Source organism: Mytilus trossulus, chromosome 5, assembly GCF_036588685.1.
Source record: "Mytilus trossulus isolate FHL-02 chromosome 5, PNRI_Mtr1.1.1.hap1, whole genome shotgun sequence".
In the NCBI taxonomy this organism is placed as follows: Eukaryota; Metazoa; Mollusca; class Bivalvia; order Mytilida; family Mytilidae; genus Mytilus; species Mytilus trossulus.
Window position 1 is genome coordinate 51,945,173 of NC_086377.1, and position 72,089 is coordinate 52,017,261.

Below are 72,089 nucleotides of genomic sequence, written 5' to 3' on the forward strand. Positions count from 1 at the left end.
TATGGAAACTAGACTGTTGGAAAACATGTGTGTTGCACTATTGATTATTAAATGAAACAAACAATATTTCAAGAGAAGCTACTTTCCTACTGACAATCGTTTTTATTGTAGATTTTTTCTGATTTCACAGCTGTAAATCATAAAAATTGTCACTTTTATTAAAGGAATATAAAAATAAAAATTCAACACTTCCCTAATTACATGTTATTTACATTGTTATAAAAACACTGAGGTTTAATTTGTTTATTTAACATTTTCATCTAAATTCACATTTCGCCTTAGTTCAATTCCCATATCGCCTTAGTATATTTTTACCTTTTTTACCTGGAATTCACAACTCAGGCGAAATGGGAACACACCGTTACAGGGCATGAAGTGGTTATTTTTTTTTCTTACGTCACTCAGGTAATGGCAAATAAATTTGTCGTTCATAGTATTGTGGTAGCGAAGGAAAAGACTTAAATCGTATGCATTTAGCCTACCTAAATATTAAATTGTGGAGCAAACTGCACACAGGAACGAAGTTCTGGTATGGATACCAATGCACGTGTTGTTCGTTCAAGAGTTTGGATATGACAATGCCTTTGTTCACCCGAGCTGCGTTCATGGGGTCTCAAAGTAAACCCGTAGTACCATCGGTTGTTTTCGCAGGACGTAAGAGGTACAGTAAAGGGGAGTAGGATTTATCAAAGGTACCAGGGTTATAATTTAGTAACAACATTGTGTTGAATTCTTGAGTGGGAGGCAGTAGTGATGTAGTTTAATAATTGAGTTAATCCTGAATTGGCATCAGAAATATATATTTTGAGTAAATACAAAATGTATAGGTTTTGAGATGTAGATTGTTGAAATATATTTGGAGTTATTATGCTGTGTTCCTCACGAATAGTTCACAAATCTTCAAACAATGTTGAAGCAAATAACTATGTATGAACAACAGTTCGACAATTTAATGTGAAAATACTTTTCAAAAATCCCTTACAAATCATTTTCGAATGACCTACATATAAATGCAATGCCAATCAAATAATACTCCACAAATTCCTCAATAATCCTTTTATCAGGCTGGAGCTCTACAACTGGGTCAGTAAACACTTTACTTCACTTGATTAGTTATCAGTATACTCCTGGTCATCAATATACAATACAATATGTTTATTGTCAATCAAGGACGCCCGAAAAGAGCAGTTAGCAATTTGTTACAATGATTATTATTTATTCTTAATGATATGCAAATGACAAAACATAGAATAAAGAAAATGAGCCCAAAAGTAAAATTAAAACCACAGATATTTATATATGCATATATTGAACATGTAAAAATGATTTAAAGCTGTTTATTGATACCATTAGTGCCATAAAATTTAAATTTGGTCTATGAATGATTCACTGGGTCAGCGAATTGGCATTATTTACATTTTCATCAGTTTATCCCTCTCAGTCCAGAGACTGAATATTAAATTACATAAGTGTTTTAGAACTTCTAGATTATCCTACCCCATTAGCCATATAAACATATTTTCATCATTACATTACTTTAAATTAGGATAAGAAATACAAAGTTCTTTAATAAATGTCATTCTGTATGTTTCTAAGTTTTTGCATTGTAGGAGAAAGTGGATCTCATCTTCCACCTCCTCCTCACAGAGTTTACAAATACGCTCATGAGCTGGGATGTTTTTGTGCCTCCCGGTTTCAATTGAAAGTTGATGGTCCCCAATCCTTAGTTTTGTTAATGCCTGCCTTTGTTTATAGTTTAGCAGGTTTAAATAAGGTTCAAAATTAAAATTCGTTTTGAATAAACGAAATGTGCAGAGTTTATTTTTTAGGTTATTAATACTTCTTACATCATTAAAAATGTTATTTTTCCATTCTTTTATATATAATCCTTAAGTTTTCCCATAACTATTTTTTAATATAATATTTACTGTTATGTAGTAAACTGTTGGGAGTGAGATCCAGAAGCTCCAAAACTTTAACAATATAACTATACCATGAAGTGTGACTTTTTTCGTGTAGGCTTTTAGATAGTGCCAGAGCTTCTTTAAGTAACATGTCCTCAGATTTTTCTAAAGTTATCCAATATTTAAGGATGCTTAATAAAATAGACAATTGTATTGGTAAATGTCCCACTTCTGCCATGACCTCATTATTTGTGCACTTTCTGTTCACACCAAGTATATATTTACAACATTTTATATTCAATTTTTCAAGTATAAAATCATTTACATAGTTTATAAAAAGAAGATGAATCCTGCAGTTTCGAGGGACTGCCAGCACCCGATATTTCTAATCCATACAGTAAAATGGTCAAATATATGAATGAATGTTAGAATTTTTGGAAGTGAGTCACTAAATGATTTTTATACGACCGCAAATTTTGAAATTTTTTCGTCGTATATTGCTATCGTCGTTGTTGTCGTCGTCGTCGTCGGCGTCCGAATACTTTTAGTTTTCGCACTCTAACTTTAGTAAAAGTGAATAGAAATCTATGAAATTTTAACACAAGGTATATGACCATAAAAGGAAGGTTAGTATTGATTTTGGGAGTTTTGGTCCCAACATTTTAGGAATTAGGGGCCAAAAAGGGCCAAAATAAGCATTTTCTTGGTTTTTGCACTATCACTTTAGTTTAAGTTAATAGAAATCTATGAAATTTTGACACAAGGTTTATGACCACAAAAGAAAGGTTGGGATTGATTTTGGGAGTTTTGGTTTCAACAGTTTAGGAATTAGGGGCCAAAAAAGGGCCCAAATAAGCATTATTCTTGGTTTTCGCACAATAACTTTGGTTTAAGTAAATAGAAATCAATGAAATTTAAACACAATGTTTATGACCACAAAAGGAAGGTTGGCATTGATTTTGGGAGTTTAGGTCCCAACGGTTTAGGAATTAGGGGCCTAAAAGGGACCCAAATAAGCATTTTTCTTTGTTTTCGCACCATAACGTTAGTATAAGTAAATTTATGACAAATAAAAGGAAGGTTGGTATTGATTTTGGGAGTTTTGGTCCCAACAGTTTAGGAAAAAGGGGCCCAAAGGGTCCAAAATTAAACTTTGTTAGATTTCATCAAAATTGAATAATTGGGGTTCTTTGATATGCCGAATCTAACTGTGTATGTAGATTCTTCACTTTTAGTCATGTTTTCAAATTGGTCTACATTAAGGTCCAAAGGGTCCAAAATTAAACCTAGTTTGATTTTGACAAAAAAATGAATCGGTTGGGTTCTTTGATATGTTGAATCTAAAAATGTACTTAGATTCTTGATTATTGGCCCAGTTTTCAAGTTGGTCCAAATTTGGGTCCAAAATTAAACTTTATTTGATTTCATCAAAAATTGAATAAATGGGGTTCGTTGATATGCCAAATCTAACTGTGTATATAGATTCTTCATTTTTGGTCCCGTTTTCAAATTGGCCTACATTAAGGTCCAAAGGGTCCATAATTAAACTAAGTTCTTGGGCCTCTTTGATATGCTGAATCTAAACATGTACTTAGTTTTTTGATTATGGGCCCAGTTTTCAAGTTGGTCCAAATCAGGATCTAAAATTATTATATTAAGTATTGTGCAATAGCAAGTCTGTTCAATTGCACAGTATTGTGCAATGGCAAGAAATATCTAATTTCACAATATTGTGAAATAGCATTTTTTTTTAATTAGAGTTATCTTTCTTTGTCTAGAATAGTAAGCAAGAAATATCTCATTGCAAGAATTTTTTTTAATTGGAGTTATCTTTCTTTGTCAAGAATTAACTTAAATCTTTGTTATATACAATATACAATGTATATTCACTTTATACTACCAACTGATAAATTTAAATGATCTTTACCATTCCAGTGATAACAAGCATTTTTTTTGCATCTTAATATTTTATGATGTATTTAAATGAGTAGTTATTGTTGCAAACTCCATTAAAATATTTTAATTGAGATTAGTTTTGGAATAAGGGAAAGGGGGATGTGATTAAAAAATTGGGTTCAATTTTTCTCATTTGAAATTTCATAAATAAAAAGAAAATTTCTTCAAACATTTTTTTGAGAGGATTAATATTCAACAGCATGGTGAATTGCTCTAAGAGAAAACAAAAAAAATAAGTTCATTAGAACACATTCATTCTGTGTCAGAAACCTATGCTGTGTCAACTATTTAATCACAATCCAAATTTAGAGCTGAATCCAGCTTGAATGTTGTGTCCATACTTGCCCCAACCGTTCAGGGTTCAACCTCTGCGGTCGTATAAAGCTACGCCCTGTGGAGCATCTGGTTTTAGTTTAAAAAGGCCTTTAACCACTTTTTTGTAAAATTTAGATTTTGCCTCTGTAAATGCACCAGATACTGAAAATACAACTCTCAAATATCTATAATGTTTAACTTTTTCTAAAGTGATATTATTGATGGTAAATTTTGAACTTAATAAGCGACCAGATGTGTTAAATATCACACATTTAGTTTTTTCAGTTTATTTTCAGGTTCCACTGCAATCAATAAGATGACAGCTTATTAAGAGAGGTCTGCAGTCCCTTTTCACTTGATTGATTGATTGTTAGTTGCTCAACGTCCAGTGGAAAATATTTCATGCATATTCAGGACGAGAACAAGTTCACAATAAATACAATAGGTAGGCTGATACAAAAGAGGCCATCGGGATGATGTTCAAGGAAATTAGGACTGCCACTGGAAAATGAGGGTATCATGGATAGGGACAGAAATTTTGCCTTGCAACAGACCACCTACGGACCCCTCAAAGAGTTGTTGTAAGGGTTCTTAACGTGCAAGGAGCGTGGCACTCTCTCTTTAAACGAGGCATCGGATTTAACGTCGCCCTTCTGACCGGACGTGACTGCTAACTTGATTCATCCCCCACAGCCAAACGGACGCCCCACTTCGGCAAGTGTTTAACTGACGGTTGGGAGAAGACCAAGTGACCATATTTCTATACCCCAGTCACCCTTGGGGCCTTTTTACTTGAAGATCGCAATACCATATCATCAGCATATTACAAACAACTCAATGGACTTATTTAAGAATGCTGGATCACTAGAGATATCAAAATCATTCTTTATTTCATGAATAAATATTTTGAACAAATTTTGCTTAAATTGTCTCCCTGTCTTACCCCAACATCAGATTGAAAAAAAACAGTCACAGTATGACCTGATTTGACACATAATTTAGTATTGGCATACATGTTTTTCAACATATAAGAAAACTTATCGCTTACACCAATTTGTCTCAGTTTATAGAAAAAACCTCTGAAGCCAAACTGAATCAAAAGCTTTTTTTAAATCAATAAAGCATGCATTCAAAGGTTTACTCCCTCTTTTCGTATGTTTTTTAATAAGGGATCTTAGAACAAACATGTGATTCACAGTACGTTTTTTTCTTTGTAAATCCTATTTGTTCGTGGGGTGTAAAATTGAGGACTTTTGTGAATAATTTTCCAACATATGTCCTGGATAGTTGTGAAACCGCTGTTTAGAAAAGAAGAGTAGAACAATGGTTTATTTTTGAAAAGAACAGACAAGTTTCCAAATATCCTCGTATTTAAAATATCACTTTTATATGGAGGTATTTCAACGTTTTGAATAAATCCTGACCTCGTATTTATAATTTTCTGATAAAACCTGTGGTAGTTGGTTCATATCTAAACCATTTAAACTTGAACATTTACATACAAAAAAAGCATCATTATATTTTTCGTCAAATTTCGGAAGCCAAAACTTACCGATCCAATTCCAGCTTTCCAATGGCTCGTGAATTAAACGATATACAAGTTTTGTTTGTTTACCTTTTATAAACGTATCTATTCTTACCATTCCCATCCCCCCTTTTATTTCGTCCAAACAACAGTCATTTCTATCTTCCTGGTTCACTTTTCCGTCCCATATAAAGTTCCAAATCATATTATTTGGCTCTTTAGTATATTTAGCCGGAATTCCTCGTATTTCGATCTCGTAAGAACAAAATGAAAATATCCTATTTTGTACTATAAGTGTTTTACCTTTAAATGTAAGCTTCCTACTTTTCCATACATGAACACAGTTTTTAACTTTTTCTATTATTTTTCTCTAAATATCATTGTCATCTATTTCATAACCATGGCACACCCCTAATGTTTTAACATTGCCTGTGATCCATTTGATTTTATCAAATTTAAATCGTTTTCTTTTCGAAGCCCCTAATAGTAAGCCTTTTGTTTTGTCAGTTTATTTTAGAACCCGAAGCTTTTTCATATAAGGACAATCTAATAGTAAGCCTTTTGTTTTGTCATAGTTTATTTTAGAACCCGAAGCTTTTGCATATAAGGTCAAAATTTTAAAAGTATTTTCTACAGATTTTTCATTTTTATTAAATACCTAGGTGTCATCTGCAAACATACATAATTTGGTTTCTATAAAGTTCACCCCCCCCTTCCTGGTAATTTTAATCCTTCCATTTTAATGCCCCCCTTATCGCACATGCCATGGGTTCAGCTTGTATTATTCCCCAAGGGTGACTTACATTCATTTTGTTTTTCTCTACTCTTATTCTCTTTTTGGAATTTGGTGAGGCATCTTTCTCTTTGGCAATTACCGAGGACATACACACTTCAGTCTGCTTTGTAAACATAAACTTCTGATGCTTTTTAACAGGTTCTTCGTCTGTTTGGGTTTCATGGTTAAAATCTAATGGCTGCAATGGGGAAAACTGTTGTATGGGATGCTAGTGAACAGGGTACCGGTGAGTAGTGAACAGGGTACCGGTGAGTAGTGAACAGGGTACCGGTGAGTAGGATACTGAGGCACTGGTGTCTGGTACCATTGGTTCTGGATAGGTGAATGATACCTTTGTCTTTCAATGTATTCCCTTGGACCATGGTAATACCTTTGTCGATCTATTGCATAAAGCTCTCTTGTTGGATATAATTAACTGGTCTTGGATTCACCAGTGGGGGAAGTTGCTCTGAGAATAAAAAAAATAAAAAATTGCTACATGAATAAGATTAAGAAATGCTAATAGTAGTGTCCTTAGAAAGACTTGTTAATTGTTAAGATGAGTTTGGATTTTATTTTGGGTTACCAAGGATAAATATTTTTTTTCACAATTACGTGCGAGTTGGATTAGTTCAATTTTCATCACTGTACACTTGCTAACACTCAAACGCATTTAATAGTACAAGGCCGGACCTGAAATGTTTTATAACAGTACCTTCCAATCAAAATCTCTGCTACCCAACCAAAAATAATCGGTCTAGTGGAGATAACACCGTGTGGAAGACCGTTCTTTGACCTATACCATGTCTATATTTGTTTTCTCTTTCAAATTGTGGCTTGAATGGAGGTTTGTCTCATTAGCACTCATCATGCTACATCTTCTTCAATCTATTTTAAATCTATTTTATTTCCTTAAAGAAAGAATTATAGCGAAGTATCTAAAACATTTAAAGCTTTAACAGTACACGTTTAATAATGTTTAAAGCGCTTTTCTGGATTTACATTCAAAGACAACCATATAAAATCCAAAGATAGATAAGTTCCGAAAATCGTCCAAGAGCTTGTAAAGTTTGTGAAACTTTATCAGTAGCGAAGCACGGACTACTTTTTCTAACATTTGAAATAATAATAAAAAAAAACATTAAACACTTTTTATAGGGGGCTTATAACTTACAGACTAACGATGATCAGTCAGAAAAAGGGAAAACATTTTATGGTTTAAAGTACGACACGTGTCGAACAAAATTCATTTCTCGTTGTAAACTGTCGTAAAAAAACAAACGATAATTTAGATGTTAAATATCGGGGGTCTTTAAATGTTTGGATATCGTGTTTTAGAAAAGACAATAAGATACCGCATTTCATAGCAATTTATCATTCAAGTGTTTTTTTGCAGTGAGCGTCTCACAAGGGACCTACTAGTCCAACATGAGGAACACACCATATGTGCATGTGAGGAGTATCGTTTCGGCCAAGACCGTCAAAACTGTGAAGTTTGCAACCAAGATAGATCAATGGGAACAAAGTAAGTTTATTAGATCACGCACTTTTAATACTTTAGAATTATAACTTGATTTTTGCCACAGAAATTTTTTTTGGAGAGATGATTCAATATTTTTGCATGTTTATTATTAATTAAAACAATCTAGTAACTATTTAAATCACTTTTTTTCACTGAATTGATGAACCTCATGTCATCATGAAAGATATTTTATTGTGTAATGGATTATGCAATTGCTTAAGGAATAACGCGAGATGTGCAGTTAGCCAATCAATAATGAAACATACATCGAATGTAATTATATCTGTCGCATAACACAGTTCATTATTTGTCTGTCATTGGAAAATTTGACTTTCTTTAATTAATTGGTAGGCTTAGTTTTTAACTTTCAAATTCATCTTAGGCCCCCATCAGAATGCCTATTTCGAATATATATTGAGCACTGAAAATTATATTTTTTTTATTTTAAAAAAAATTTGTAGAACATTGGTTATATTTTAATGTGTGACTTATACATATCATTCAACGATTTATGTAAGCAAAATACTATTGTTATTTTAAATATTTTATTTGTTAGGTACTACTCAATACTAATTGGTCCAAGACTCCAGCAGCTCTGAGAGGTGTAATCGTTGGCCAGACTTACAGCCTTGATGGATTGCATTCCAGAAAAAGCACGCTTCATATCTGACCTGCATGACACATCTAGTTGGTTAACTTTCAGCAAGGAGATGGGGAAGAATGCCATAGCCCTTTCCTACTGTTCAGACGGGTTTAACCCCTTCCATCACGTCATCAGCCAAGGGTCGTACAGCATTTGGGCACAGTCTAGTCTGATCCTGAATCTACCACATCAACTGAGGTCAAAGACTGGTACCACTCTTCTACTTGGATTGATTTCGGGTAATAAATTAAACCATATTAACTGATAGCACTTATGAGGGGAGATAGGACCGTTATCGAGACTCTGGGATGCGGTATTTTTAAGCTCGGGATTTCGGGATTGACACTTTCTTTTCTTTTTTTTTGAAATTTCGGGTTGTCGGGATTGAAGGCTTTTAGGTGCAGAACCTCGGGATTTCGGGATCAGGACCCCTCCTACTCCCCTCACTTATTGATATATAGCTATATTGTACAAAATAATCTTACTTAATTCAGGTCTGTGTGTAAAAAGAGGGCGACTGACATGTATAAAATAAATAATATTAGAAAAACGAAATTATGGGAGCTACCATTTATTTTAAAGGGGAGAAGGGGAGGGCTATGATAAAATTACAAAAAAAACCAAGAAAAGAGTGTTGAGTTAAAAAAAAAAAGCAGTATGTGCAACTTTGCCAATTAAGGTTAATAATAAATTAATGTCACACGGTGGCATGGTGTCTCACTATTTGAGTACCAGCATATATAAAATTTACAACAGTGGGTATAACAATAAGAGTTTAAGGAACACATTTGAAATTTTTGATATACGATCAACTGTGGATCCCTCATTCAGTAAATCATTTAATCTTACCAGCATCCACTCCGTGGATAATATAATTACAAAGAATAAATAAAAATGGCTTAAACACATTCAATCACAAACTTGCTCAAACTACGGGCAGCTTACATGTAGACTTTTAAAAAAGTGAAAATGATTGTTGAGAAATAAAAAGGGGGGTTTATCCCAGAACTGTGCATCCGGCAAGCGCCTGAGATGGTAACTTGCAAGTATTTTGTTCATCAAAAATATTGGATCGGCCCAAAATTTCCGTGTTTGATAGAAGCTTAACTTTATCAAATTTGTGCATTGCCGGATGACGAATTCTTTCTTGACGTTGTAGTTACTTGTGTAGTTCCGTACTGCATGGTGTTAAAATACATATATGTGAATTATGATTGTTCTGGTTAGTTTTTGAAAAAAGTGGATAGTCTGGATTCCAAAACAAATTCTTTATAGTTCAGTGTCCCACAGGATTCATAGATGAAGTATGTGTAAAAGTTGTGTTAAATAATGTGTAGAACCCGTATTATAGAATAAGTTGAATTATCAATAAGTTTTTAATTGGCACATTTTTTTTTTAATTATTAGAGTATATGAACTATTTCTCTGTAGCACCACGTGCTCCTAAGAAGTTGAATAAGTATAATGAGGTCATCGTAAACTGGTTGGTTAAACTTAAAGAGGGATTAGCAACCTACAATGCAGACAGCAAACAACGAGAGGTGGTCAAAGTGGGACTTCTTTGCATGGTTGGTGATGTACCTGGCACGGCGAAAGAGCAGAATAGAGTCCAGCAAAATGCTAAAACATCATGCAGCCATTGTACAGTCAATGGTAATTATTTCTGAAACCTTTCTTATATGTATTTAGCCATGCTGTTTCCTTTGGGTGACTTTAATACTTTTGTTGTTGCTAGTATCCTGTTACCCCTCCGTTTTCATAGAAATATATTACTTAGACATGCAGCAACAGTTCTGTGTCCCAAATATAACATATAAGGCAGAACCTTTTTTCTAAGCATCGGATAACAGGTTATCTAAGTTCTGAATATTAGGATTGATCATTTTAGGATCTTTTTTTTTACAGGATGACTGGATTTAAATTTCTTTAGATTTGGGATCTCAGGATTTCGGCATCATAACCCCTCAAACGTCTCCCCCTCAATATCACCTGATCACAAGAAGAAACATATTGTTCCGCAAAAATACTTTCACCCTTTATTTCGATCACACAATGATGTAGGCACATGACAGAATGCACTAACTCTAACCATATTCTTAAATTACTTATAGGGGTGGGGATTTCCATGAGTGCAAGAACAAAGAAAATGTTAGGAGTGAAATATAAATTTATGAATGTCACCGCTCATTGAATAATCACATTCCACATCAAGATATTCTGATAAAGAGTCATTCTTCTTTCTTCACAGGTATCCATAGCAGTATCTTACACAAGACTATTTATCCTGGTGGTCGCCGCTTTTTAGATATTAACCATCCTCTTCGCTAAGATACCACATTTTCATCAGGGGCCACTGAAGATGAAGTTGTCATCAAAAGAAGTACTGAAGATGAGAAAGCTGAGGCCAGATATTAAGACAGATTACTTCTCGAAAAAAGACGGCAAGGGTAAGAACATTTATTTTTTTAAAGGGGGATAGGGCCTTTATCTTGACCCCATGATCGGGTGTTTTTAAAGATCAGCATCGCCCGTCCTCCAATGGTCAAGTAGAGCGTTGCAATTGAACGCTAATGGCTTCAGTGCGATGCATTGTTAGAAAAAATCAAAAGTCCTGGGATCTATTCCTTCCGCAATTGGCTGGTGCGTTCCGTGCGTTAGTCAGTAAAAGCACCGGGTTTACTCCTAATCATCTCCTGTTGGGCAGAGAAGTCAAACAGCCGGCTGAGTTGCTGCTCAAGGGGCCAAAAGGGGGGGGGGGGGGGGGGGGTTCAGGATAGTGAAAAATAAATATCGGACCTAGAGGAAGCCATCCAAGGGGCACATGAGCTGGCCAGGGCCAATCTAAAAACGGCACAAGAACGCGTGAAAAGGGATTACGATCTTAAGATGGTGGTCGAAAGGTTTAAAGTGGGGGATCTAGTATATGAATTGGATACGGCCACCATCAAGGGAAAATTTCAAAAATTGACTCCATCCTGGAAGGGCCCCGGGGTGGTGGTGGAAAGTCCTACTCCATACCTTTACAGGGTCAAAATGAAAACAGCAATGGTAGTGGTCCATCATGACCGAATTAAGTTGTGTAAGTCCCTAATTGGTGTAAAAAACTACAAGCCCAAGTGATAAGTAAAAATTGGAAGGAAATGGAGGAGTCGGGACCCAAGGGTACAAACATGTATTGCTCATGCCGGGGACCAGATGATGGGTGTCTGATGATCAGGTGTGAAGAGTGCAAGGAATGGTTCCATGAACGATGTGTGGACATCACTCCTGGGGAGGCTGACGGAATGGACGCCTATTAGTGTCCTGGATGTTCGGTCTCTACGGGAGTTCACGTGTCCAGGATCTCCCTGCACTCTACGGTAAATTTATTTCAGATGGAAAGTAAACAGAACAAGACCTCAGATGGAAGCCAGCCAGCCTCTCCAATGCAGTCGCCCGTTACGGAAGTGGTGGAGGAACTGGTAGTTGTGGTCACAGAGGAGGAGCTCAGACAGCTGGACCATGAGGGCGCCACTGAGGGTGAGATGAAGGGGGAGGTGGGAAAGAATAACAAAAAGAAAAAAAGCAGGAGCAGGCCAGACAGAAAGTGCAGAGCTGCCAGACGAAAGGCCATGGCCGCGGCCTCACTTCTCCAGACAACCTCGCCTCAGAGGGTCCAGGGGATGGCTCAGGGTCAGGAGGTGTGTCGGGACCAGTCTCACTCCCAAGCTCACAGTGAGGTGGCAACATCTCATTATAGAGGGCAGGGTGGATAAGTTGGCACTGGACCGTCTTGTCCAGTGTCTGGCTATGAAGCCCGGGGACCAGGCCTGGAAGGGCACATCCTAGCGGAAAATGTGGCGGAGGTGTTCCAGGACCTGGTTGTTTCCGACCAAGGGTTAGCAAGAGTGCGCCTCTCGTCGTTGAGCACTCTTCAGGGCCCAAAGGAATGCTGCTATGGGGAGCCCCATCATAGGGTATCAAGCCAACTGGAGACTGTGGGGCTGACTCCAGAGGACCTCAGCGCTGAGTGGAAAGCCATGGCAGCAGTGTGTGCTAATTGGCACAGTGGGAGGTTCCGCCAACCTTCACGCTGTCGTCAATCAACTCGCATGCAGTGCTCATGCACTGGAGGGCGCAGGTGGAGTTAATGGCTCTTTTACAGAGACATCAGCGTTGGGACTTTCTGGGGAAAGTCAACCTTAGCTCCAGTGAGCCTTCCCAGTCATACATAGCCTTTCAATCAAAATGGAAAGAAACAAAACTATGAGAACAAATCATTAAAAGCAACAACAACAAAAAATTGTTTGAATTTTAAAAAGAATTAATTTTTAACAGGACAGCCAAGATAGCAATACTAATGGTATTGATGAGTCCGGTTCATAGCAGTACCTCTTTGATGACTTGGTAGCAGCACCACTCCCTAACCTACCACATGGACAGTTTAGTTGTGAAGGGTGTAAATGTAACTCTTTGTTGTTAAAAGAAATAGGTATGTAATGTTTTTGAATCTATATAATTGGTGACATGTATAATTTAATATCTTGGATTTTTCTAAGAAGTGTTCATGAAGTGTTTCCATTCAAACTTCAAACGGTTTTATAGACCCATTGGTCCAACCTGCCTGATTTTAAAAATTATTCAAATTGATCATGTAAATGAATTAATAAATAGATGGGCACTGAATGATACTAACTAAGCCTGCACTTATTACATTAATATATTTTAAATATAATGTGTAAGTAGATATTTTCATTTACTTTGAATTTCCTGTAGTAAAGATACTGGAGAATAAATTATTTTACCAATTATTTTCCGATATGTTAAATATCTTTCTGTGCTTGCTTACCTATTTAAAATGGCATTTCCTAACATGTATGTAGAATCAAGTTATGTAGGTGTGAAAAGCAAGCAGTAACCTCACTGCGTTAGAGCCTATGACCTGCTACACCAACCAATCCAAGGATTTCATTTGATCTTAGATTCATGGAGTTATTATCCATTCTACAACTTGAATGCTGCCTGCCTGAAGCTTTACACTCCAACTATATCAAGTTAATTTTCAATGCTGTAAGTACTAATACAAATTCACCTGAAATTCTGAATGTCTTGTATGATGCTTTAGTAATGCATCTTTAATAGCAGATAAACGTTTAAATGCTTAACAAACATGTAAATATTAGATCTGTAGGCTTTAATTGTTCAATATTTTGTTTTTTTATAAAAAATTGATATATTTTAAAATATTCATGTATTTTAATACATAATCCTTTCCATGAAAAAAACATACCGTTCTGTTGTTGGATTGATTGATTGATTGATTGTTGGTTGCTTAACGTCCAGTGGCAAATATTTCATGCATATTCAGGACGAGAACAAATTCACAATAAATACAATTGGTAGGTTGATATAATAGAGGCCATCTGGGATGATGGTCAGGGAAATTTGGACTGCCACTGGAAAATGAGGGAATATTGGTTAGGGACAGAAATTTTGCCTTGCAACAGGCCACCTACGGACCCCTCAAAAGAGTTGTTGCAAGGGTACTTAACGTGCAAAGAGCGTGGCAATCTCTTTACACGAGGCATCGGATTTTACGTCCCCCTTCTGACCGGACGTGACTGCAAACTTAATACATCCCGCACAGCCAAACGGACGCCCCACTTCAGCAAGCGTTTTACTGCCGGTCGGGAGAAGACCAAGTGACCATATTTATATACCCCAGTCACCCTTGGGGATTTCTGTTGTTGGAGATTGTCTCCCAGAATATAACTATCATTGATCATCATTTAATACTAGAAAGAATATCACAGTATCTTCTTTTTCTACAGAATGTCCAATATGTTTGAAGGTAACAGTACTTAACAGTTGATACTTATATCTGATAATTTAAAAATGCATCTTCTTAACATTTAATTTTTTTATATTTTTTCGACATCCTTTATTGCAGTTTACTTAAGGTGGTGACTGAATAAATGAATTGTGCCAATTTGAAACATAGATCAAAAATATACTTATCAAGGTCAGATAACTAGCGTGACAATATTTGATTATGAATTTTTGTCCTTTGTATTTCAAATTATAAAAGACCCACACCTGTTTAAGGACTATTTAGGAATTGATTACGGGCTGTGTCTTAATATATATGTGGCAACAGGTCTTGTAAGTGCAACTCCTTAACCATGTAATGCAAACAGTAGTGTAGTATCACTAAACACCCAAAGCCCCTTGAGTGTGGGTGCATAATTATAACCCCCTTTCAAATGGGGCCATAAATATGAGGGGGTTATAAAATATTGGGGTCAATTTTTTTTTCTTTTTTAAATGAGAGGGGTTATAAATATTTTGAGGTGTCATTCGCGGTCATTTTTTGGGGGGGGGGGGGGGGGGGGGGGGAACAGATAAAAAACTCGAGGCTCTCAAGAGCCTGTGTCGCTCACCTGTTACTGTATTTACTGATGTCGGTCATCTTGGTTGGTAGGTGGGGTCATTAGACACTTTTTTTTAAATAGATACCATAGTGATGATTGTGGACACTTTAGTTTAATATGGCCCATAGTTTTAGAAAAGAAGATTTTTGTACAAGTTACAAAAATGACGAAAATTTGTTCAAAATTGACTATAAAGGGCAATAACTCCTTAAGGGGTACTCTTACAATTTTTATCATGTTGACTTATTTGTAAATCCTATTTTGCTGAACAAAATTGCTGTTTACAGTTTATCTTTATCTATAATAGTATATAAGATAATAACCAAAAACTTCAAAATTTCCTTAAAATTACCAATTTTAGGGCAGCAACCCAATAACGAGTTGTCAGATTCATCTGAAAATTTGCGAGGGGATAGATCTTATTCTGATGGACATTTAAATCTTGAAAGATTTGCCCTAAATGTCTTAGTTTTAAAGATATAATTCAAAAACTGTATTTTACCACTATGTTCTAATTTTAGCCATGTCAGCCATTTTGTTTGGCAGGCGGTGTCATCGGACACATTTTTCAAACTATATACCACAATGATAATTATTGCCAAGTTTGGTTTAATTTGGCCATGTAGTTTCAGAGAAGAAGATTTGTGTACAAGTTACAAACACTGACGAAAATTTGTTAAAATTGATTATAAAGGGCAATAACTCCTTAAGGGGTTGACTGACAATTTTGGTCATGTCGACTTATTTGTAGGTTTTACTTTGCTGAACATTATTGCTGTTTACAGTTTATCTCTATCTATAATAGTATTCAAGAAAATAACCAAAAACTGCAAAATTTCCTTAAAATAACCAATTCAGGGGCAGCAACCTAACAACGAGTTGTCCGATTCATCTGAAAATTCTAGAGCAGATAGATCTTGATCTGATTAACAATTTTACCCCATGTCAGATTTGCTCTAAATGTTTTGGTTTCAAAGATATAAGCCAAAATATACATTTTACCCCTGTGTTCTATTTTTAGCCATGGCGGCCATCTTGGTTGGATGGCCAGGTCACCGGACACATTTTTTAAACTAGATACCCCAAGGATGATTATGGCCAAGTTTGGTTAAATTTGGCCCAGTAGTTTCAGAGGAGAAGATTTTTGTAAAAGTTTACGGACGACGGACGACGGACGCCAAGTGATGAGAAAAGCTCACTTGACCTTTCAGGTCAGGTGAGCCAAAAATGTGTAAAAGTTAGATTCGAATAGTTTTTCCGTAAAAATATTCATTTATTCACTTTTTATTTTTAAAATCATATAATAGTAAAAAATACTTATTAAATAAATAGTAAAAAATACTTATTAAAAAAATAGTAAAAAATACTTATTAAAAAAATAGTAAAAAATACTTATTAAATAAATAGTAAAAAAATGCATGCATCGTGTATCCGTCCTCCCTCGTTATCACATATTGACCGCGGAATAAAAATGGCAGGACGTCACGTAATTTTTTCATTACGACTATTGATGTATATTAATGCCGCCTTCGCATCGTCAAAGGAAGAGAAATGTGTCCGTGGATTTCGAGTCTGTAATAGAGTGTCTGAGACCATGCTGAGATGTGGAAGGGGTGTGAGGTGCATCACAGTGCACCACCCCACCACCATTGTGATATGTCAGTCCCCATCAACTGTAGTACGGGTTGCAAAGTTGAAGGTAAGATTTATTATGAATCTCTGTCTAAATATATATATATATATTGTATCTTTTGATGTCTTTAATCATTCCCCCCTTGTTTTCCCTTTCTGTTTATTGCATATAGACACAAAAGTATATTTATTTCTCAAAGTATCTTCGAAACCACTGTTAAATTACAACTAAATACTTAAACGTATGCCCAGAAAATTATACAAAATATTTATTTTAATTTTTTGTCAAATTTACCAACACAAATCGTTTTTCGAACGAGTGTATCCAACTAATAAATTTCATTTGTCATAAAAACGATGATATAAAATGTCCCAGGCGTAGGTAAACAATTAAAAGTTTTAACAACATCAAAGAAGTGATGACAGCTTATATCAACATCTAAATGAATTTTGAGATGACCCCTTTCCGATAAACTTCTGAAGTGTTTAGAGGAGTGGTAAGGGATTTTTATATTTTAAATATTTCTTTTTATTCCTGATTGCTACTATACAAACAAGTTACATAAACAAACCTCTATGAATTGAATATGATACCAGCTAGATTCACAATAAAGAAGCTGTATTTATAAATTAAATATGATACAAGCCTTGTATATACATAAAAATTGTTTTGAAACGGCTCCTTGATTTTATTAGAAACATCCGGTTTTTACATCATAACAACCTATATTCGAACAACAAGTGGAATGTATAGTTAATTCTTACACTTTTCTTAAAACAGTTCTTGGAAAGAAGATAGGTGAAGAGAGAACAGAGGAGATTCTTTTGAAGAAGAACACAGAAGAGAGCACAGAGCCAGAGGAGGAAGACCAAAAAGAGGCTACATTTGCCTTCAGGTGGTCTGTGGCAACCCCACCTCTATGTGAGGAGAAGGAAACCATCCTTGGTATGTTAATAGTAAAGAAAGAATAAATAAAATGTGAAAAGCAAGAACATATACATCCCCTCTTCTACAACCATGTTATAAAAAAAAGATATTTTTCCCTCTACAAATTTATAATCATGTAGGAAAATCCTTTGTTATATGTGAGACTTTATTATAAAAAAAAAAGAAAGATGTAGACTTTAGAGATGGGGGTTACTTGTGTAACTACAAATGCATTGGATGTTGAAGACAAGACTACTTCAAGTTTTACATGTTTACAGTGGCCTCCTGTTATTAAATGAATTAATGCACATCTGTAAAAGTCTCTGATCTAGAAGCAAGTCTTTTATCAGAGACATATATATATACCTTATTCAAAATCTGTCTCTTTTGATTTTCGGTTAGAAAAGGTAAATCAATTAACATAATATATTTGTATTTGATGTCCATTGCAATGATCAAAACATTATTTACCTTGATCACGTATACTTCATTAATAAGATTTGGATATCAGTTATCCTCCTATGAATGTTTAAGTTTTGATTCCTAACATATCATCTTTCCAAGCATTTGCAGCTTCCGTATTATACATCTTAAGAATTCCTTTTCTTTCTATAAGGAACAGTAAATTTAATTTTAATTTTTCTGACTTCTGGATTGGCCTTCATCAGTAAGGCTTAAAAAAACGAAAACGAAAGAGGTACAATACGTCCCAGAAGTGAAAAGCTATACTTAAAAAATACCACAAGAATAACAATATATTGTTATGACGATACTGCATCTATAATTATAATCAAAACAAAGGAGTAAACAACGACTCACAAAACCAAGGACATTTACATCAACAGTCAAATAACAATTAAGAAACAACACGAACTCCACTAAAAACCGGGAGTGAAAGCATTTCCTGCACCGTATACGGCACCCATCGTGTTATTTCTTTGTTCAGTTCGGTAATGATGGAAGGTTACTATGACTGAGAAAGAATATCAGATATGATTTTTGACTCACTTTTGTAGGCAAACCTTTTAATAATATTATGTGCAGAAAATATCAGTGTGTTATTACTAGATGTCGTATTGGTCATACTAGAATAACACACGCGAACTTTTTAAAAAATGAAGATGAACCATAACGTGTACCTTGCAACTGCAAGTATACTATTAAACATGTTTTAATTAATTGTATTGACTTTGCTGATATTCGTAAGAAGCATTTCAATGTCAATAATATGTATGATTTATTCAATAATGTTCCATTTACAAATATTGTTGATTTTTTTAAAAGAAATTGGAATTTATTATAGAATATAAGAATGTTATTATATTTAAATCGATTTTAATTTTTATCACGTTATTTTACTGTTGATTTTTATTTGTATATACTCAATTTGCATCTGAAAAGGATATTGCTAACAAGCTTGGTGAAACTTTTGCGAAGTCTTCTTCGCGAAACAACTACAGGGAAGACTAAAAAAGTAAAAAAAAACAAAAAGAAAGAATTAAATTAAACTTTAAATCAAAAAATGGTGAAAATTATAATGAACTATTTTCTCTTGAAGAACATAAAACATCTCTGTCAAAAGCCCATGATACAGCTTGTGGGTCTGATAATATTCACTACCAACTCTTAAAACACTTGCCAGATTCCTCACTAGAAGCTCTCTTGCAGCTTATGAATAACATCTGGGAATCTGGTGATTTACTATCAATCTGGAAGCTTGCAACCGTCGTGCCTATTCCAAAACCAAGTAAAGATCATACGGATCCTATTAATTATCGACCAATTGCTCTTACCAGTTGTGTCTGTAAATCACTCGAACGGATGGTCAATGCTCGCCTTGTTTGTTTCTTGGAATCCAATGGGCTTTTAGCCAAGATCCAGTGTGGATTCCGACAGGGCCGCAGTACTCTTGATCATCTTGTTCGATTCGAATCATTTGTCCGTAATGGTTTTGCAAAAAATGAACATGTGGTGTCGGTCTTTTTCGACCTTGAGAAGGCCTATGATACTGCATGGAAATATGGTATTTTAAAAGATCTATTTGATATGTAGAGGGTTGAAAGGCAATATGCCTAATTTTATTTCTAATTTTCTCTCTAACAGACAATTTAATGTTAGAGTTAATTCGATCATGTCTGATCTGTATGATCAAGAGATGGGTGTCCCTCAGGGCAGTATTTTATCTGTTACATTATTTAGTCTTTAAAATAACAGCCTTGTTGAAGTTTAAAAAAAACTAGAGGCTCTAAAGAGCCTGTGTCGCTCACCTTGGCATATGTGAATTAAACAAAGGAAGCAGACAGTTCATGACAAAATTTTGTGTTTAGGTGATTGTGATGTGTTTGTACATCTTCCTTTACTGAACATTCTTGCTGCTCACAATTATCTCTATCTATAATGAACTTGTCCGTGTAGTTTCAGTGGAAAATGTTAGTAAAATTTAAAAGTTTTATGAAAATTGTTAAAAATTGATTATAAAGGACAATTACTTCTTAGTGGGTCAATTGACCATTTTGGTCATTTTGACTTATTTTTTAGTCTTAAATTGCTGTACATTATTGCTGTTTATTTTATCTATAATAATATTCAAGATAATAACCCATAACAGCAAAAATTTCCTTAAAATTACCAATTTAGGTGCAGCAACCTAACAACAAGTTGTCCGATTCATCTCAAAATTTCAGGGCAGATAGATCTTGACTAGATAAACAATTTAAACCCTTGTCAGATTTGCTCTAAATGCTTTGGTTTTTCAGTTATAAGCCAAAAACTGCATTTTACCCCTATGTTCTATTTTTATTCTTAGCGGCCATCTTGGTTGGTTTGTCTGGTCCTAAAACACAAGTTTTAAACTAGATAGCCTAATAATGATTCTGTTTGTTAAATTTGGCCCGGTAGTTTCAGAGGAGAAGATTTTTGTAAAAATTAACTAAGATTTACGAAAAATGGATAAAAATTGACTATAAAGGGCAATAACTCCTTAAGGGGTCAACTGACCATTTTGGTCCTGTTGACTTATTTGTAAATCTTACTTTGCTAAACATTTTTGCTGTTTACAGTTTATCTCTATCCATAATAATATTCAAGATAATAACCAAAAAAAGCAAAATTTCCTTAAAATTACCAATTCAGAGGCAGCAACCCAATAATGGGTTGTCTCATTCATCTTAAAATTTCAGGGCAGATAGATCTTGACCAGATAAACAATTTAAACCCTTGTCATATTTGCTCTAAATGCTTTCGTTCTTGAGTAATAACCAACTAGAGGCTCTTAAGAGCCTGTGTCGCTCACCTTGGTTTATGTGAATATTAAACAAAGGAAGCAGATGGATTCATGACAAAATTGTGTTTTGGTGATTGTGATGTGTTTGTAAATCTTACTGTAATAAACTGTCTTGCTGCTTACAATTATCTCTATCTATAATGAACTTGGCCCAGTAGTTTCAGTGGAAAATGTTAATAAAAATTTACAAATTTTATGAAAAGTGTTAAAAATTGACTATATTACTCCTTAGGGGGTCAATTGACCATTTTGTTTATGTTGACTTATTTGTCAATCCTACTTTGCTGAACATTATTGATGTTTACAGTTTATCTCTATCTATAATAATATTCAAGATAATAACAAAAAACAGCAAAACTTCCTTAAAATTACCAATTCAGAGGCAGCAACCCAATAATGGGTTGTCTCATTCATCTTAAAATTTCAGGGCAGATAGATCTTGACCAGATAAACAATTTAAACCCTTGTCATATTTGCTCTAAATGCTTTCGTTCTTGAGTAATAACCAACTTGAGGCTCTTAAGAGCCTGTGTCGCTCACCTTGGTTTATGTGAATATTAAACAAAGGAAGCAGATGGATTCATGACAAAATTGTGTTTTGGTGATGGTGATGTGTTTGTAAATCTTACTGTAATAAACTGTCTTGCTGCTTACAATTATCTCTATCTATAATGAACTTGGCCCAGTAGTTTCAGTGGAAAATGTTAATAAAAATTTACAAATTTTATGAAAAGTGTTAAAAATTGACTATATTACTCCTTAGGGGGTATGTTGACTTATTTGTCAATTCTGCTTTGCTGAACATTATTGATGTTTACAGTTTATCTCTATCTATAATAATATTCAAGATAATAACAAAAAACAGCAAAACTTCCTTAAAATTACCAATTCAGGGGCAGCAACCCAACAAAGGGTTGTCCGATTCGTCTGAAAATATCAGGGCAGATAGATTAAATCAAACCCCTGTCAGATTTGCTCTAAATGTTTTGGTTTTTGAGTTATAAGCCAAAAACTGCATTTTACCCCTATGTTCTATTTTTAGCCATGGCGGCCATCTTGGTTGGTTGACCGAGTCACGCCACACATTTTTTAAACTAGATACCCCAATAATGATTGTGGCCAAGTTTGGATTAATTTGGCCCAAAAGTTTCAGAGAAGATTTTTGTAAAAGATAACTAAGATTTACGAAAAATGGTTAAAAATTGACTATAAAGGGCAATAACTCCTAAAGGGGTCAACTGACCATTTCGGTCATGTTGACTTATTTGTTAATCTTACTTTGATGAACATTATTGCTGTTTACAGTTTATCTCTATCTATAATAATATTCAAGATAATAACCAAAAACAGCAAAATTTCCTTAAAATTACCAATTCAGGGGCAGCAACCCAACAAAAGGTTGTCCGCTTCGTCTGAAAATTTCAGGGCAGATAGATCTCGACCTGATAAACAATTAAACCCCCATGTCAGATTTGCTCTAAAAGCTTTGGTTTTTGAATTATAAGCCAAAAACTGCATTTTACCCCTATGTTCTATTTTTAGCCGTGGCGGCCATCTTGGTTGGTTGGCCGGGTCAAAAAATATAAATTTGAAACTAGATACATCAATGATGATTGTGGCCAAGTTTGGTTAAATTTGGCCCAGTAGTTTCAGAGAAGAAGATTTTTGTAGAAGTTAGCGCCGGACGACGGACGCCAAGTGATGAGAAAAGCTCACTTGGCCCTTCGGGCCCGGTGAGCTAATAATATTGAAGGTCCATTGTACGTTAATGATTTTTTAATATGTTACAGAGGCAAAAATATGAATAACATAAAAAGAAAACTACAATTATGTTTTTGAAGAATTGAAAAATGGGCCTCGGAAAATGGTTTTAAATTTTGTTAATTCAGAAATTCTTGTGTGCACTCAATATTGCGATTTTGTCATTTCGGAAAACAATCGCTTTTCTTTCAAAGATTCCTGCCAACATAAACCTTTTGCATACAGAAATCTTTCAGCTAATGATGTGGTTTGTATTGTGGTATTTTTTCTTTAATACCTGGTTTACTTAAAGTGGTATATCATTCTTTAAATATTAGGGCTGCGATTCAAATGACCATCAAAAGATCTGATCCTGGAGGAGATGAAAAAAGAATTTGACTCCCCTTGTTGTGACATGGAAGATGAATTGGGTAAAGCACTTTATTTCATTAATGATATTGATTTTTTTTTACAATAAGGATTATTTTTATTACTCAAAATAATATAATCAGGTGATTTGCATATTTGGAATTTGAGAATAATTATCATGATTTCAAGAAAAACTGTATAGACATGATAATTTAAAAATTCATTAAGCAAGTGCCATGGCTATTCCAACAAATTTAAATTATATAAATAATCTGAAATCTTTCTGAATTTACAGTATGGTTCACATAATAGTATAGGTATATACTCCTGTACAGTTAACTTCCTATGTCTTAGATTATTTCACTTTATTAATTTATGTATAAGATTTTTAACAATTTCAACTATGTTATTTATTGTAATATATTTGTACAATCAATAACTACAATTCATTTGAATATTTTCCAGCTTTATATCACCTGATGCATATACCAAATGCACTTAATCTGAATATACAATTACACAAGGAAGGAGCGTCTTTATTTTTAATGGAAAAATGGCAAAAGTACAATAAGCATTTTGGCTCTTCAAAAAGTAGGAGATCAATGCTTATCCTTTCTAACTTTCATGGAAGTAATTTTCCTAGACGACAGAAAGATATCTGACCGAGATAAATGTGGTGCAGGAGTATTTTGTCAGGGAAATTCACAATATAAAAAGTGCTTAAAGTGTTTCCAGACATTTCATTCTAGTTGCATTATATCTCATGAGGAAGCATTTGTATGTGGATGTCATATTTGACGACCATATCATCCAAAAGAGTATGTAAAGTATTGTGATTGAAGTAACTATTTACACATTTCATTAATTTTTTTTATATTTATTAGATAAGTATTAGAATCAGGGTCATAATTTAAGAAAGAAGATGTGGTATGATTGCCAATGAGACAACTATCCACAAAAGTCCAAAATGACACAAACATTTATGATTGCCAATGAGACAACTATCCACAAAAGACCAAAATGACACAAACATTAGTCTGGTCTATAAAGGGTCAATTATTAAGTTAGCCTTTTAAACAGAAAAATGTTTTTTAATTCCTCATTAAATTAAATACACCTATCGCTAATTGTTCTTCATTACTGAACATCACATATGTTCAATTATTTACATTAGAATAACATGTGTCCGATTCCACAAAGAAAAGTGATTGTAGAATAAAAAAAGTGCAAGTGTCACAGATTCTCAAATAGCGATACAGCCTTTAGTTTTACTTAACACAATCATCTCTAGAAATCTTATTTCGCTTGATAAATGAAAAAAAGAAAAATTAAATACCTAAGAAAATCAATTTTTTTTGCAATATGACCTTAGGAAGGTATATTTGTGCAATCAGTAAAAAAATATTATTGTTCATGTAGTAAATCATGTACTTGAGTTATTTAATGTGTGTATATCAAGGGGAATGTTGAATTTGAAAATCCTGCATATATATAATTGATGATAGTTATTTCCAGCCTCAATATATACAATGATGAAGTGAGGTTCATTGAAACTCTGGATATGGTAGATATAAAGGTATGTATCAGTCATGGTTATACAATTTAAATTGTTATTACTCAAAAGCTACTTGTTGTAAGTACCTACTTTTTGCACAAAGTTAAATCTCATTATATATTTTTTTAATTCATTAATAGTTTGTTCAGAAGAATACATCCCGAACGGTCTTGTTTCTCTTTAAGCTTTTGTTATATAGAAAATTATATAAATGCTAATAGCTAAACAATGACTACCAAAAAACATGTTGATATCATCTGTCATGATATTTCAGTATTAGACCCTTTAAAGCTTTAAAGAAGTTTTAGTAGTTTCCTGAAAGATAAAGAACACTAGTTATTAAACGCGGTCCTCGTTTAAGCAACAATTTGCTAATTGCTTTCAAAAAATATAACACGCACAACAATAATACAGTATGTACATTTAGATATCAAAGGATGAATGTAAAACGCTTCTCGGAATTTGAAATGATTTTTGATAATTTTTTGAAAACGTCAAAAAACATTTGTCTCAAAATAGTATTATAAAACAGATTAACGATGAGTGATTGTTTTTAGTAGCTTCAGATCAATACCAAGATCAAGCACAGCCTCTACGTCTTCCATTTCACTTATTAGTTTGACAGACGAATTTGCCGTTGAAGAAGATACCAGTTCTTCCAGTATCGCTAAAAAGCCAGACGGGAAAAGGAAAAGGGTTTCTCTTGGTGATTTGCAAACGATGCAGTATGAGGTAATTTTTTTAGCTCTCTTTTCAAAAGGTAATCTTTTAATCTATAATCCGATATATTATATATTATTATATTCGAAAAAAATATTTTATGTATACATATATATATACTGTATACTCTATATGAGCCCAGAACACTATATTTAAAAACAACAAATAACGATGGGGGCCTCGGTGGCCGAGGAGTCTATGTAGTTCGTCATGACTATTATTGATCACTAGCCTGTCAACACTGAGGTTGTGATTTCGAATGTCACTGTGGCGGGGTTTGTATTACTCCTATCTTAATTGACAAGGGTTGAAAAATAGCCAAAATGTGCTGAAAACGTCGTAAAACCCCAAACAAACAAACAGACAAACAACGATGTCCCAACCTTCCTTTTATGGACATAAACTTTTGTGTTCAAATTTCATAGAATTATCTTTTCTTATACTTAAGTTATTGTGCCAAAACTAAGAATAATGCTTACCTGGGTCCTTAATTCCTAAACTGTTGGAACCAAAACACCCAAAATCAATCCCAACCTTCCTTTTGTGGTCATAAACCTTGTGTTAAAATTTCATAGATTTCTATTCACTATCACTAAAGTTAGAGTGCTCAAACTAAAAGTATTCGGACGACGACGACGCCAACGTGATACCAATATACGACCATATACGATGCGGTCGTAGAAATTGTAAAAAATTGTAACAGATACTAGATATAAAATATCAAAATTTAGTCCCTGGTTATAGGATTTATTTCATACTGAAAACGACAAATTATTTTCCATTACCTGTGTGATGTAAAAAGTAATTGTCACTTCATGTCTTCCAACTTGCAGTCCTCATATGAATTTAACACGATCAACAATAAAGACGTTACTTAGAAATACATTCACAAAGCGTTGAAAAGTTGCAAAGAAGAAACTATCTTTGCCGCTTTGACTCAAAACAATAAGTTAACTTTAAGAAAATAACATCAACATCATGAAATTTACTTTCCGGCGTATGGAAGCGCATATGGTACACCCCTTGTAAAGTTATTTTGTTGCTAATAAGTCGGAATTATTAGTTAAGTTGTGTGTTATAAGCTGGAATCTTATCATCAAGTTGAAGTCCAGTTGTCGGAATGATGTAGAAAAATTGTTTTACAATGTCGACTTGCTGATATAAATATAATGGCATAGTAATAAGAAGCCGGCATGTTGAATTCAACTTGTTAATTGATTAAGTCGACAACTTGTTTATTTGATATTAAATCATCATGTTGAAGTCAACTTGTCGGAATGATAAAGAAAAAGTTTTTGATTACGATGTCGACTTGTTAATATAAATGTAAATGACATAAAATAAGAAGTCGACTTGTTTATTAATTAAGTCAACTTGCTTATTTGATGTTAACTTTATTCGTTCTCGCGGTCAGATTCCCACGGTCCGTATTTTACTTCCTGTGCTGACACATTAAAGATGGAGATCGACAGCAACAACATCAGCGGGAGCAGTGGAAACGAGTCATAAGTAAGTTTATATTTGTTTTCTTTGGAGACTTAGCGTTATATTTTAATATGAAGCAATACTGAACACAAAATGAAAAAAGATCATAGGGAGAAAAAACGTTATTGTTTGAATGAAAGGGCATTGAAAAGTTACAATTTAACGTGACCTGTGATAAGATCTAGAGTAAGACGTCTGCTATTAGTAAAGATATATTCTACTTAAAGGGTTTCACCCCTCTCCCCGCCATCCCATCCCAAGTACACTACCCGCTCTGTACGACTGTCAATGAAAAATGTAAAAAAAACTGAATGGTCCCTCCCTTTCGCCTTTCAGAGTCCTTTGTAGATCAATCTCCATGGCTCATTTAATTCAAAACAGCTAAGCAAAAAAAATTTAGTAATCTAAACAAATAATTTGATTCACAACTAGCAGGGTGGATCTTGTCATTTATAAGGGTTGGGTATGGGGATCCTAGCCCACGATAAAGGGGAGTTCCAACTATATGTCCCCATTCAATTGCATTGATCTTCCAAATAAATGTAAAAGAGGGTTCCAACCCCGGACCCCCTGCATTCGCCACTAATGCCAGGTAGAAAAGCATGATGCGAAACGAAATATGTGTTCACTTTATTTTGATATTGACCGATTAGAAGATTTTGCTATTCATTAAACATTTCAATTGAAGAAATATCGTCTATTTCAGCTGCTTGGTCACCTGCCCGTCTAATAAATGATCAAAGACTATGGAAGCAAGCAATATTTTAAAGGTAATGTTGAAAGTAAAACAAAGAAATATGTTGCTGACATCGAACATCAAATCAACACACTTTGGCTTAAAAACAAAACAAAAATTTGTCAAAACTTTCTTGTATAGTTTTTATAATGTTTTTCTTCATTTAGACTAATCAGCTCCATCTTCGTGGAAAGTATGAAAAAGGTTTAATACTGTATTGTGATTTATTTTTTGTAAAAACTGCGCCTTAAACGGCCAAAAATTACAAAAAATAAAGGATTACCAAAATAGGAAAAATGAGCACACATTTACACGGGTCTAGCGAAAAATATAGTGAACCATGATATAAAGTTTTCTTCATATTTTGTCTAGCATGCGCAGTAAAAGCGAGACATGTAGGTACGGTTTTACAGGCGACGGTGAATATATGGCGTTAACATTGCAACCAAGTTTGCTGCTCATGTCTTTATCTCGTGAAGCATAACGAGTAAGGTTCTTATATTTAGGATGCAGATTTCCTACATATTGTTATTGTCAGTCAGTCATGTGCCATTTATCTTTGACCTATTTTAAATGCTTGAATGACCCTGAAGAACTTTAATAGTCAATTTTGCAACCGAGTTTACTGCTTAAGTCCATATCTCAAGAAATAGAAGTCTAAGGTTGATAATATTTGGCATTAACGTCTCCAACTACAAGGGGATGATAGTCTGAAGTGTAATTTTAGCTTTGACTTAGGTTGATGATATAAGACAAGGAGGTTCCCCACTACCAGGGGATGTCATTTTGATACCTGTAATTTGATCATGGCCTTGTTTTTATGGTTGATTGACTTTGACAATATGCGACCAAATTTTATAAATTAGTCAATGATTGATAAAGAACTAGATATCATGTTTAAGGAGGCATGATGTTACAACAAATTTAGCAAAAATTGAAACATATTTTTTTCATAACAAATTTTATTCATTAGGTACACTATTTGTTGTTTCTTTAAGATATGGTACAAAAATCAACCAAACAAAATAAATTCGTTTAGGCATCAGATGACTTTTAAAATGTTTATTCGATTGCAATATGCTGGAAGAAGATATGTCCTCTTGTTTGAAAATGAAAACATGTTCAAATGTGAAAATATCATATGCTTATACCTGATACCTATAACGGGTAAATTTAAAAATGAAATATGATATAAATATCGCCATGAAGATTTATTTTGGATTGTCAAAACTTACTGTGTATTTTTCCATTTCGTATTCCATTAAATATGAAGGCGCAGCGCATTTCCTAGTAGTTACTTATAGTAAGCTGATGACGTCACAGTGAACACCCTATTTAGATATCAAGCCAATCGGATTTTTCATTTTATCATTACATCATACGTGTAATTTCTATCTTTATGTTTCAGTTACTCTGTTGTCTCCTTTGTGTTGCTGATCATGACGTTACAGGAATACCTTACCCAGGCGATGATGCTTCTGTGCCTGAACTAGTCCAATACTATCATCAATTATGCTACACGTCCCTTCAAATATGTGGATTTCTTTTGTTTGTTCACGGAACATTCATGAGTTGTTCCATGTTAAAAAGACTTAAGAGAAGATTAAATAGCAGACGACGTAACAACCAGTCGCCATTACCTACAGTTGTAAGGACAATCCTGGCTTTACACCGTAATGGCCTGTCTAATGTTGGATACAGGTATATGTGGAGGACTCTGAACATAGGCTTTGGACTTTGCGTCACACAATCAAGAGCAAGGCTTTGCTTAAGAACAATAGACCAACAGGGTGTACTTAACAGATCGCGTCGAGTTCTTCGAAGGAGAGTGTACTACAATAGAGGACCAAACTATCTGATTCATGTCGATGGTTACGATAAATTAAAACCCTACGGCATAGCTATACATGGGGCAATCGATGGATACTCTCGTAAACTTTTATGGTTGATAGCAAGTCCCTCCAACAATAACCCCAGATATGTCGGTTACTGGTATCTTAATTGGATCAAACAAAGAAAAATGCTTCCAAGGGTTGTTCGATCGGATGCAGGAACAGAAAACGTCATAATGAGGGATTTACAAAGATCGTTGCGACATAATCAAAACGATGAAATGTCGGGTCAAAATTCTTTTCTCGTCGGAAGATCTGTTGCAAATCAAAGAATAGAAAGGCTTTGGGGTACACTTAAAACGAGTTCACCCAGTTTTGGAGAAACCGTTTCCAGGATTTCCAAAACACTGGACTTCTTAATGTATCGGGTCCAGTACATAAAGAATGTGTTCGATTTTGTTTCCTCTCCGTTATCCAACATCAATTGGACATGTTTGCTGAGAACTGGAACTCACATAGAATAAGAAGACAACGTGCTGAAGTTGTAACACCAAGTGGTATTCCAAATATGTTATACTATCAGCCAGAGATCTTTGGTGGAAGAGACTGTTCATTTCCTTTACCATGTAACTTACAAACAATTGACAATCTCATAGAGGAATATACAGAGAACTTTCCAGAGCATGGCTGTAGCAATGAATTTATTAACATTGTCGAGTTGCTTACTGGAAACAGACGAGATCAGTTTCCCATCATCACATCATACGATGACGCAGAGCTATTGTTTCGGACATTGATTGCTGCCTTACCGAATTGAACATTTGCTATACATTTTTTATACAATAATGATTTTGCATAAACATTTTTTTAGAAATTAATTATATATATAATATAAGTAGGTTTGATATTTGGTTTTACCATACAAGAATTATATCAAACAAAATTACTAGGAGTTACTATATACTGTTTCTTGGTCTAGATTTTTTGTTGTTGATTATGGTAAATATAAAAGAAAATACTCTCTACGCCTAGTGCAGCATGATACGATCACATTTATCAAGGGAACAAACAGTAGGGCAAGTGTTGACACAAAGCTCATGCCTGATTTTTAACGCCTGGTCTCGGCACAAAAAAGTTTGCCAATGGGATATGATATTCCTATGTTGATCGCATTCGTTTGAATGGTTTTGTTTCTACTTTCTTGTACTCAAGGATCTAGTTTAATGACAAACTTTTTGTGCCAATACTTTAGGATATGAAACAAAAGACTATTAAGAGGCTGTATCGCTCACATCAACCGTGGCTACATAAGCCAGCCCAATTTAGACCCCGATATAATAGGTATGTTCCCTGTTATTGCCCATCAAGGATGAATATAGCACTGCTTGAAAAGTGTTCATACAAAAACAAATGTTATCAAGTTTGGTCTCAGTAGTTTTGTTTAAGATCTTTGATCCCCCTGGCCCTCAGCTCAGGGTCCAATGTTAAACTATGTTGTTAGTAATTCCTGCAATCTTGGGTTATAGTTTAACCTACCAGACATAGTTTGCCTGTGCATTTTAAAAGATCATTGTGACCAAGTTTCATTGTAATTTGCACGGTACTTTTAGAAAATATCTTTCAATAAATTTCGCCATATGGTATAATCTCAACTACGTTCGTCACTGGCAATCAAGTTGGATTTTACCCTGTCCTGCCGAACACAATTTTGCTAGAAGGCCATCCAATGATAAGTTTTGCTTCAATTTGCTTAGTAGTTTCTAAGTAGAAGATCTTTCTATGCATTTCCAAATAAGATGCACTTACACTACGTTTTCCGCGGGCGGCCATCTACGATTGGAGACATACCTGACAGATATATTTATTGTAAGGATTTACTAGTAGTTTGTTTGCAATTAGTTCTATAAATTCTGTGTAAAAATGTGCTCCGTAGAGCGTAGCAAGTAACGACCGTATAAAGGGTACATTCGGGTAATTGTTGACACAAAGTAAATGTAGACATATTAATTTGCTAGACTCCATCCAATTCAATCGCTCCGAAAGGGCCAATCACATCTCTAGACCCGATTTGGGCCTCTTGTTTGTTGGAAACGATAAACAAAAAACTTAAAAAATTAAGTAAAATACAATGTATGAAATTTACAAAATAAAAATATAAATCTATAAAGTATACACATGTCGAACAACATTTTTCGTTCCATCAAGTTGAAGCATTTTCAGTCTAGATCCTTTTTGGTACTCTTCTTTTTCAAAACCGCCAAGAAATTACATAATCCATTAAAATACCTTCATATGATTTCTGTTCCAAACATCTTCATCAAAATCGGACAAAAAAAAATTGATTTCCAATTTGTTCTTGGTTCACCCCTTTTGGCCTTGTGTTTCTCAAAAACGGTAAATTCAACATCAAATATTTAAAACTATCTCCTACAGGGTCCAATGTGAAATCGTTGTTCCCCTCGGAGGCCTTGGATCAAACCAAAACCGGCCGGAAACAATTTGCAAAGGGAACTAGGTTTTGTTCCAATTGGTTGTTTTGAGCAACTGTTTAACTATGTTCCCGCTATGCCAGATCGTTTAAAAAGAATCAATACAAGAACCAATGTAAACAAGTTTGGTTCCAATTGACCTATAATTGTTAATGTGTGTGTCATTTTGGTCTTTTGTGGATAGTTGTCTCATTGGCAATCATACCACATCTTCTTTTTTATAAGTAAGTTCAGAGAAGATATTTGAATGCATTTCATACAAGTGTGGCAGTTAGGATTATTATGTCATCATTATTTCCCTTGTTTAAAACTATAAATTTCATATTTCTTTATTTGATGATTTAGATGAAGCTTATTCGCTATATATTTGTTAAATAGCATAGCTTTTGCTATTTGAATTCATTGGTAAAGGATATCTATTTATATTGTAAAGTTTAATATTTGCACCGTCGCAAAACCTTTGAGAAACTTATATATTTTATAGAACTCGTTAACCGGATTTTAGGGACAAAAATGTCGGTTATTGATTGGGGATGTACGGCGACCGGGGCGGGCGGCAATCAAATGTTGTCCGTGCATTAACTCATGAACCGTTCAACCAAAGCTTTTAAAATACTGATAACTAAATGAAGGTCAAGTTCAATAATGGCTAATTTGACTTTTACCGTTCAGGAGTTATGGTTCTTTAATGATGGAAAAATGGAGTTTCCAGTCGTGTCCGTGCATTAACTCATGAACAGTTCAACCAAAGCTTTTAAAATTTTAATATGTTGTTACTGACAACTAAATGAAGGTCAAGTTCAATAATAGCGATTTTGACTTTTACTGTTCAGGAGTTTCTGAGAAAGTTTTAAGCAATAACCATAAATTGTTTTTGAGACACGGCTGGAAACCCCCCACCCTGAAAAACTAAATATCACTAAAATAAAATTTTGAATCAAAACCCAAAAGTATACAGATTTTTAATACTCACTTCTGGTGTTCCAGACTCATTCCAGTGAGATGTGCCTTGTCTACTTAAAACTGGTGTGTTGCACGGTGTGTTGCAAATTGTAGAAAGGGTGAAATTTGGGGTGCCCAAGGATGAACTAGCTCCATGCATTATAGGTGAAGTGTATTGAGAAGTAAACGCTGGTGCAGATGTCATTTGTGGGTCCATCAATTCATCAGAGTCGGAAGAATAGACTGCCATGTCTGGTATCTGCAAAAATAGCATTGATATATATTAATAAGTCAATTGATCATGAAAAATTGAAAGGGCTTTTCTTTTTTTTTTATTAATAGCTTTCTTAGTTCAAAAGTATATGGTTGCTAAGGACTTTTATGCAATGTTCATAACAAATGGTTGTTTAGGACAAAAACATTCAATGAGGTCCATAATTGTTGGTCCAATAATTTTGGACCGAAAAAATAACAAATGTAGATCTTGTCAAGACACACATTTTCTCTGTTACATTTTATCAGCCATCTTTTACAGTTATTGAGTAAATCTGATAACAAACTAAGGTCAAAATCTAGTTCATGACCTTGACCTTAGGTCAATTTTCGTGGTCACGTCAAATTGATAATAATTTATGAAGATCCTAGCTATAGGTGGCTACAACTTACATTTTCTGAGTTTCAGTTGCCAACCAACACTGGTTAATTTTCAAAGGGGCATAACCCTACTAACGATTGGTTTAATCTTTTTGATCCAAATGTAACAAAGAACCAGGGATCTGCTCCTGAACAAATTCCACCTTCGTTTTGTTCTACCTATTATGGTTATGGAGTTCAACTGATAACAATATTTTTAGTGTAAGGGGAGATAACCGATATAAAGGAAATGTTATGGGTTGTGCCCTAACCACAAGATAGCTTTTGGTCAACTGATTGATACCAGATAACTTATATCATTTTAACAGGTCGCATACTTTTTTGGGAAATAACGAAAAAATAATAATAATAATAATCAGAAGAAATACAGTAAGGTCTTACCTTATAGTAAAAGGAAAGACCTTAATAACAAAACAAATCTCAAAGTAGTATTTTTAAACCCTAGTTTTCTAGCTCATACCCACAGAGTATTTTTTGCATACAGGTTTAGAGACCAGCCCTGATCCAAGAGTCTTTTTTTTATATACTGTAAATTCAGATATTATTGCGTGAATTTATTATTGTGATTTTGTCAATTTAGACTTAAATGGGATTTTCATTTTTACTATTTTGAGAAAAATCCGGTTTGATTTCATATAAAATATTTCAAAATGCTAGTTTAAATTATGGCATTTCTAACTCTCTCACATTATTCACAATAATAAAAACCTCACAATAATTTCTGAATTTACAGTATATATATACTTGGGAATCTAGTCCGTCAAACTCTGTAGGTTACTGGCCCATATTCTCCTACCATTAAAATTAAGGAGCCAGTTCTCTACACTTTTAGTTCAGAAATCAATTAATTGGTACTGTGAATTCATCTATTTTTGTACGAGGGCATCAATTTTCATGAGTGGATGAAATTTTGTTAATTCGTGGATACAGGAACTCATGGTTTTGTGAATGATCACTTACAAAACTTTATAAATATGTATTAAAATATATCTTTTTGTGTTGTATACTGTTAAACAACTTAATTTCGCGAGCAATTTATTTTCGCGAGTAGAAAAATAATGCGAAATTAAATCGTTGCAAAAAGGAATAACTTGTATCTTTCCCTATCAAACTACATTCAGTAAATAAGAAAATCTTTAAATTAAATCGCTGCAAAGTTGACTAGCTGGGTATAAACGCGAAATAAAGTATCCGCAAAATAAGTTGGTTTACAATATATAGATTTGTGGTTTAGCTGCACCATGAACTTTTGCAACCACTGAAATATAATGAATTCACAATCATGAATCAATTTTTCAATGCTTTGCATATTAAAGAAGCAGATTTTGATCAATGTATTGGTTTCACATATCTTTATAAGAAATTTATAAAGGCTATAATATATATACATCCAACAGTCCTCTCTCAGTCATCCTAAAACTCATCACGAAGAAGTACCTTTTTATTTAGACCATGGTTTTTTTTATAACACAATCCATGACCTGAAAGGTATTATAGCCAAAATTAAAATTTAACTTGATTTTCACTGCTCAAGGAAACAACCTTTACAAAATGTATATTATAAAACTAACCAGATGCTCCGCAGGGCGCAGCTTTATACGACCGCAGAGGTTGAACCCTGAACGGTTAGGGCAAGTATGGACACAACATTCAAGCCGGGTTCAGCTCTAAATTTGGATTGTGATTAAATAGTTTACACAGCATAGGTTTCTGACACAGAATGAATGTGGTCTAATGAACTTAAAATTTTTGTTTTGCCTTTGAGCAATTCACTATGCTGTTCAATATTAATCCTCTCAAAAAAATGTTTGAAAAATTTTCTTTTTATTAATGAAATTTCAAATGAGAAAAATTGAACCCTCATCCCCCTATCCTTTATTCCAAAACCGATCTTAATTCAAATTTCTAATGGAGTTTGCAACAATAATCATTCATTTAAATACATCATAAAATATCAAAATGTAAAAAAAGTGCTTGTTATCACTGAATGGTAAAGATTGTTTTAATTTATCAGTTGGTAGTAAAAGTGAATATACATTGTGTATTTTATAAAACATTGATTTAAGTTGATTCAACTACTATTCTGGACAAAGAAAGATAACTCCAATTGAAATTTCTTGCTATTGCACAATATTGTGCAATTAGATATTTCTTGCTATGGCGCAATACTGTGCAATTGAAAATACTTGCTATTGCACAATACTGTGCAATTGAAGATTTCTTGCTATTGCGCAATACTGTGCAATTGAAAATTTCTTGCTATTGCACAATACTTAATATAATAATTTTAGATCCTGATTTGGACCAACTTGAAAACTGGGACCATAATCAAAAATCTAAGTACATGTTTAGATTCAGCATATCAAAGAAGCCCAAGAATACAATTTTTGTTAAAATCAAACTTAGTTTAATTTTGGACCCTTTGGACTTTAATGTAGACCAATTTGAACGGGACCAAAAATTAAGAATCTTCATAAACATTTAGATTTGACATATCAAAGAACCCGAATTATTCAATTTTTGATGAAATCAAACAAAGTTTAATTTTAGACCCTGATTTGGACCAACTTGAAAACTGGGCCAATAATAAAAAATCTAAGTACAGTTTTGGATTAGGCATATCAAAGAAACCCAAGGATTCAACTTTTGTTAAAATCAAACTAAGTTTAATTTTGGACCCTTTGAACCTTAATGTAGACCAATTTCAAAACGGGACCAAAAATTAAGAATCAACATACACAGTTAGATTCGGCACATCAAAGAACCCCAATTATTCAATTTTATGAAATCAAGCAAAGTTTAATGTTGGACCCTTTGGGCCTCTTATTCCTAAACTGTTCGGACCTTAACTCCCAAAATCAATCCCAACCTGTCTTTTGTAGTCATAAAACCTTGTGTCAAAATTTCATAGATTTCTATTTACTGAAACTAAAGTTATAGTTCGAAAACCAAGAAAATGCTTATTTAGGCCCTTTTTGGCCCCTAATTCCTTAACTGTTGGGTCCGGGGACCAAAACTCCCAAAATCAATCCCAACCTTCCTTTTGTGGTCATAAACCTTGTGTTAAAATTTCATAGATATCTATTCCCTTTTACTAAAGTTAGAGTACGAAAACTAAAAGTATTCGGACGATGACGACGACGCCAACGTGATACCAATATACGACCAAAAAATTGAAATGTTTGCATTTGTATAAAAATACACTCCCGTTTTAGTTACAATGTCCTGTAACTCAAAAAGTTGTGATCTTATTTTCACCAAAAAGTATATAGATAGTTTCACCATCATAAAAAGCAACTATATTAAGTTTCATGAAATTTGGAAATTTTCAAGTTACGGTGTGACATGTTTACGCCTGACAGACAGACGGATGCCAGGGCAAACATTTGTATACCATAATACTTTCCATCAAAATTTTTGACGGGCGTATCAAAATTATTATTGTATAATTTACATTGTCACAAAAAAGATATTTTAATTTGAAAATGATACCAGGGCCCGCCCTTTTGTTACAATTCATAAATATTTAAGTTGGTCTCTCCCTTACCAAATGTTTTGTATTTGGTAAATACAAATAAATTTAAATCTACTTACCTTTTCTTTGGACAGAAGATAAATATGGGGTTTTGGATTTGACAACACGTCTGAAATTTCTGCTATTTCTACCCCTTTCACATTTCCAAATGTAAAGGTCATGTTAGTGGCCATGCCTTTTACACTTCTTCCTCGTGTAAAAAAAGTTTTTTTAAGTAATGCCATGAGTTGCTCATCACCGATGTTTCTACTAAGAACTACTGGGCGCGGCCCGACATTTTGTTGCTTTTTTGTGTTCTAAACCATGATGTACTTAGCATTCAAATGGCAATAGTGAAGCCAACCAATGTATGTGGTCACGTTTTGACTGACTGTTCTCTGCAATGGAAATAGATTTAATATGTAGTCATCAATAAATATCTATTAAGGGAGCATGCAATTTTTAACTTTTTAAAATGCAATGTGGCTTCAAAAAGAAGTGTCATTAGGAAAGTTCAGCTGTTTAGCTTTGTTGTTGGGATTTTTAGGTTGTAACTTTCTGAGACACAGTTTTTCAGATGGTGTTCGGTGTCCCAATTAATCCTCTTTTTAATATCTTCAGGCCTTATTTTTTGTCGAGCCCGCAACTTTTGTTGCAGAAAGCTCGACATAGGGATAGTGATCCGGCGGAGGCGGCGTTAGCTAACTTCTTAAAAGCTTTATATTTTAGAAGATGGAAGACCTGGATGCTTCATACTTTGTTTATAGATGCCTCATGTTACGAAATGTCCGCCAGTCACATGTCCAATGTCCTTGACCTCATTTTCATGGTTCAGTGACCACTTAAAAAAAAAAAGTTCAGATTTTTGTAATGTTGAATTCTCTCTTATTATAAGTAATAGGAGAACTATATTTGATATGTGCGTACCTTGCAAGGTCCTCATGTCTGTCAGACAGTTTTCACTTGACCTCGACCTCATTTCATGGATCAGTGAACAAGGTTAAGTTTTGGTGGTCAAGTCCATATCTCGGATACTATAAGCAATAGGGCTAGTATATTCGGTGTATGGAAGGACTGTAAGGTGTACAATCCAACTGGCAGGTGTCATCTGACTTTGACCTCATTTTCATGGTTCAGTGGTTATAGTTAAGTTTTTGTGTTTTGGTGTGTTTTTCTCATACTAAATGCAACAGGTCTACTATATTTGTGGTATGGAATGATTGTAAGGTGTACATGTCTAGCGGGCAGATGTCATGTGACCTTGAACTCATTTTCATGGTTCAGTGGTCAAAGTTAAGTTTTGAGTTTTGATATTTTTATCTAATACTATATGCCATAGGTCTACTATATTTGGTGTATGGAAATATTTTATGATCTTTATGTCAGTCGTGCAGGTTTTATTTGACAGTGACCTCATTTTTACGGTTCATTGAACAGTTTTAAGTTTTTGTGTTTTGGTCTATTTTTCTTCAACTATAAGTAATGGGTCAACTATATATGTTGTATAGAAGCATTGTTAGCTGTACACATCTGCCTGACATGGTTCATCTGACCTTAACCTCATTTTCAAGGTTCATTTGTCTTTGTTTAGTTATCTTAATTAATGTTAAGTTTATTTGACAGTTGTAATAAAGCTTTATACTAAGGACTATCAACATAATACAGAAGGGGAGACATTACAGCGTGTGCACTTTCTTAGAAAAATTTGTTAATGACAGAAGGAAGTACGTGTATCCACTTTGCTTTTTTTCGGAACAATTTAGAGCTTGCTGCATAAAGTGAGATTTCCCTCATATTGCAGATCATGTGACAAAATCTAGATATATATTTTATTGGCCAATAAGATTGAAATAGGAGGTTGTCTCCTTGACATTTACTTAAATACCATATCAATGCTTTTCCATATATACATACTGGAAATTATTTTACCATCCCTCTTCTTGCAAGAAACCAGTATAATTAATAAACCTTTATTCTGTTTTTACCTGTCATCCCTGTGGGCAAAGGGATCAAACGCATGCATGTTATCAATTTGTTTAAAGGACAATATAATTGTTATATATACATTACTTCTTACTTTAATACTTCCTACTTCTGCTTTTCTTATTTTGCAAACCATATCAGTCACTCTCTGTGATTCTGTAAAAGATAAAAAAAATTAATTATCAAGTTACTCTAAAGAAGTGATCTTCTATTGAATACATTATTTTGATACTTTAATGGTGTCCCAGGACCACTTTTATTACCTGAACAGCCAAACAATTCCAACTGGAGATTTAAATCAAAATGTGTAGTTTAAGTGCACACCAGACACAAAAATAATCCTTTTACCTATTGTTACATAACAATAGTGAAGGCATTATCCAAAAGGTATACTTTTAAATAAAAAAGACTGGTTTAAATATCTTTAAGTTTAAAAAAATATATATGACATCCCCACATTAATTTGGGAGTGCTGTATTGTAGACATTTTCAATTATCTGAAAAATTGATCCTCTTAATAGATTTTTCTGGAACACAAACTTGTGGCAACAACTTAAATTAAGTCATATTTCTACAAGTCCTCTATCTAGCTCCAGAATGAAAAGTTTCCCTTTAGATATATTTTTCCTAAAAATTCAAACTTATAGCAAGGTTTTGATACCATAATAATTTAATTTTGTTTGTAACACGTCTTCTGATTGGCAGACGTTATTTTGTTAGACATAATTTAGTCGTGTGAATGTGACATCATCAACGTTTTTCATGATTTTCTACGGTTTAAAATGGATTTAGAATTAAATTATTTGAAATGACTGAAATATTTGTTCTGTCTATTCGAAATAACATAAACTAGAAGCTCTCAAGAGCCTGAATCGCTCAGTTGAAACAACCTGGGTTTTTGCATTCATATATAAAAAAAAAACATAAAATTTGGCTACAAAGTAACAACACTTGGCCAGAATCTCATTAGGAAAGGAACATTTTTGGTTTCATTCAATTCAGTGATTCTCTAAAAGAAGAAATTTGTATGTATTTCCCATAGGGTCCTATGTTAAACCAAGTCCCCTGCTGGAAGCAACCATAATTACCCATTTAAATACATCATAAAAGTTGAAAAAATATATACATAATGACAAAGATAAAATGGCTAAAATCAATATTTATCAATAGTTACTACTATAAATAAATTGACAGCTAATGATTGCTTCTCACTTCATGACAATAATCATTTTTTAATACATAATTTACAAGCAGTGTAAGGGAGGTAATAAAACATTTTTATTTTTTTTATTTATTTGGATTACCTCCAATTCACTGCTTGTAAATTGTATTACTTGTCCTTTAACATGAAAAACCCTTGTTTTCCCCATTTTTGGACCCTTAATCCTTATTTGTTTAGGCCATAACCCCCAACGTCAATCTTATCTATCCCTTTGTAATATGGAAACGTGTGGTGTAATTTCAGAGAGATTTATACATTTTAACACAAAAATGCTTCCTAATCAGTAGGAGCCATAAACCCAATAACCAATCCCAAACCTTCCTTTAGTGGTTATAAACCTTTTTTGTAAAACTTGATTTATTTCTATTTACCTAAACTAAACTAAATATTCAGAAAGCATCCGTCTTCATAGGAGGCTGACAAAGTGATACCAATACATTGATGCCAACCCCCTTTTGACACAATCAGTAACAAACTATCAAATTTTCCGTATTTTTGAAATGTTTTCAGTAATCATTCATAAACATGCATTTATCCATAAAAATTACTGACGAGTGGTTGCATAGTGATGTGCACTAAAATTTGTCGTTTAACATGTTGTCTGTAGTATGTATTCCATTAATTAATTGTTCAGATGTTCTCGACTCGTACATTTTCGTTTTGTCAAGGAGAAGTAGAGAAAGGGTGAAATGCAAGTTTGTCTTTTCAGAGGTCAGTTAGTTACTCAACAATAGGTTGATAACTCCCGAGAAACCAGAAGCATTACATTGGCGTTTTCTAAATACCGGACCAGGACGGAAAAGTAATGATTAAAATCCGTGTTTTACAAAATTAAACAGCGATGATTGGTAATCAGTAACTATTCGACTTTGACTGTAATAGCATAGTTTTTATCGCAAAATCGGAAAAACTACGCAAAAATCGTAATGGTTGGCATCTATGCCAATATAAGACCGAAATCTGTTTAAAAGTTTTGCAGTTGTATAAAAACCTCACAATAATTTCTGAATTAACAGTATACAAACCATTATTCAGATAAGGTTCTGCTGATTGGGATGTACTTGGCTGAGGTACCGGATTCCAATCTTCTCCTGCCTTTATAACCATTAAGAGTGTATTACTTGGTAATAGTTCAAAGAAATCCTCATCTATCTCTGTCCCGTCTTCTTCAACAAACAGGGAAAGAGGGCCAGTAAACTGAAATCTATCAGCACCTGATAATGAAAAAAGTAGAAATTCCAACATAACATAATATTTTTACCTATCCTGGTACCCATGATATCATCACAGGTTTATAAAGCTTCTAACCAATCAATCACATAATTATTTTGACATTTCAAAATGAACAGAAAGTTGTTGGGGTACATCATACATGATTTTAATAAAAAAAAAAAATGTGCCCTATGTGCACTAAATAGTATCTGAATTTGTTTTCATTACACTTAGCTTTCCTTTGAGACAAAATATTTCAATTATCTGTTTTTCAAAAAATTCTGAGTTCACTTACTGTGAAATAAAAGTTGATTTTAAAATTATTTATTTATCCACATGTTAGACATGTTAGAGAGTGAAATATTTTATGCTGACAAATGTCATGAACTACTTTTCTATTGTTTCCTATAGGGAATAACTAACACAAAATATTAAATCCAATCATATAATATTATTAAACTCACTATTAGTTGCTACAATTTATCCTGAGAATGTGTGGCAATTACAGCCACCAGAGGGTGCTATACAAAGTATCATGATTCAAGATTTATAAGGTATGACATGACAATTAGAGGAAGGGCTCCTGGTCAGTAAATATTCTTGAAATATGTGTATTAATAGATAAACTGCAAAAGAAAACCTTCTCTTTGATGAGAGAAGTTGTACACAGTTTTTCTTAGTCATTTCCATTAATATTAGAGGTCGGTCATTTACAAACGTATCTGTCAACCGTAACATATATGTTGACGTATCTGCATCTGCAGATATATAAAAAATATTTTGTGATCCGGAGCTTATAATTTAATAAAACCACGCTTCGTTTAAAAAAAACCTAATTGGAATATCTTTGAAACAATCAAACATACATTCAATATTTGTGATAGTCAGGTGTTTTGTAAAAAAAACCATAAGGGGTTCTATCAACTACTTTCACATGCCCTTAAAAAGGAGCCATGCAATGTTTCAAGATCTTACATGAATTAAATCTAAAAAAAAAAATCAAATGTACTTTAATATATGACATATATACAAATTTGCTTGAAGGGTGTTTTGCCATTTCCTGGAAATTGTGAGAACAATTTACTACTGCATGAATATGCAATATTATGTTTGAACTTTAAACATGTGACATGTACTTTGTTAAAATATATGTTGCAATTATATATCATATGTACATGTTTTACTTTTATTTTTAACTTTTATACATATAACTTCACCAACAAAAAAAACTTACACTGTTGCATAATATTTTCATAAGAGGATGCAGCTATTCCCTTTCTACCTCTTCTGTGGGAATCTGTAACTCTGAAGGGCCGTTTAGGCACCTGATGCTCCATAATTCCAAATTCCTGTAATGCAAATGAATACAATTTACTTCATGATACCCTTATATATTATAACTTGAAACAAATATGTATTATGTACCAATTACCCCAAGGTTATATTAAGGGCATAGGATACAGATTACAGTTGCAGGGGAGGTAATGATGTTGCTAACGTAAAATGTTATTTTCGCAACGTCAAACTGTGACATATCGGGAAAAGATGCATTTTCAACTGATTTAATTTGAAAACGAGTTCATGGACCCCTATTTTTCAAAACAGCAATTTGTTTCATTTTGCAGGGAGATTATGTGACCCAAATTTTATAAAACTGTATAAAATAGAGGATTTTTTTAAATTTTGATAAACATGCTGCAAAAAATGACGTATTTTCCTCAGTTCATTAACATTTGAAAAATATGAGTTATTTCTGAATGAAAAATGCATAATTTTTTTAGGATACTAATAAAATACAGAAATTACCGATTATTTAACAAAAAACAATTTGTGTTTATCTTTTATGTTATGATAACTTTTTTGACTTTTAGTTATGTCTTTCTTTCGAAAAAGAAATTACATCCACAAATCTGAATTTTGAGCAAATATACAAAATTTCGACCTCATTTTACTCAAAAAGTAGCACATGAAGGTATATTTTTTATTACATATTTGATTTAATCAGGTAAAAAATAGCCTATATGCAAATTTTCACAAACTTGTAAATACAGGATCAAAACTGTATCGTATGCCCTTAAGGCTTAAAACCTTTATATTCATGTATAAATATCTGCATGCAAATAGTCAATATGGCAACAGTATCTGTTAGGTGTGCATATTGCTCATTATATATGCAACAAACATGAAAAACAAGTTATACAATGTAAATTGAAAATCTGACATCAATGCCATATAAAGGGGGTAAAAAATTATGGTGTTAAGAGTTTAATGTCATATGCACAGACAACTTTCTGCAGATATGAATGTTTTTGAGACCTGATAGGAGGTAATTCATTATAGTGTGTCAATGCAGTTATACAATAATATAATAAAGGATCTGTAATAAACTGTTCTTTGATCATTTCTGATTCACTATCTAACAAGAGGCTGTCACAACGACAGCAAACCGGATTTATTAACATTTATTTGTGTCCTGCCAATATCACAAGAACTATAACTAATGAACAGTGAAAGTGAAAATCGTCAATATCAGGAGTAGGTCCGGTAAGGACCGATTTTGGCCTCAAATTTCAGGTTCATCTTACAAAAGATTTTGACCACTTTTTAAACCCTTTAGTGTCTATTTCATCAATTATTTTATGTGAAAGATTTTAACTAATTTTGTCATAAAAAACGACCCGATTCAAACTGAAATATGAAAAATCTACCAAATATGCCAAAAAATGTCACTTTTCATATGGTTTTTGTCAAAAATGAAATTGGACGCATCCGTGTTCATCCTCAACCTTTATATATGTTTTGTATTATCATAAAATACAACTTACATTTCAATATTAAGGATGAACACGAATGCAGCCACTTTGGTTTCACACGAAAACCGTCTAAAATTTAACCAAAATGCTAGAATTTCAGTATTTTAGCATGACTTAATGGTGCTAGTACCCAATAGATGTGGCATCATGTGCATTGTATTGTCAAAAACAGCCCATATTTATGTAGCAGAAGCATTCTACTGTCCAATAAATAAATTAAAGTTTACATTTTAACAATTTTGTAAAACTGCTAAATTTTGGGGCCAAAAAGAGGTCTTACTGGACCTACTCCTTTGACCTCCATTTTGTCATTAGTATCAACATATTAAAATTTGAAAAGCTTTGATTGAACAATTCATGCGTAAATGTACGGACACGACTGGAAATGCCATTTTTCAATCTTTCAAGAACCAAAACTCATGAACAGTAAAAGTCAAAATCGTCACAATTGAACTTGACCTCCATTATGTCATCAGTAACCAGGGGGGAGGCTTCAAAAAATTAGACCACGCATTTCTTTAATCTTTATTTTTTTGGCCCGTTATTCTCTAATCTTTATTCTAATATGACATCCTTATTACTCTTTGTAAACAAAGCTGTGTTCTAATGAGCACAAAATATGTTTGACACATGCGCACGAACTTACTGTTTATATTAACGTTATTTCCATCGTTATCCTTTAAAATAAGTACATTTAAGCAGCTAACATACACTTTTATTATAGTTTTTTTATGAAACAACATATATTTACCCTGCTAGTAGTTTTTAAACTTATCAAATTTGAAATGCAATGCACAGACTCCTTGAGGAGGAAACGGGAACAGCCCAAAAAAATTTACAGTCATTAAGTACCCTTCGACAAAAAAAATTTGCTAATGCTCAGTGTAAAATATGGACAAATATAATGCCTACCCATGTTAAAATGAGCATAGAGCATGACATGAAGGAATTATTTCTTAATTTTTTAAGGGCATTAATTTTTAATCATTTGACCCCATCCAAACCCTCTTTATATATGCAAAATTAAAATTTAGAGTGCTCAGTTATTTTTTGTTTGTTTTGGTCTACTGATATTTTATGTAATAACATTTACAGATTAGGTCAAATATTAGTCGGTGGGGCTATGGATTTTTTGATTTAGTGACAGCTGAGGGTAAAACAAACATTTTTTTCTAAGGGTCAAAAACAAATGATTTTTTCCAAAAGAAATCCATATCATAATACATTTTATATGTTTAGTGGACCGTGAAATTGGAATAAATGCTCTAATTTGGCATTAAAATTAGAATGATCTTATCAAAGGGAACATGAATAAAGTATACTAAGTTTCAAGTTGATTTGACTTAATCTACTTCATTAAAAACTACCTTGACCGAAAAACTTTAACCCCAGAACTTCGCACTATCATTTTCTATGTACAGTGGACCATGAAGTTGGGGTCAAAACTATAATTTGGCATTAAAATTAGAAAGATCATATCAAAGGGTACATGTCTACCAATTTTCAAGTTGATTGGACTTCAACTTCATCAAAAACTACCTTGACCAAAAACTTTAACCTGAAGCGGGACAGACGGACGAATGGACAGACGGACGAACGGACGCACAGACCAGAACACATATATAATGCCCCTCTACTATTGTAGGTGGGGCATAAAAATAAGTACCAAGCTTCCCTTTTTCGGAGTTAATAATTGTTTGATCTTTCAGTTTATTTCAAAATGTGAAATAACATTTACATAGTTTATTTTTAACATACTGACATAAAGAACCAATTGATCAATGGTCAAAATTTTGTAATTCAATCTCTCTCTGAATATAATCTATACTAAAATACCATGTATTTACATAAGAGCTATGTAACTGTTACAACATATCATGCATCAAATAATAATCCTTCTTTCAAATGTTCCAGTCTATGACAATATTTTAACATTGATAAAATTATAGTAAAATACATAGGAAATCTACCAAGCTCTGATATTACAGCTATATTACTTGACATTCTGTTTACACCAAGAATATATTCCATAAATCTGGTATGAGCTTTTTCAAAAGAATCGCTCTATAGTTGAGATTCACGTTGATAGTAAACATGCATATTAAGAGTATAAATATGGTATATTAGTATATATATGGTACAAATAAGTGATATATATATAGAAAAATCTGAGATTTATGATTTAAAAAAAAATTAAAAAAAAGGGGGGGGGGGGGAGGGACTATCTGGGGCTCATACAGGATCCTGTCCTCAAGCACCTGTGAGTTATATTACTAAATGCATTCTAATCTATACTTGCTAATTTTAAATACACTAATTTGGTACTTTAACAAGAATTACTTCAGTTTTCTCATTGGCATTCATACCATGAAGATGTTCTTATAATATATATTTACAATTGTTCAAAATGAAATAAGTAACCCTCATCTCTGTAGTTTAAAACAAGCTTTTAAAGATTTGTTGTATAATTCATCTTTACACTGCTTTAATTTTGCACTAGATGTAAATGTGATTCCTAGATATCTATATAATTCTGCACTTTCAATCTCTTTTAATACCTCCAAAATATAAACAGCATTTTAAAAAATTTCCTGGCTTGTTAAAATTTATACTTTTTGAACATTGATAGTAAAAAAAAAATATCCGATAAAAAACGTTGAATGTAAATGATATGAACCTCCAGAGTCTTATATTATAGGACTACAGCATACATAAGACAGTCTACTCTACCGAGTAACGTTATTAATATTTACTGGATCAGGACAAGATATAAACTTGTCAGGTAGATCATTGATATATATTTAAAAATATTTGGGCTTAAAACATCATTCACCCTGATTGTAATGCTAAAATTGAGAGAAAAACATTGTTTTCGACTTGTCGCAAAAAAAAATAGATTGTCTTTCGCCGAAGTTGGAAAAAAATTTGTCCAGAAAAAAACCCATAGACCCCCCCACCAAAAAAAATAATCAAATGGTTGCTGCCTAAGAACCAAAACATTTTCTGTTGAAATTTCAAAAGCGTTCAAACGTAATTTGACTGTAAACGTACTATACATGCTATATGGGATCCAATATGGGGAGAGCACATGTCTCAAACAAACCTGAGAATAGAATATAATCTGCAGAGGTTTTCCTCAAACTGAAGAAAATCATAAAAATAATCACCCGAATTTGAAGGTATTAATCTATGGATGGTAAATTGCATCTAAGAAAACAATTTAGAAAATGAATTTGGATGATGTTGACGGATTCTCTTTACAAAAATTTTACGTTCGTTCTCAACGACATCCACCGTCTTCTACATACCCTCACAGAATGCAAACTTTTCAATGTATGGATCATAAAATAAACTTGGGTGAACAATTGGTCAAAATAGGTGCAAATTGATTACCCTCACGTTACATACGTTACACCTATGTCGATAATATCAGTCTGTGGGAAGTGTATATATATCGAAACAGGTCACTTACAAGTACGTATGCGTTGGTATAAAACTTTAACAGAACTGTGATGTCACAATGAGAAACGTCACGTATCTTTTAAATGTTCTTGTCTTGTATTTCATATCTTCATCTAATAAAGGAGGAACTCAATCAGTGTGTAAACCACCACCAGATTAAAAGTACATGTATATCTTAATGTTGAAAATGCACGTCTGTAGCCATCCATCATATTTCAGGGAACCACCATTTCATATTTCTGGCGATGGTGGTTTGGGAAGGGGGTGCAGATTCCAGATTATTCCTTTTCTGCACTGTTGAAGGATCTTGAAGCAAGATTTTTCATTTTCATTGAAACAAGGGACTGGTTATTTATTTCCACAACTTTATTTCTAATATTTGAAAACATACAATTTTTAAATTCATTTTATATTATAGATATAAGTGTGGACACAGATGAGTGTGGATAGTATGTATGGATGTTTGACAGTGTCTTATGACAAAATGAGTCCCAAATTTTTCCGATATAATGTTATTAACTGTTGCACGATGACAACCAATCTGAGCATTATGAGTGTTATTTTATTAAATTTTTTATGCCCCCCACCTACGATAGTAGAGGGGCATAATGTTTTCTGGTCTGTGGGTCCATTCGTTCGTTTGTCCCGCTTCAGGTTAAAGTTTTTGGTCAAGGTAGTTTTTGATGAAGCTGAAGTCCAATCAACTTGAAACTTAGTACACTTGTTGCATATGATATGATCTTTTTAATTTCAAAAACGAATTAGACTTTTGACCCCAATTTCACGGTCCATTGAACATAGAAAATGAAAGTGGGAGTTTCAGGTTAAAGTTTTTGATGAAGCTGAAGTCCAATCAACTTGAAACTTAGTACACTTGTTGCTTATGATATGATATTTCTAATTTCATAGCCGAATTAGACTTTTGATCGCAATGTCACGGTCCATTGAACATAGAAAATGAAAGTGGGAGTTTCAGGTTAAAGTTTTTGGTCAAGGTAGTTTTTGATGAAATTGAAGTCATATCATCTTGAAACTTAGTACAAATGTTCCCTAAAGTATAATCCTCCTTCTTTTAATGTCAATTAGATTTATACCCTATTTCACGGTCCATGGAACATGGATAATGATTGAGTGGGGCATCCGTGTACTTTGGACACATTCTTGTATTTTTTATGTTCAAGACGGGCATGGAGGAGACAGTAATTACATTAGTTACCAAATGATTATGATAGAATATGTTCTACATCTTTGATTTTGGATACATTTTGTAGCTAGGAGAGCAACACATAATAGGTTCTTTTTTCACATGTTTTGTTTTTTTAAATGGGAGATGATATCTTAGATCATCAGAAACAGAACCTACCGATAGAATATTAATTCCAAGAAAACCAATATCTTCCAAAACCAGTACTCAGTCAACTCAATCTTCCCTACAGAGCTCACTATCATCACCAAAAAAAAATGAGAAAAAAAAGAAAAAGAAAAAAGAAACAGTAGAAATACACAATTGGAGCGGTGAATCTGTCTGGGATCTTCCCAGTGACATAGATGATTCTTCCACCTCCAAAAGTCTTCCTTCATCTGCATCCAAGAAGGTATCTTCTTCGTCCAGTACACAGTCTACCAGAGCCCCATCTCCTCTTCGTTCTCAAGAAAAGAAGGATGTCCAAAAGAAGCCAGGAAATACATCTTCTCAGAAGTCTTCTGATTCGAGGTCGAGGCGGAGTAACACCAGCTGCGCGTAGTCCTGGAGATCGACGACTCTCCTCGCACAACAGATTTTCAACACTTATCATCGAAACTGAAATGGAAACTGAAAGTGTTCCGCCACCCGAAAGATCACGATCTCAGGGTGAGCGAAATAAGAATGCTGACAAACTCGACAGCATTCGCCCTTCTTTTATTAAATAATGACAAATATTATCCAATGGAATTGCCGAGGTCTTAAAATAAATCTTCTCGAGTTAACACTTCTAGTTCAGTCTTTTTTACCTATTGCATTTTGTCTTCAAGAAACTCATCTAAAAGAAAGTGACAACGTATCTTTAAAAGGATACAACATGTATAGTACATTTTCTAAGGTAGATGAACGTGCTGCAGGCGGATCATCCATTTTTGTGAAGGACAACGTCATTCATAGCACAGTCCAACTCACAACGGATCTGCAAGCAGTTGCAATTCGTTTATCATTAGACAAAACAATTACATTATGTTCGATATATATTCCACCTAATTCAATTATCGATAAAGCAAAACCCAAAAACCTCACTGATCAATTACCCTCACCATTTATACTTATGGGCGACTTCAATGCCCACAATCCATTATGGGGTAGCAAGACTCATAATGCCAAAGGTAAGATCATTGAGGACTTTGTCTCTCAAGAAGGATTATGCATTTTTAATGATGGATCTAATACGTATCTTCATCCTGGAAACGGGTCTTATTCTTCTATTGATATCACTATATGCGATCCCTCTCTGCTTCTGGATTATTCATGGCGTGTTCATAATGATCTATGTGGAAGTGATCATTTTCCAATAGTACTTGAACATCTTTTTAATTCTGCCCAACAGAGAGTACCACGTTGGAAACTTGACAAGGCGGACTGGTCCTTGTTTGAGAATCTCTGTCGAGCGGAACTTCAGTCAAAGATGTTTGAGACTGTGCAAGATCCAATTTTAACTTTTAATACAGTTCTAACGTCAATTGCTGACAGAACTATTCCTAAGACCTCGGCAAATCCAAAACATCCCAGTAAACCATGGTTTGATGACGCATGTGATCAAGCCATAGGTGACCGTAAAAAATCTGAAAGACGGTTCAATCAACAACCAACGACGGAAAACTTGAGTAATTTCCGTATTTTTCGCGCTAAGGCACGGCGGACTTGTAGGCAAGCCCGACGAACATCCTGGAAAAAATTTGTCTCGGGGATTACATCTCGCACTCCGATGACAAAAGTTTGGAATATGGTAAATAAAATAAAAGGTAAAAATTCTAAAGCCACTGTAAAACATTTGAAAGACGGCAATAATTTATTAACATCTGAAAAGGATATTGCCAACAAACTTGGTGAAACTTTTGCAAAGTCTTCTTCTTGTAACAACTACAGGGAAGACTTTAAAAAAGTTAAAAAACAAAAAGAAAAAATTAAATTAAACTTTAAATCAAAAAATGGTGAAAATTATAATAAACTATTTTCTCTTGAAGAACTTAAAACATCTCTGTCAAAAGCCCATGATACAGCTTGTGGGCCTGATAATATTCACTACCAACTCTTAAAACACTTGCCAGATTCCTCACTAGACGCTCTCTTGAAGCTCATGAATAACATCTGGGAATCTGGTGATTTACCATCAATCTGGAAGCTTGCAACCGTCGTGCCTATTCCAAAACCAAGAAAAGATCATACAGATCCTATTAATTATCGACCAATTGCTCTTACCAGTTGTGTCTGTAAAACACTCGAACGGATGGTCAATGATCGCCTTGTTTGGTTCCTGGAATCCAATAGGCTATTAGCCAATATCCAGTGTGGATTCCGACAGGGTCGCAGTACTCTTGATCATCTTGTTCGATTCGAATCATTTGTCCGTAATGGTTTTGCGAAAAATGAGCATGTGGTGTCGGGTCTTTTTCAACCTTGAGAAGGCCTATGATACTGCATGGAAATATGGTATTTTAAAAGATCTATTTGATATGGGGTTGAAAGGCAATATGCCTAATTTTATTTCTAATTTTCTCTCTAACAGACAATTTAATGTTAGAGTTAATTCGACCATGTCTGATCTTTATGATCAAGAGATGGGTGTCCTTCAGGGCAGTATTTTATCTGTTACATTATTTAGTCTTAAAATCAACAGCCTTGTTGAAGTTTTAAAAAGTAATATTGAAGGTTCATTGTACGTTGATGATTTTTTAATATGTTACAGAGGCAAAAATATGAATAACATTGAAAGACAATTACAATTATGTCTTGGAAGAATTGAAAAATGGCCTCGGAAAATGGTTTTAAATTTTCCACTTCAAAAACGGTCGGGATGCATTTTTGTAACAAAAGAAAATTGCATCTTGATCCAGAACTAACTTTGTACGGCAACCCAATTAAAATGGTTGATGAAACCAAATTTCTTGGTTTACTTTTCGATAAAAAGTTTAACCTTTCTACCCCATATCAAAATGTTAAAAGCGAGATGTTTAAAAGCTTTAGTTATTTTAAAAGTTGTCGGCAGCACTGACTGGGGTGCTGATCGCAACATTTTACTCAATTTATATAGATCTCTTGTTAGATCTAAACTAGATTATGGCTCTATAGTGTATGGCTCTGCAAGGAAGTCCTACATACAGATTCTCGATGCTGTGCATCACCAAGGTTTGCGTCTCTGTCTTGGCGCATTTAAAACCTCACCAGTTGAGAGTCTGTATGTAGAGGCTGATGAGCACTCACTCACTGACAGACGTTTGAAGCTTGGACTTTCAATATGCTGTCAAACTAAAAGGGCATTCAGACAATCCTGCCTACAGCTGTGATTTTAATCCGATTTATGAAGATATTTTTGCAAAACATGAAAATAAAATTCCTCCGTTAGGTTTACGTTTAAAACCACATTTAGCTTCTTTTGATTTAAAATCTGTTGCTCAAGTTCAAACTTGCAAATGTCCTCCATGGGAACTTCCCAAACCAAAAATGATATTTGATCTCCGTGAACACAATAAAAATAAAACAAATCCTCTTTTAAATCAGCAACACTATGCTGAAATTAAAGCCGATTATCTCGATTTTTCAACTGTCTACACTGATGGATCAAAAGATGGTGATAGAGTTGCATCTGCTGCTGTCTTCAGGGACAGAGCTGCAACCCTCCGTTTGCCATCTGATGCATCCATCTTTACTGCTGAAGCAGAAGCAATAATTTTGGCTTTGAAATTTATTGCTTCTTCAGATAAATCCAAATTTATTATATATAATAATTTTATTTGCAAAAATACACCCATATGGGTCAGGCAAACACAAATACAACATTTAATACAGACAGTGAAAAATTACAAATATAAACATAAAAAAAACCATAGTTATAAATGGTAATTAATGTAGCCTTTGATGGACATGGACCTCATTTTCGCAATTCTAATGATTGCTTTATAAAGTCACCAATTTCTGTCAAAAGCTCAGATTTAGGAATTAAAAGTTGTTTTAGCTTTAAAAGTGGTTGATAATTTGTAAAATCAGGATTTAAATTATTAATCTTTAAAAATAAACAATCTCTTAAAGTTGAGTTTAGTTTGCAGTATAGTAAAAAATGGTATTCATCATCAATTTTATTACAAAGTTTACATAACCTTTGATCTCTGGGTACATTTTTATATCTTCTCATTCCAACTTCTAGGTTATGGTCACTAACCCTTAATTTAGAAATTAATTGTCTGGTTTTAAAATTTGATTCTTTTAATAAATAATTTTCAATTTTTATCTCAGTTTTTATTTGACCATATAGAAATAATTTCGAACTGTCTGTTATAGAAGAAAGTTTATTCAAGACTTTTTTTGTATAAAATTCATGTGATACCTGTTTAAACTTCATCTTGAAGGAATATTTAATTTTATTGTAAGGTTTATCACAAGTTTCAAAATCTTTAGCATTTAATCCAGTCTCTTAAAAAATATTTAGAGCAAATGTATACCAACTATGAAAACCATCATTATGCAGGGACTTATTTAATTCATAGGCTTCTTTTAACAGAGGATTAATATCATGGGTATGAAATCTACAGAAATATAGCATAACTTGTGGTTTAATAAATGAAGCCATAGAAAATCTGCCCAGTTCTGTTTTGGCTGAAATATTACATGCAGTTTTCCTAAGCCCTAGGACAGATTTACAGTATTTATTATGAATCATTTCATAGCAAAATTTATCTTCTAACGACAAAGTATCACAAACAGAACCATGTTGTTCTGAACGTTTCAAAGATTTAAACATGGATAAATAATCTTCCATAAACCATATGTTCGGATTCACTTTCATGCTTACAAGCTATACGAAATACTAAAATTAAAAACCCAACAATCCTGAAAATTTTATATGTAATGAGGAATTTAAAAATTCTTCTGAAAGAAATAATATTTCTATGGGTTCCGAGTCATGTTGGAATCCTTGGAAACACAGCTGTAGACCTTGAGGCAAAGAATGCCCTTGGTGACCCTCTATCTAACTGTGATATACCATATACTGATTTTAAATCTAATATTAGAGAATATGTTTTTAATATATTTAAAAATAAATGGAGTAAAAAAGACGATAATAAATTGCATGAAATTAAACCTAATTTAGGCAAACCTTTTGATAATATTATGTGCAGAAAAGATCAGTGTGTTATTACTAGATGTCGTATTGGTCATACTAGAATAACACACGAGTATCTTTTAAAAAATGAAGATGAACCACAATGTGTTCCTTGCAACTGCAAGTATACTATTAAACATGTTTTAATTAATTGTATTGACTTTGCTGATATTCGTAAGAAGCATTTCAATGTCAATAATATGTATGATTTATTTAATAATGTTCCATTTACAAATATTGTTGCTTTTTTAAAAGAAATTGGAATTTATTATAAAATATAAAAATGTTATTATATTTAAATCGATTTTAATTTTCATCACGTTATTTTACTGTTGATTTTTATTTGTATATAATCAATTTGCTTTAGTCAAGAATTTTAGTGTATTGAAGGACCTTTTGTCTTATTTTAAAAATATGCTTTAAATTGTAAAAATATTCGAATTAGCTCTCGCCGCGAAATAGCCTTTTTGTGCTAATGCGGCGTAAAGCAACCAACAATCAATCAATCAATCAATACATATTATAAAATTATCTTGATCAATTTACCGATGAAGGTTACATCAAATACCATTCATAAAAAAATGTCAAATTTACAGTAAAATACACGAAAATGATCAATATACCAAAAACAGGTTTGCTGTTACATTATGTATAATTATTATACAATTACTAAAAAAATATTACAATTTTATAATAAAGGTTTCGTTGGTTCAAGTTGACTTCAAATACAATTGTCAATACATCTTAGAAAACATCTTGATCATATGACCGATTTAAGGTTACATCAAACACAATTATCAATACAAATAATACATTTGTCATGATCTATTGACCGATTTAAGTTAACATCATATACAATTATCCAAAAAAATGTCAAATTTACAGTAAAATGCATGAAAATTATCAATATACCAAAAACAGTTTTGCTGTTACCTTATGTACAATTACTATACAATTACTAAAAAATACTACAATTTGATAATAAAGGTTTCGTTGGTTCAAGTTGACTTCAAATATAATTATCAATACATCTTAGAAAACATCTTGATCATACGACCTATTAAAGGTAACATCAAATACAATTATCAATACATATAATAAATTTGTCTTGATCAATTGACCGATTTGAGTCAACATCATCAACAATTATCCCTAAAAATGTCAAATTTACAGTTAAATGCAAGAAAATTATCAATATACCAAAAACCGGTTTGCTGTTACATTTTGTACAATTATTATACAATTACTGAAAAATATTACATTTTTATAATAAAGGTTTCGATGGTCAACTTGACATCAAATACAATTATCAATACATATAACAAATTTGTCTGGATCAAATGACCGATTTAAGATAACATCAAATACAATTATCAATACATATAACAAATTTGTCTTGATCAAATGACCGATTTAAGGTAACATCAAATACAATTATCAATACATATAATAAATTTTTCCTGATCAATTGACCGATTTCAGTCAACATCTTAAACAATTATCCCTAAAAATGTCAAATTTACAGTTAAATGCAAGAAAATGATCAATATATAAAAAACAGGTTTGCTGTTACATTTTGTACAATTATTATACAATTACTGAAAAATATTACATTTTTATAATAAAGGTTTCGATGGTCAAGTTGACATCAAATACAATTATCAATACATATAACAAATTTGTCTTGATCAAATGACCGATGTAATGTAACATCAAATACAATTATCAATACATATAACAAATTTGTCTTGTTCAAATGACCGATTTAAGGTAACATCAAGTACAATTATCAACACATATAATAAATTTGCCTTGATCAAATGACCGATTTTAGGTAACATCAAATGTCAATCCATATTATAGAATTATCTTGATCAATTGACCGATGAAGGTTACATCAAATACAATTATAAAAAAAATGTCAAATTTACACTAAAATGCATGAAAATGATCAATATACCAAAAACAGGTTTGCTGTTACATTATGTACAATTATTATACAATTACTGAAAAATATTACAATTTTATAATAAAGGTTTCGTTGGTTCAAGTTGACTTCAAATATAATTGTCAATACATCTTAGAAAACATCTTGATCATACGACCGATTAAAGTTAACATCAAATACGATTATCAATACATATAATAAATTTGTCTTGATCAAATAACCGATTTTAGGTAACATCAAATGTCAATACATATTATGAAATTATCTTGATCAATTGACCAATGAAGGTTACATCAAATGCAATTATAAAAAAATGTCAAATTTACGGTAAAATGCATGAAAATGATCAATATACCAAAAAACAGGTTTGCTGTTAAATTATGTATAATTATTATACAATTATGAAAAAAATATTACAATTTTATAATAAAGATTTCGTTGGTTCAAGTTCATTTTAAATACAATTGTCAATACATCTTGATCATATGACCGATTAAAGGTAACATCAAATACAATTATCAATACATATAATACATTTGTCTTGATCAATTGACCGATTTCAGTCAACATCTTAAACAATTATCCCTAAAAATGTCAAATTTACAGTTAAATGCAAGAAAATGATCAATATATCAAAAACAGGTTTGCTGTTACATTTTGTACAATTATTATACAATTACTGAAAAATATTACATTTTTATAATAAAGGTTTCGATGGTCAAGTTGACATCAAATACAATTATCAATACATATAACAAATTTGTCTTGATCAAATGACCGATTTAATGTAACATCAAATACAATTATCAATACATATAACAAATTTGTCAGGATCAAATGACCGATTTAAGGTAACATCAAATACAATTATCAACACATATAATAAATTTGCCCTGATCAAATGACCGATTTTAGGTAACATCAAATGTCAATCCATATTATAGAATTATCTTGATCAATTGACCGATGAAGGTTACATCAAATACAATTATAAAAAAATGTCAAATTTACACTAAGATGCATGAAAATGATCAATATACCAAAAACAGGTTTGCTGTTACATTATGTACAATTATTATACAATTACTGAAAAATATTACAATTTTATAATAAAGGTTTCGTTGGTTCAAGTTGACTTCAAATATAATTGTCAATACATCTTAGAAAACATCTTGATCATACGACCGATTAAAGGTAACATCAAATACGATTATCAATACATATAATAAATTTGTCTTGATCAAATAACCGATTGTAGGTAAAATCAAATGTCAATACATATTATGAAATTATCTTGATCAATTGACCAATGAAGATACATCAAATGAAATTATAAAAAAATGTCAAATTTACGGTAAAATGCATGAAAATGATCAATAAACCAAAAAACAGGTTTGCTGTTAAAATATGTATAATTATTATACAATTATGAAAAAAATATTACAATTTTATAATAAAGATTTCGTTGGTTCAAGTTGATTTTAAATACAATTGTCAATACATCTTGATCATATGACCGATTAAAGGTAACATCAAATACAATTATCAATACATATAATACATTTGTCTTGATCAAATGACCGATTTAAGGTAACATCAAATGTCAATACATATTATAAAATTATCTTGATCAATTTACCGATGAAGGTTACATCAAATACCATTCATAAAAAAATGTCAAATTTACAGTAAAATACACGAAAATGATCAATATACCAAAAACAGGTTTGCTGTTACATTATGTATAATTATTATACAATTACTAAAAAAATATTACAATTTTATAATAAAGGTTTCGTTGGTTCAAGTTGACTTCAAATACAATTGTCAATACATCTTAGAAAACATCTTGATCATATAACCGATTTAAGGTAACATCAAATACAATTATCAATACAAATAATACATTTGTCATGATCTATTGACCGATTTAAGTTAACATCATATACAATTATCCAAAAAAATGTCAAATTTACAGTAAAGTGCATGAAAATTATCAATATACCACAAACAGTTTTGCTGTTACATTATGTACAATTACTATACAATTACTAAAAAATACTACAATTTCATAATAAAGGTTTCGTTGGTTCAAGTTGACTTCAAATATAATTATCAATACATCTTAGAAAACATCTTGATCATACGACCTATTAAAGGTAACATCAAATACAATTATCAATACATATAATAAATTTGTCTTGATCAATTGACCGATTTGAGTCAACATCATCAACAATTATCCCTAAAAATGTCAAATTTACAGTTAAATGCAAGAAAATTATCAATATACCAAAAACCGGTTTGCTGTTACATTTTGTACAATTATTATACAATTACTGAAAAATATTACATTTTTATAATAAAGGTTTCGATGGTCAACTTGACATCAAATACAATTATCAATACATATAACAAATTTGTCTGGATCAAATGACCGATTTAAGATAACATCAAATACAATTATCAATACATATAACAAATTTGTCTTGATCAAATGACCGATTTAAGGTAACATCAAATACAATTATCAATACATATAATAAATTTTTCCTGATCAATTGACCGATTTCAGTCAACATCTTAAACAATTATCCCTAAAAATGTCAAATTTACAGTTAAATGCAAGAAAATGATCAATATATAAAAAACAGGTTTGCTGTTACATTTTGTACAATTATTATACAATTACTGAAAAATATTACATTTTTATAATAAAGGTTTCGATGGTCAAGTTGACATCAAATACAATTATCAATACATATAACAAATTTGTCTTGATCAAATGACCGATGTAATGTAACATCAAATACAATTATCAATACATATAACAAATTTGTCTTGTTCAAATGACCGATTTAAGGTAACATCAAGTACAATTATCAACACATATAATAAATTTGCCTTGATCAAATGACCGATTTTAGGTAACATCAAATGTCAATCCATATTATAGAATTATCTTGATCAATTGACCGATGAAGGTTACATCAAATACAATTATAAAAAAAATGTCAAATTTACACTAAAATGCATGAAAATGATCAATATACCAAAAACAGGTTTGCTGTTACATTATGTACAATTATTATACAATTACTGAAAAATATTACAATTTTATAATAAAGGTTTCGTTGGTTCAAGTTGACTTCAAATATAATTGTCAATACATCTTAGAAAACATCTTGATCATACGACCGATTAAAGTTAACATCAAATACGATTATCAATACATATAATAAATTTGTCTTGATCAAATAACCGATTTTAGGTAACATCAAATGTCAATACATATTATGAAATTATCTTGATCAATTGACCAATGAAGGTTACATCAAATGCAATTATAAAAAAATGTCAAATTTACGGTAAAATGCATGAAAATGATCAATATACCAAAAAACAGGTTTGCTGTTAAATTATGTATAATTATTATACAATTATGAAAAAAATATTACAATTTTATAATAAAGATTTCGTTGGTTCAAGTTCATTTTAAATACAATTGTCAATACATCTTGATCATATGACCGATTAAAGGTAACATCAAATACAATTATCAATACATATAATACATTTGTCTTGATCAATTGACCGATTTCAGTCAACATCTTAAACAATTATCCCTAAAAATGTCAAATTTACAGTTAAATGCAAGAAAATGATCAATATATCAAAAACAGGTTTGCTGTTACATTTTGTACAATTATTATACAATTACTGAAAAATATTACATTTTTATAATAAAGGTTTCGATGGTCAAGTTGACATCAAATACAATTATCAATACATATAACAAATTTGTCTTGATCAAATGACCGATTTAATGTAACATCAAATACAATTATCAATACATATAACAAATTTGTCAGGATCAAATGACCGATTTAAGGTAACATCAAATACAATTATCAACACATATAATAAATTTGCCCTGATCAAATGACCGATTTTAGGTAACATCAAATGTCAATCCATATTATAGAATTATCTTGATCAATTGACCGATGAAGGTTACATCAAATACAATTATAAAAAAATGTCAAATTTACACTAAGATGCATGAAAATGATCAATATACCAAAAACAGGTTTGCTGTTACATTATGTACAATTATTATACAATTACTGAAAAATATTACAATTTTATAATAAAGGTTTCGTTGGTTCAAGTTGACTTCAAATATAATTGTCAATACATCTTAGAAAACATCTTGATCATACGACCGATTAAAGGTAACATCAAATACGATTATCAATACATATAATAAATTTGTCTTGATCAAATAACCGATTGTAGGTAAAATCAAATGTCAATACATATTATGAAATTATCTTGATCAATTGACCAATGAAGATACATCAAATGAAATTATAAAAAAATGTCAAATTTACGGTAAAATGCATGAAAATGATCAATAAACCAAAAAACAGGTTTGCTGTTAAAATATGTATAATTATTATACAATTATGAAAAAAATATTACAATTTTATAATAAAGATTTCGTTGGTTCAAGTTGATTTTAAATACAATTGTCAATACATCTTGATCATATGACCGATTAAAGGTAACATCAAATACAATTATCAATACATATAATACATTTGTCTTGATCAAATGACCGATTTAAGGTAACATCAAATGTCAATACATATTATAAAATTATCTTGATCAATTTACCGATGAAGGTTACATCAAATACCATTCATAAAAAAATGTCAAATTTACAGTAAAATACACGAAAATGATCAATATACCAAAAACAGGTTTGCTGTTACATTATGTATAATTATTATACAATTACTAAAAAAATATTACAATTTTATAATAAAGGTTTCGTTGGTTCAAGTTGACTTCAAATACAATTGTCAATACATCTTAGAAAACATCTTGATCATATAACCGATTTAAGGTAACATCAAATACAATTATCAATACAAATAATACATTTGTCATGATCTATTGACCGATTTAAGTTAACATCATATACAATTATCCAAAAAAATGTCAAATTTACAGTAAAGTGCATGAAAATTATCAATATACCACAAACAGTTTTGCTGTTACATTATGTACAATTACTATACAATTACTAAAAAATACTACAATTTCATAATAAAGGTTTCGTTGGTTCAAGTTGACTTCAAATATAATTATCAATACATCTTAGAAAACATCTTGATCATACGACCTATTAAAGGTAACATCAAATACAATTATCAATACATATAATAAATTTGTCTTGATCCATTGACCGATTTGAGTCAACATCATAAACAATTATCCCTAAAAATGTCAAATTTACAGTTAAATGCAAGAAAATGATCAATATACCAAAAACCGGTTTGCTGTTACATTTTGTACAATTATTATACAATAACTGAAAAATATTACATTTTTATAATAAAGGTTTCGATGGTCAACTTGACATCAAATACAATTATCAATACATATAACAAATTTGTCTTGATCAAATGACCGATTTAAGGTAACATCAAATACAATGATCAATACATATAACAAATTTGTCTTGATCAAATGACCGATTTAAGGTAACATCAAATACAGTTATCAATACATATAATAAATTTGTCCTGATCTATTGACAGATTTGAGTCAACATCATAAACAATTATCCCAAAAAATGTCAAATTTACAGTTAAATGCAAGAAAATGATCAATATATCAAAAACAGGTTTGCTGTTTCATTTTGTACAATTATTATACAATTACTGAAAAATATTACATTTTTATAATAAAGGTTTCGATGGTCAACTTGACATCAAATACAATTATCAATACATATAACAAATTTGTCTTGATCAATTGACCGATTTAAGGTAACATCAAATACAATTATCAATACATATAACAAATTTGTCTTGATCAAATGACCGATTTAAGGTAACATCAAATACAGTTATCAATACATATAATAAATTTGTCCTGATCAATTGACCGATTTGAGTCAACATCATGAACAATTTCGTTGGTTAAAGTTGACTTCAAATATAATTGTCAATACATCTTAGAAAACATCTTGATCATAAGACCGATTAAAGGTAACATCAAATACAATTATCAATACATATAATAAATTTGTCTTGATCAATTGACCGATTTGAGTCAACATCATAAACAATTATCCCTAAAAGTGTCAAATTTACAGTTAAATGCAAAAAAATTATCAATATATCAAAAACAGGTTTGCTGTTACATTTTGTACAATTATTATACAATTACCAAAAAATATTACATTTTTATAATAAAGGTTTCGATGGTCAACTTGACATCAAATACAATTATCAATACATATAACAAATTTGTCTTGATCAAATGACCGATTTAAGGTAACATCAAATACAATTATCAATACATATAAAATTTGTTTTGATCAAATGACCGATTTAAGGTAACATCAAATACAGTTATCAATACATATAATAAATTTGTCCTGATCAATTGACCGATTTGATTCAACATCATAAACAATTATCCCTAAAAATGTCAAATTTACAGTTAAATGCAAGAAAATGATCAATATACCAAAAACATTATGTATAATTATTATACAATTACTAAAAAAATATTACAATTTTATAATAAATGTTTCGTTGGTTCAAGTTGACTTCAAATACAATGGTCAATACATATAACAAATTTGTCTTGATCAAATGACCGATTTAAGGTAACATCAAATACAGTTATCAATACATATAATAAATTTGTCCTGATCAATTGACCGATTGGAGTCAACATCATAAACAATTATCCCTAAAAATGTCAAATTTACAGTTAAATGCAAGAAAATGATCAATATATCAAAAACAGGTTTGCTGTTACATTTTGTACAATTATCATACAATTACTAAAAAATATTACATTTTTATAATAAAGGTTTCGATGGTCAACTTGACATCAAATACAATTATCAATACATATAACAAATTTGTCTTGATCAAATGACCGATTTAAGGTAACATCAAATACAATTATCAATACATATAAAATTTGTCTTGATCAAATGACCGATTTAAGGTAACATCAAATACAGTTATCAATACATATAATAAATTTGTCCTGATCAATTGACCGATTTGAGTCAACATCATAAACAATTATCCCTAAAAATGTCAAATTTACAGTTAAATGCAAGAAAATGATCAATATACCAAAAACATTATGTATAATTATTATACAATTACTAAAAAAATATTACAATTTTATAATAAAGGTTTCGTTGGTTCAAGTTGACTTCAAATACAATTGTCAATACATCTTAGAAAACATCTTGATCATATGACCGATTTAAGGTAACATCAAATACAATTATCAATACAAATAATACATTTGTCATGATCTATTGACCGATTTAAGTTAACATCATATACAATTATCCAAAAAATTGTAAAATTTACAGCAAAATGCATGAAAATTATCAATATACCGAAAACAGTTTTGCTGTTACATTATGTACAATTATTATACAATTGCTAAAAAATACTACAATTTCATAATAAAGGTTTCGTTGGTTCAAGTTGACTTCAAATATAATTGTCAATACATCTTAGAAAACATCTTGATCATACGACCGATTAAAGGTAACATCAAATACAATTATCAATACATATAATAAATTTGTCTTGATCAATTGACCGATTTGAGTCAACATCATAAACAATTATCCCTAAAAATGTTAAATTTACAGTTAAATGCAAGAAAATGATCAATATACCAAAAACCGGTTTGCTGTTACATTTTGAACAATTATTATACAATTACTGAAAAATATTACATTTTTATAATAAAGGTTTCGATGGTCAACTTGACATCAAATACAATTATCAATACATATAACAAATTTGTTTTAATCAAATGACCGATTTAAGGTAACATCAAATACAATTATCAATACATATAACAAATTTGTCTTGATCAAATGACCGATTTAAGGTAACATCAAATACAGTTATCAATACATATAATAAATTTGTCCTGATCAATTGACCGATTGGAGTCAACATCATAAACAATTATCCCTAAAAATGTCAAATTTACAGTTAAATGCAAGAAAATGATCAATATATCAAAAACAGGTTTGCTGTTACATTTTGTACAATTATTATACAATTACTAAAAAATATTACATTTTAATAATAAAGGTTTCAATGGTCAACTTGACATCAAATACAATTATCAATACATATAACAAATTTGTCTTGATCAAATTACCGATTTAAGGTAACATCAAATACAATTATCAATACATATAACAAATTTGTCTTGATCAAATGACCGATTTAAGGTAACATCAAATACAGTTATCAATACATATAATAAATTTGTCCTGATCAATTGACCGATTTAAGGTAACATCAAATACAGTTATCAATACATATAATAAATTTGTCCTGATCAATTGACCGATTTGAGTCAGCATCATAAACAATTATCCCTAAAAATGTCAAATTTACAGTTAAATGCAAGAAAATGATCAATATATCAAAAACAGGTTTGCTGTTACATTTTGTACAATTATTATACAATTACTGAAAAATATCACATTTTAATAATAAAGGTTTCGATGGTCAAGTTGACATCAAATACAATTATCAATACACATATCAAATTTGTCTTGATCAAATGACCGATTTAATGTAACATCAAATACAATTATCAATACATATAACAAATTTGTCTTGATCAAACGACCGATTTAAGGTAACATCAAATACAATTGTCAACACATAATAAATTTGTCTTGATCAAATGACCTATTTTAGGTAACATCAAATGTCAATCCATATTATAGAGTTATCTTGATCAATTGACCGATGAAGGTTACATCAAATACAATTATAAAAAAATGTCAAATTTACACTAAAATGCATGAAAATGATCAATATACCAAAAACAGGTTTGCTGTTACATTATGTACAATTATTATACAATTACTGAAAAATATTACAATTTTATAAAAAAGGTTTCGTTGGTTCAAGTTGACTTCAAATATAATTGTCAATAAATCTTAGAAAACATCTTGATCATACGACCGATTAAAAGTAACATCAAATACGATTATCAATACATATAATAAATTTGTCTTGATCAAATAACCGATTTTAGGTAACATCAAATGTCAATACATATTATGAAATTATCTTGATCAATTGACCAATGAAGGTTACATCAAATGCAATTATCAAAAAATGTCAAATTTACGGTAAAATGCATGAAAATGACCAATATACCAAAAAACAGGTTTGCTGTTAAATTATGTATAATTATTATACAATTATGAAAAAAATATAACAATTTTATAATAAAGATTTCGTTCAAGTTGATTTTAAATACAATTGTCAATACATCTTGTAAAACATCTTGATCATATGACAGATTAAAGGTAACATCAAATACAGTTATCAATACATATAATAAATTTGTCCTGATCAATTGATTGATTTGAGTCAACATCATAAACAATTATCCCAAAAAATGTCAAATTTACAGTTAAATGCAAGAAAATGATCAATATATCAAAAACAGGTTTGCTGTTACATTGTACAATTATTATACAATTACTGAAAAATATTACATTTTTATAATAAAGGTTTCGATGGTCAAGTTGACATCAAATACAATTATCAACACATAATAAATTTGTCTTGATCAAATGACCGATTTTAGGTAACATCAAATGTCAATCCATATTATAGAGTTATCTTGATCAATTGACCGATGAAGGATACATCAAATACAATTTCAAAAAAATGTCAAATTTACACTAAAATGCATGAAAATGATCAATATACCAAAACCAGGTTTGCTGTTACATTATGTACAATTATTATACAATTACTGAAAAATATTACATTTTTATAAAAAAGGTTTCGTTGGTTCAAGTTGACTTCAAATATAATTGTCAATACATCTTAGAAAACATCTTGATCATACGATTAAAAGTAACATCAAATACAATTATTAAATCATATAATACATTTGTCTTGATCAAAAGACCGATTTAAGTAACATCAAAAATATAATTATCAATACATATAATACATTTGTCTTGATCAAATGACGGATTGAAGGTAACATCAAATGTCAATACATATTATAAAATTATCTTGATCAATTTACCGATGAAGGTTACATCAAATACCATGCATAAAAAAATGTCAAATTTACAGTAAAATACACGAAAATGATCAATATACCAAAAACAGGTTTGCTGTTACATTATGTATAATTATTATACAATTACTAAACAAATATTACAATTTTATAATAAAGGTTTCGTTGGTTCAAGTTGACTTCAAATACAATTGTCAATACATCTTAGAAAACATCTTGATCATATGACCGATTTAAGGTAACATCAAATACAATTATCAATACAAATAATACATTTGTCATGATCTATTGACCGAATTAAGTTAACATCATATACAATTATCCAAAAAAATGTCAAATTTACAGTTAAATGCATGAAAATTATCAATATACCAAAAACAGTTTTGCTGTTACATTATGTACAATTATTATACAATTACTAAACAAATATTACAATTTTATAATAAAGGTTTCGTTGGTTCAAGTTGACTTCAAATACAATTGTCAATACATCTTAGAAAACATCTTGACCATACGACTGATTAAAGGTAACATCAAATACAATTATCAATAAATATAATAAATTTGTCTTGATCAATTGACCGATTTGAGTCAACATCATAAACAAGTATCCCTAAAAATGTCAAATTTACAGATAAATGCAAGAAAATGATCAATATACCAAAAACCGGTTTGCTGTTACATTTTGTACAATTATTATACAATTACTGAAAAATATTACATTTTTATAATAAAGGTTTCGATGGTCAAGTTGACATCAAATACAATTATCAATACATATAACAAATTTGTCTTGATCAAATGACCGATTTAAGGTAACATCAAATACAATTATCAATACATATAACAAATTTGTCTTGATCAAACGACCGATTTAAGGTTAACATTCAACATTCGTTTTCATCATTCGATTTTAAACTTTTTACATTCGATTTTAATATTTCAACATTTGTTTTTAACATTTAACTTTCGTTTTTCAACTTTCAAGATTCGTTTTCAACATTCAGCAATCGTTGACAACATTCGATTTTCAACTTTCAACATTCATTTTAAACATTTGTTTTCAACTTTAAACATTTGTTTTCAACTTTCCACATTCGATTTCAACAATCAACAATCGTTGACAACATTCGATATTTAATTTTTAACATTCGTTTTCCAAACATTCTTTTATATTTCAATTTTTAACTGTCAACATACATTTTTTGTCCAGCTTTCAACTTTAGTCGAAAAAGCGAGACTAAGCGATCCTACATTCCGTCGTCGGCGGCGTCAACAAATATTCACTCTGTGGTTAAAGTTTTTGAAATTTTAATAACTTTCTTAAACTATACTGGATTTCTACCAAACTTTGACAGAAGCTTGTTTATGATCATAAGATAGTATCCAGAAGTAAATTTTGTAAAAATAAAATTCCATTTTTTCAGTATTTTACTATGAATGGACTTAGTTTTTTCTGCGGGGAAACAAAACATTCACTCTGTGGTTAAAGTTTTTAGAATTTTAATAACTTTCTCCACCTATCCTGGTTTTGTACCAAACTTGGACAGAAGCTTGTTTATGATCATAAGATAGTATCCAGAAGTAAATTTTGTAAAAATAAAATTCCATTTTTTCCGTATTTTACTTGTAAATGGACTTAGTTTTTTCTGCGGGGAAACATTATATTCACTCTGTGGTTAATGTTTTTAGAGTTTTAATAACTTTCTTAAACTATCCTGGGTTTGTACCAAACTTGGACAGAAGCTTGTTTTTTTCTGTAATTTACTTTAAAATGGACTTAGATTTTCTTACAATCATAAAATAGTACCAAAAGGAATATTTTTATTGATTTTTTCCTCATTGTTGTTGAGCCTGCGATTTACAGCAAACATAGGCGAGACACTGGGTTCCGCAGAACCCTTACAAATTTTATATATTCAACATTCGATTTCAAAATTCCAACTTTCAGCGTTTGTTTACAACATCCCAAATTTGTTTTCAACATTTAACAATTGTGTTCAACATTTAACTTTCGTCTTAACATTAAACATTCGTTTCTTGCTTACAATTTTCAACTGCCAACATTCGTTTTTAACATTCAATGTTCGATTTTTAACTTTCAACATTCTTTTTTAACATTCAGCAATTGTTGACAACATTCGATTTTCAACTTTCAACATTCATTTTCAACATTCGTTTTCAACTTTAAACATTCATTTTAACGGAATTCTGGATCCTTAATGGTCTTCAACTTTGTAAGTGTTTGGCTCTATAAATATTTTGATATGAGTGTCACTGATGAGTCTTATGTAGACGAAACGCGCGTCTGGCGTACTTAATTATAATCCTGGTACCTTGATAACTATTAACATTCGATTCCAACATTCAACAACCGTTGACAACATTCGATTTTTAATTTTTATTATTCGTTATTCACATCAAACATTCGTCTATTTTCAACTGTCAACATTCGTTTTTTACAGTCAAAATTCGTTTTCAACACTCATTTTCAACTTTCAATTTTTTACTTTCGTTTTTAGCCTTCAACATTTTTTTTTTCAATATCAAACATTCGTTTAAAACGTTCAAATTTCATTTTTTTTACATTCGTTCACTTTGGTTTGCAACATTCCATTTTAATCTTTCGGCATTCTTTTTGAACATTCAATTTTCATTTTCAACTTTCAAGATTCGTTTCCAACTTTTAACATTCGATTTCAACATTCAACAATCGTTGACAACATTCGATTTTTAATTTTTAACATTCGTTATCCAAATCAAACATTCGTTTGTAGCTTTCAATTTTCAAATGTCAACATTCGTTTTTAACATTCAACATTAGTTTTCAACATTCGATTTTATCTTTCAACGTGCGTTTTCAACATCCAATATTCGTTTTCAACATTCATCATTTGTGTTCAACATTTAAATTCCGTTTTTAACATTAAACATTCGTTTTTATCCTTCAATTTTAAACTGTAAAGATGCGTTTTCAACATTCAACAATCGTTTTTTACATTCGATTTTCAACTTTCAATATTCGATTTCCAACTTTCAATATTTAATTTTCAACTTTCAACATTCGTTTTCAACATTTAACATTCGTATGTCAAAATCTAAATTTCGTTTTCAGCTTTAAAGATTCGTTTTCATCATTCGTTTTTCAACATTCAACATTCTTTTTTAACATTCAACTTTCGATTTCAACTATCAATATTCAATTGTCACCATTCGTTATTAACATTCAACATTCGATTTTCAGTTTTCAACATTCGTTTTCAACATTCGTTTTCAACTTTCAATATTCGTTTTCAACTCTCAACGTTCGCTTTGAACATTCGTTTTCAAGTTTCAACATTCGTTATTAACATTCAACAATCTTTGACAACATTCGATGATAAACTTTCAGTATTCGTTTTTAACATTCAACATTCAACATTCGTTTTCAACATTCAACATTCGTTTTTACCATTCAGCATTCGGTTTTCAACATTCAACATTTGTTTACAACATTCAACATCCGTTTTTCAACATTCGGTTTCAACATTTGTTTTCAATTTTCAATTAAAACTTTTATCAACACTATAGTTAATCGAGTACGAATCCACCAAACACTTGGATGCTCCAGATGGGTAAACAGGACCGATTGCGTATAGGCAACAATAGTATAACGTTGTTCAATAGTCAAAACTCGATTAATCAAAAACAAAAATCGTTTCAAGTGTTGGTCTTTAAGGTGGTATGGGAGTCTAAAATAAAAATGATCTATTGATACATGTTCAAAAACATTATAAAAATGATAGGTCACCGCGCATTTTCTCAAGATACAGGTTGTTACAAAATGACAAATTTTGTATGGATTATACAGGAAAAAACACCATTTGTGAATAGAAACTAAACAAAATGATAGAATTGTAAAATAAATTAGAAAAAGATTGCTTTCAGACAATGCTTTGAGAATATCAAAAGAAAAGATAGGGTCACCGTACGTTTTTTCCGGATAAAAGACAAAATAGGGAAATTTCATGTAGAGTCCTTCAGAAAATGCGCTGTTTTAGAGTTACCTCCCCTTAAAATGCCAATTTAAAAATATTCAAAAACAACCAAAAATAATCTACACTTTTAAAAGTATTAATATTTCTAAGTTATATTCTTATAAATTGGTTCTTTTAAACGAAAATTCACATTAAATATCTGCATTCCTGCATCAAATTTTGCTAACTTGATAGAAAATATGGACCTTAGATTTTCTGTTTTTTACAATCCAAGATGGCGAAAGACACCCATACCACCTTAAGGGTATATACTTAATTTAATATTCTTTGGAATCGATAATTCAAAAAATGAATTTCACAATGATAATCAATCTAATTAAAATATTCGTTTAATCTGTAAAATTAATCTTTTTAATTTGTAATGTGAAATATGAGATATAAAAATTAAATTATTTGTACTTCCTACTTCAAACTACGTGAGTTGTGTCATTCAAATGCAAATACAATTAAAGTTCAATTCTTCTTGAATAATTGATAGGTCTTTCCTTCCATTTTCTTTTAATTATACTGTCATTAATAAATATATCATATATATTGATTGATTTATTTATTGATTAGTTGGTTTGTTGGTTGGTTGATTGGTTTATTAATTTAACACTTGATATAGGGTCTCTTGAAACATGCTAAAAAAAGAGACTTTGGATTCCGTATTAAACACATGAAACGGAAACATACCTTAATTAATGGAATGGATTGATTGATTGATTGGTTGATTGATTGATTGATTGATTGATTGATTGATTGGTTGGTTGGTTAAACACATTGTTTGATTAAACACGTAGGATAGGGTTAATTTAAACAAGCGAACAAAAATGAGATGTTAGATTCCGTTTTAAACACATGAAGCGGAAACATGCATTGATTGATAGATTGCTTGGTTGGTTGGTTTAATATGTTGGTTAAACTCGTTGGCTGGTTAAACACGTTGGATAGGCTCAATTAAAACAAGCGAAAATAAAAGAGACCTTGGATCCCGTATGAAACACCTGAAACGGAAACATGCATTGATTGATTTATTGGTTGGTTGAACACGTTGGTTAAACACGTTGGTTAAACACGTTGGTTGGTTAAACATGTTGGATAGGCTCAATTAGAACAAGCCAAAAAGGAGGCCTTGGATCCCGTATTAAACACATAAAACGGAAACATGCATTAATTGATTGATTGGTTGATTGATTGAATGGTTGGTTAAACATGTTGGTTTGATAAACATGTTGGATATGCTCAATTAAAACTAGCGAGAAAAAACAACCTTGGATCCCGTATATAAGACATGAAACGGACACATGCATTGATTGATTGATTGATAGATTGATTGGTTGGTTAAACACGTTGATTACACATGTTGGTTAAACACGTTGGTCAATTTAATCGAGCAAAAAAAAAGATACCTTGATACTGTATTTAAAACATGAAACGGAAACATGCATGCATTGATTGATTGATTGATTAGTTGGTTGGTTGGTTGGTTGGTTACATACGTTGGATAGGGTCAACTAGAACAACCGAGAGAGAAAACGACGAAACCTTGGACCCCGTATTGAACACATGAAACGGAAACAAGCATGGCCGTACTTTAACCTATAATGGTTTAATTTTTAAATTGTTATTTGGATGGAGAGTTGTCTCATTGGCACTCACACCACATCTTCCTATATCTATTGATTGATTGGACGCAAAACGAAAATATAACAACAACCAACGACAACCACATTTTAGCATATTTATGCACCTTTATTGCTAGGATTTCAAATTCTCCGGTGGTGGGATATTGAAAAAAGATTTAGTACAATCTAAATCTTCACTTTGATAGCTGTTTTTTTTTAGATTTGAAAAGTTTGATGACAAATCTAATCATCGTGAGAAAGATTGAGTTATTCCTCTTTGTACTGAATATGGTATCAACTTTGTGATATTTGTTGATAAATTGGAAAAAACTCATGTTATTGGAATACATTTGCGAGAGGAAACAGTATACCATGTTCGGTTAACGGGTCAGCAT

The 72,089-nt window shown here is 31.8% G+C and overlaps 2 protein-coding genes across 2 annotated transcripts; both read right to left on the minus strand.

Moving 5' to 3' along the window:
• Window positions 1–32,756: 32,756 nt before the first annotated feature.
• LOC134718057 (uncharacterized) lies at window positions 32,757–37,371 on the minus strand. The gene is made up of 2 exons (XM_063580553.1): window positions 37,010–37,371; window positions 32,757–33,020 (listed from the first exon to the last, which is right to left on the minus strand). The coding sequence occupies exons 1-2, from the start codon at window positions 37,172–37,174 to the stop codon at window positions 32,757–32,759; spliced, it is 429 nt and encodes a 142-aa protein (XP_063436623.1). The 5' UTR covers window positions 37,175–37,371.
• Window positions 37,372–38,910: 1,539 nt separating this feature from the next.
• Window positions 38,911–42,690, minus strand: LOC134718058 (lipid transferase CIDEB-like). The gene is made up of 3 exons (XM_063580554.1): window positions 42,581–42,690; window positions 41,160–41,348; window positions 38,911–39,068 (listed from the first exon to the last, which is right to left on the minus strand). Exons 1-3 carry the CDS (start codon window positions 42,681–42,683, stop codon window positions 38,911–38,913), a joined length of 450 nt encoding a protein of 149 aa, XP_063436624.1. The 5' UTR covers window positions 42,684–42,690.
• Window positions 42,691–72,089: the final 29,399 nt, after the last annotated feature.

Bases quoted from the DNA above. Each gene is read 5' to 3' on its own strand.
- LOC134718058 (XM_063580554.1), bottom strand. From the start codon at position 42,683: ATGGAGCATCAGGTGCCTAAACGGCCCTTCAGAGTTACAGATTCCCAC. The intron at 41,349-42,580 runs GTAAGTTTTTTT...TTTCATTATCAG, and splicing joins TGAAAATATTATGCAACAGT to GTGCTGATAGATTTCAGTTT. The intron at 39,069-41,159 runs GTTTGTATACTG...TATCTTTTACAG, and splicing joins AGAACCTTATCTGAATAATG to AATCACAGAGAGTGACTGAT.
- LOC134718057 (XM_063580553.1), bottom strand. From the start codon at position 37,174: ATGGCATTACTTAAAAAAACTTTTTTTACACGAGGAAGAAGTGTAAAA. The intron at 33,021-37,009 runs GTAAGTAGATTT...CTATTTTTGCAG, and splicing joins ATCTTCTGTCCAAAGAAAAG to ATACCAGACATGGCAGTCTA.